The sequence below is a fragment of the Tripterygium wilfordii genome, chromosome 7 (assembly GCF_013401445.1).
Source record: "Tripterygium wilfordii isolate XIE 37 chromosome 7, ASM1340144v1, whole genome shotgun sequence".
In the NCBI taxonomy this organism is placed as follows: Eukaryota; Viridiplantae; Streptophyta; class Magnoliopsida; order Celastrales; family Celastraceae; genus Tripterygium; species Tripterygium wilfordii.
In genome coordinates this window covers 7,180,777-7,240,082 of record NC_052238.1, presented here as the reverse complement: position 1 = coordinate 7,240,082, position 59,306 = coordinate 7,180,777, and the positions used below count along the sequence as shown (strand labels likewise).

Genomic DNA, 59,306 nt, shown 5'->3' with positions numbered 1-59,306 from the left:
GATGCAGCGGAAGATAGCGACAAGGACTCTCAACAACTTCGGTGGCAAAAGTGATAGAAAGTGAGGATAAGAGATTAGTTTTTCCTATTTATATGGAGACTCGAAGAACACGGAAGGCTACAAACCATCACTTACGGAGTCCTAAAAGTCCATATCAGATGATTCACCTAACAATGCGAGTTCCCAAGGCATGTAATAATTGTCCTTACGGGATAGGAGTTGACGGTCGCAAAAGTCACCTAGACTTTGAAGCAACAGTCCAAAAGCGAACTTGACAAGTTAGCATCAAGCCGAATGCAATAGGACCGACCTTAATATCAAAGATAGCCGATCAGCAAAGACCTCAACATCAGGCTCGGCCTAGACAGATCTGAATCAAGCCTCGGGGGACAATTATAGAGGGATAAAATTCAAGGGCTCAAAGTCAACCTAACCACCAATGGGGATTGGACAAATGTAGAGTAAGGAACAAATAAGGGGTTTATTAAACGCATGATACCACGATTGGACCGGTCATTTCGGCTGATCCGCCTAATCTGTTGAGTCAAATCCCCATGCAGTTATTACGGGATAGTAAATCCCTTAATTCAAGGAAAAGGACCATTCTTTGATTACAAAAAATACTTACACTTGAGATAAATGACTGACTTGAGTGTCGGAGCGTCCTGATTAATCCATGGTGGTCGTCAGACCCACTTACTTGTTTTTTTTTTCAGAGTTATTTATCTTTAATTGAGATATTTGAGTCTGACTGTCCACATCGAAGGCGGGCCCACAAAGGTATAATTTCTATTCCACAGCCTCCAACAAATTAAATCTCATTACAAAATAATTAAGGCCCACTTTTGACTTTTCTGACGCACTTTCGGTGCTCTCCATATCATTTTACCATCCAAGATCGCTTTCTAGTTTCTTCAACATTATGTACCATCCAAATCAAAACTTTTTCTCTCCAAAAGGGGCAAAGCTAATGCCATATAGCTAGTCACTAATAAATATTAAATTAGTTCCACTACTTAATCCTTCACCAATAGGACTAAATGTGACAAGCATGCCCAGTTAGATATAGAGTTTCTTGTAATTTTCTCAGTGCATTCGCAAAGTGGGGGTGCTTTAAATCCAAATCCATCTATAAAAGCAACCATATTGTGTATACCTATACAACCATGAAGAAGATGAACTGCAAAACTGTCCATAAACTTTCCAAATTAGTGCTATTTACCTTTTTAATTCTCGTAACATTGATGAAACATAATGTTGTAGCTTCTAGGCCTTATGAAGGAAACAAACCTAAAGATGGTGAGAGTACAGTCTCAACACATGGTCGTTCTTCTCCTCCTTCTGGTCATTCAGGCTGCACTTACATACCCGGAGGTGGCGGTCCTCCCTGCGTGGGTAATCATCCGTGAAGAAGATTTATGTACATGATTTACTTATATATATATAGATATGTAAGTCACTGTCTTAGTCAACGGTGAAGAAGCTTTATGTTTGCTGATATGTATGTAAGTTAGTGTTTAATCCTTTCGGTATTTGGATCGTCTCACTCTCCTCAAGTACGTTGACAAGACGTGTAATGTGAATATAGTGAGACCCATTTGGGGATCATCCGAGTCAGGCACCCCACAATGGTTCTTTGCTTGTCTATTTGCAATTTTATGATAATAACATGATGTATGCTCCTTAATGCTGGTATGTTCCTTCTAAGTTGTAAATTCAAGTCTTCAAGAGGCACAATTGATAAAGATACTGATAAAGATAATGAAGATTTTCATCATGCAAAGTCAGGAGCAAGTGGACTGCACGGCAATACCAATCCCATTAATCATGCAAATGTATATTCCATCAAATCAAGAGATCAAGCCAATGGAGTTTATTATACCCATTCCTCAAATCATGCCAGTGATAAAGCTAACGGAGATATGCATCACGAGAAGTCAGGAGAGAAAGAGATGTTTTAGCATATTGTTATTTCATTTACGTGATTATAGGAGTTAGCATTTATACTCCATTCATGTATATATATATGAACTAATGAAAATGTAATAAACAACGAATGAGAATTACAAAAATTCAACAATTCTTCAACAACATGACTTTTAAGGGGTTGGGTTCAGATCGCACAAACATATGATTAAGAACTACTACTACAATGAAAGGATAAATTTGTTGGGGGAAACTTGAAGAAACCCATATTTGCTTAGTCCAAAGGACTTACATTTATATATTCTTAAGTTTTGACAACAATTTTTTACGCTTATTGCGAATCCACAACAATCCTCTTCATTTATCTTGAATCGGGAATGGCCACGTTGGTAGAGAGGGTTAGTTTAGTTATTTTAATCAAGACAAAACGATTTTCTTTTTTATCTAAGATTTAGGGTTTAGGTTTATATCTAAAGATAAATTTATTGGTGTCGTTATCAATTACTAAAAAAATAATAACAACCAAAAGATCAAATACACGCATAAAATAAAGTAAAAAAGCAAAAAAAATAAAAATAGTGGAATGCCTATAAAAGTTGCCAAAAAGATATACAAGCTTTCCACTTGAAAATCCAACCACTAAATATTATCATCTTCCACCGCTTGAAATCATTTGGAAATAAACTAGCAGAAAATCAACGTCATATCCATAAACTTTCCTTGAAAGATGCCCACCATCATATTTTATTGAATTTTTTTGCTGCTTAGAGTTTTATAGTATTTTATTACTATTGTGTATATAGTACTTCATAAAATGATTGTATACAATTAGCCTTCTAGTCTAATATACTTCATGGACATAACAATTTAATCTAACTAGCACCATCAATAAATTCAAATAAATATATACCGATGTACAAATCTTTGAAATTTTTGTTGTGCAAATTGAGGCTGGGGCATTACTGGTTATGTGATATAAGTACTGATATTAGCAAATATCCTTACCACTAAGACACCATCATGTGGCACATAAAGGTCAACTTGGAAGAGAGTGAGTCAGGCTACCATGGTACCGACCAAGGTGAGTTCCTTGGGCTAACCAAAGTAAGCCACTCAGTCTAACTGAAGTAGGCTCTTCAGTCTTAACCGAAATGAGCACCTCGATGCCGACGGGGGTAGATTCCTCAATCCGAGATAGATACTTGAGGTATCTATCTCAATTCTTTTAGGAATTCTTGTCTTAATAGGACACCAACTCTAAACATAGTCTGACTCCCCTTTAGAGGGGAATATGGATGAAATTTACCATCCGTGAAATCCTCATCAAAATCAATGAGAGTGAGTCCTATTTCTACTACAACAAAAACACTTCAACTCATAAAAAAGGGGATCTAAAGCACTAGGTAAATATTCTGACTCCTGTACTTTTAATTAATTAATGAGAGAGCGGTAGAGCTCTGAGCATCGAGCCATCGTACCTAGTAGAGTTTCGTACCGACTTAAGCATCAGAGAGATTTCTCCGAGCACATCCTTGTGCCCCTACCATAGCTTACGTCTGCTCTCTGTGCAGAAAGAAAGAAAAACACTCACCGATCAGAAAGAATATCAACAAATCAAGCTTAGTTTGTCTAACTGATTTGTCAGATATGGTCGGTCCTATTTACAAGATCAGCAAGTACAAACTTAATCATTATTGTAAGGGTTCAACACATGCGTTGAGTTCAAAGTTTAAGTATAATTGTATGTTTTATCTTAATGTTAATTACTTACCCAAAGCTTTTTTTTTTTTTTTTGAAAGGCCCACATACGCTAAGCCATGCCCGAGGGGCATGAAGGCCACCACTGCGGATGGAAAACTACCCAAATCCCAAACCTCCTGGTGAGAATAGAACCCTAGATCTCAAGGTCCTAGGCAGACAACCTGACCAATCAGGCTATCTCCTATTCTCACTTACCCAAAGCTTTAATCTCATATGTGGTATAATACTATAATGTCACATAACTACAACAAAAATTATTATGATATAGAATTAACATATATATGCAATTCTTATGTTTTGTCTTATCAATTGTTTATCCAATGAAAGTGAATGTGGATGCCAAACATAAAGTGAATCTTATCGATTGTTTGTCCAATGAAAGTGAATATGGATGCCAATACATAAAATAAATCTTATCGATTGTTTGTCCAATGAAAGTGAATGTGGATGGCAATACATAAAGTGAATCTTATTAAATTTTTTTTTGTCTTTTTTTAATCCTTTATACCTGAACCTAAAAAGAGGAGCTTGGCCAATAACAAAATTGGGATTTGCTTACTTTGTAATGAATGTCATATCGGTTGAGTGAGAGCCAATCATATAGTCTATAAGTTTGAGTCCAACGTCTCTTAATTGTAGAGAGTCATTTCACTACGTACAACAAAAATATTATATACCCGCGGTTTCTTTACTGTGGTCATATACTGACCATAGATCTAAATTTATAGTGGGCCTATATATGAAATATACATGCGTTTTGTGGTGACCGTAGGTAAACATCATACTAGGATTGCAGTTTTCAAAATGTGGTAACATTATTTTAGTACAACTTTGCAGTTTTACTAACGCAGGCTCTCAAAATTGAAATCCCTCTTCTTCTCTAGTGATTATGATGCCAAAATTTTCAATAACCCTAACAATGATTGAGCGCTATTTTCTCGAAAAGCAAATTTTCTTTACCAAGTAGTTGTTTTCTTGTGAATAATGGTAGGCTGAACTCTCGTCTAGTGGAGCCTCTGAAGTGTTATGGGCAAGATTATTGCAACCAATGTTATTCCTAATATTGATAAATTAGAGAAGGTAAATTTTGCTTCTCCTTTTTTCCCTTATTTTTCTAAATACTTTTGGAATCCAGTGACAGGTTGTCCTCTTTTAGTTCATGTCCTATTCTAACCGTAAAACTCCAAAATTTTGTAAGAAACAAATTAATCCAACAGTTGCAATTGTAAATTGAGATTAGGTGTTCAATTGAATTGAACAAAAAGAGTAGAGGGAGAAATTCGACAAGACAAGAATTTTAGGGGTGAAAATGATATTTTGGATAAATATCAAATATGAGTATTTGTACTCTTCTTCTTCATTCTTTCTCTAACAAACCCTGTTACCCACCTAGTGCAGCCGCATCTGTGACTGAAATAAATCGTGAGGCAAACTTTAGGGCCACACCGCGCCTTGGGGGATTACCATGACATCGCCTAGAGTCATTGGAGGAGAGATAGTCAGCTAGGCAAGCTTCTCTCTCCCCCTTCTTTTCTTTTAGTTTATGGGCTACCATCGAGGACCCCTAACGTGACACCTCAGTTTGATGAACCGAATAGGATACTGATCGTGGTAGGAGGGTCATCAAAACAAACCTGATGAGTTTACTTTCTCTTTCTAAAAACTGATGTAATAATGATAGTAGATTGTTGGATCAATGTAGGGATTGAGGCAAGGCCAACCTAAGCCCAAAGCCACAAAACCTAGGGCTTTGGACACCAAGCCAGCCCAAGGCACCAAGCTATTTCCTTAAAAATTGTACTACCAAAAGCTCAATTACCTGCCCAACCCACTGTTGAAAAATGAGGGACAACTATAGTTTGACCATTATTAATTGAAAGCTAAATAATAATTATTGAATGGAAGTTATGGGCAATTGATCCTTGTTATAAGGACAATAAATTGGAGCAATTAGTGTGACCAAATCATTTCTTGGTTGAATGTAAAAACACTCCAAAGTGACCATGATGAGCATGGTGGACATAGTGCAATATGTGTGTGTATGGGAATCCCACATTGGAAAAATACCATGTGGATGTGTTGTTTATCAGCCCAAGTGTTGTAGTAAGACTTTGAGCCCAAGGGCACCCAAGCTTTTATAGGAGTGAGAGGCTCCACATTATGAACTTTAACTAAAACACACACACGAGCCTGCCCGCCGAGCCGAGCTGGTCGAGCGTGGCGAGGCAGGCGAGCGTGTGGATCAGGCCCTTCTCAGACTTGGGCTTACTTAGTCCAATAATTTCTTATAATTTTGCACTTTGCCCACAAAAGAGAGGCCCAAAATTGCAACCCATGACTGGTTACATCTTTACCTGGTCAAACAACAGTTGCAACAGCCCAAGATATGGGCTGGTGGTTGCAACTTTATTGGTCAAAACTGCAAGCCCGAAAATCAGTGAGTGCTCATGGATTTTTCTGGGTTTTGTTGCTGAGCTCTCCTATATAAGGAGATACTTGGCAGCAGCTTCATAAGAGCCCGCCCTCCTGGCCGGTCGGTCGGGCATGGCGAGGCAAGCGTGCATGTGGGTCAAGCCCTTCTCAGACTTGGGCTTACTTAGCCCAATAATTTCTTATAATTTTGCACTTTGCCCATAAAAGAGAGGCCCAAATGCATTGAATATGGACTGTTGAAGCCCAAAATTACAACCCATGACTGGTTACATCTTTACCTGGTCAAACAACAGTTGCAACAACCCAAGATATGGGCTGGTGGTTGCAACATTATTGGTCAAAACTGCAAGCCCGAAAATCAGTGAGTGCTCACTGATTTTTCTGGGTTTTGTTGCTGAGCTTTCCTATATAAGGAGAGCCTTGGCAGCAGCTTCATAAGAGCCCGCCCGCCGGGCCGGTCGGTCGAGCGTGGCGAGACTAGCGTGCGTGTGGGTCAGGCCCTTCTCAGACTTGGGCTTACTTACCCCAATAATTTCTTATAATTTTGCACTTTGCCCATAAAAGAGAGGCCCAAATGCATTGAATATGGACTGTTCAAGCCCAAAATTGCAACCCATGACTGATTACATCTTTACCTGCTCAAACAATAGTTGAACAGCCCAAGATATGGGCTGGTGGTTGCAACTTTATTGGTTAAAATTGTCAGCCCGAAAATTAGTGAGTGCTCACTGATTTTTCTGGGTTTTGTTGCTGAGCTCTCCTATATAAGGAGAGCCTTGGCAGCAGCTTCAGAAGAGCCCGCCCGCCGGGCCTGTCCGTCGGGCGTGGGGAGGCGAGCGTGTATTTGGGTTAGGCCCTTCTCAGACTTGGGCTTACTTAGCCCAATAATTTCTTATAATTTTGCACTTTTCCCATAAAAGAGAGGCCCAAATGCATTGAATATGGACTGTTCAAGCCCAAAATCGCAACCATGACTGGTTACATCTTTACCTGGTCAAACAACAGTTGCAACAGCCTAAGATATGGGCTGGTGGTTGTGACTTTATTGGTCAAAACTGTAAGCCCGAAAATCAGTGAGTGCTCACTGATTTTTCTGGGTTTTGTTGTTGAGCTCTCCTATATAAGGAGAGCCTTGGCAGCAGCTCCATAAGAGCCCACCCGCCGGGCCGGTCGGTCGGGCGTGACGAGGCGAGCGTCCGTGTGGGTTAGGCCATTCTCAGACTTGGGCTTACTTAGCCCAATAATTTCTTATAATTTTGCACTTTGCCCATAAAAGAGAGGCCCAAATGCATTGAATATGGACTGTTCAAGCCCAAAATTGCAACCCATGACTGGTTACATCTTTACCTGGTCAAATAACAGTTGCAACAGCCCAAAATATGGGCTGGTGGTTGCAACTTTTTTGGTCAAAACTGCAAGCCCGAAAATCGGTGAGTGCTCACTGATTTTTCTGGGTTTTGTTGCTGAGCTCTCCTATATAAGGAGAGCCTTGGCAGCAGCTTCATAAGAGAAAAAACTTCTTCTTCTTCTGTCATTATGCTGCTCTTCGGAGTCTCTCTTTCTTCATCTTATTTGAGAGTGCAATTCTAAATTGGTTCGTCTAAGTCCATTAGTATTGAAGTGCTGCTTACTAGTGGTTTGCGGAGCGTTGTATCTTGGGAAGAGTCTGTCCGGAGAGCTTGGCACCAGTGGCTGGGACATTTCTCTTTAAGGAGATTCACGAAAGGCGTACCTCGCTCCCACAATTCCTGTCAGCTGTTTACGGTTTTTGGTATTTTAATTTAAGTATCAATTATTAAGTTCATATGTGATAAAGTTACTGTTTCTGATTAATGTTACTGTTTTATTTCTGTAGCTTGTTCACTGTTCATGCAATATAAATATTAATTGGTTTATTGCATGTTATATCCCAACACCCACTACCCAGTTGCCCTGATTTAGTGACAAAATGCTATTCACTCCATACAACACCACCCACGACGAATCACAATCTCTCTGACTCCACCAACACACCACCCACTAACTCGAAAAACTAAAGTCTAAAGCCATAGTCCATTAGCTTCTTCTCAATGCCGATTCTGTCGACTGTTGATTTATTTTTTAATTTTGTCTAGATATTGATCTTGAAGATGCGTAAACAGATCGAAGAAGAACGTGTGAATAATAATGTTGAGGAATGTGTGAAGGAGCATGCCAATGAATTTGTTAATGATCATGTTGATGAATTTGTGATTGAAAATATTGAGGAATATGTGAATGAACATGCCAACTAATTTGTGAATGACCATGTTGATGACTTTGTGAATGAGAATTTTGAGGAATGTGTGAATGAGCATGCCAATGAATTTGTGAATGAGAATTTTGATGAAGCAATTTTGAATGATAATGTCAATGAACCTGTGAATGAATATGGTAATGAAGAAGTTGTAGATGAGAATGTTGACAAAGTTTATGGTGATTTTAAATATGATCTAGGAACATGGGGTAAAATCGATCAATCGTTGCGGGATTCATTAGTTGAAAAATGTCCTATTAGATTCTTGAAAGTGAAAGATGATTTTCCAAGAGATGTTGATAGAAGAAAAATTTCTAGTTCACCTTATTTTCGTCGATTAACTACTGGAGAGGAACAAGATAGGAGGAGGCTTGTTTATTCAAATACCTTGATTAGGGTTTATTGTTTTTGTTGCAAGTTGTTTAAGCAAGAAAAAGTGTCTACACTTTTAGGTGAAGATGGAGTTGATAATTGGTGTAATGTGAGTCAAAAGCTCAAGTTGTATGAAACTAGTAGTGTGCATCTTTTGAACATGAGTGCTTGGATTGAGTTGGAAATAATATTGAAAGAAAAATCAACAATTGATCATAGCATTTAAAAATAAATCAACAAAGAAAAAGAGTATTGAAAGCAAGTGCTAAGGAGAATTATTGTCGTTGTGAAAACACAAAGAATTCAAACAATATCAACCCAATTCCATCAATTTTTATTGAGAATGATATAGAAATATGCACAAAAGTGGGATAAAATATATGCAAATTAGATGCCTTTCAAGAATGAGTATTGTCAAGATGGATTTGTTGTACGGATTTATTGTCGACTCTTTTTTCTATTCTTTTCTTGGTTTAACTTCACTCTTATTAAACTACCTTCTTTTTTTTTTTCCTTCTATACTATTTTCTTCACTCTCCTCTTTCCTGTAAGACTATAATATGTGTTTGTGTTATTGTCTGCTTGCCTTGTTTCCTTACCAATTTGATGGATGATTGCATTAGAAATTTATCTATATATTTCCTATATGAAAGTTCTCCCTTTTATTTGATCTCCTTGGGCTAGGATAGAACTATTGTGTATATTCTATACTAGTTTTATCCAACTTTATGGGAATTGATCCAAAGCCTCAAGCCATTGAGGAGTCAACAAGAAAGTCAATATTATAAAAAGGAAGAAGAATATGAGTATGACAAAGGACCGCAAAGACAAGGTAGAGAACTTTATACCGGTGGACATCGCTGCAAAGGATGAAGAGGAAATTGGAGAAATAATGATGATAGATACGGGGAACATAGGATAGGAAACTGGTCGTAGGGGACCTAAGAAGTCAATAGTACACTTCCCTATTTAGTGGACCTACATGAATGGTTGGACAAGGTATAACACTATTTTCATGTGTATGAGATATCGAAAGAAAATAGGATGGCTTCTACTCGTTTCTGCCTAGATGGGAAGGCTACTAAATGGTGGCAATAGATTAAAGGACAATATGTGAGGAAAGGAAGCAAACTAGAGTAGACAATATTTGAAAATGAGTTTATGGCCTAGTGGGAATTATCAACAATAGTCAACCATCATGGGCAACTTGCAAAATTGTAACAAGAGGGTAAGGTCCAAGACTATATTGAGGAGTTTAAACAGTTAAAGACTATGGTCAGTGGTTGGTTTAATGAGGCACTACTCGGCGTATTCATTGGAGGATTAAAACCTAGGCTTGCTAAGGAACTCAAGCTCAAACAACTGAGGAGATTGTAAGAGGCTATGAGAATGGCTGAGATTTACGATGAGAGTTATGATAACTCTAAAAATATACATGTTCTGTACTTCTCTTTCTTTGGTTGTTGCCTTGTTATTAAGATAATTTATGCACTTTATGTCACTTTTGCTTACTTTATAGTTGAATAAGTCCTAAAGATGATTGTGGAGTAAATTGATGTCATTTGATAAATTCTTGATGCAAAAGTGTAGTTTGCGTGAAGGATGAAGACAAACTAGATTTGTACCTCTCTAGCGTAACAAGGACCACTCAAGATACAAAATTCTCATGTGTTCAACAAAAGATTCCCGAGTGCAACACCACAAAGGTCAGAGAGGTTTAGGAAATTTCCTCACAATGAAGGTAGGCAAGGAAGGCCAATTGTATGCATGGATGTGTGTACTAGGTGAAATTATGCCTATCTTATGTGGAGCAAGCTCTTTGAAATTTATTAAGATGTTTGATAGGTTAAGTCTCTTAGACTCAGGGTTCCAAGATTACTTCAAGGATCATATGAACATTAGGTGTCGAATACTATGGATTGGGAGATAGTCAAGGCTTTGTCTTCGTTTGAAGGTTTTGTATGAAGCAACCCTCAAACCAAGTACTTCTAAAACACCCATTGTTTACTTGATATTTAAGCAATTGTTGGATATCCAAGTATTGTTGGATAAAGAGATGAAGAAGCCAAGTGATAATCCATTGCATAAGGTGGCAACAAGCATGAAGGAGAAATTTGAAAAATATTGGACAAATTGGGAGAATGTAAACCACTTTCTGTATTTTGCAATTGTTCTTGATCCAAGGTACAAGATGTCTTATTTGAGTTTTCAGCTTAGTAACATAGGGATGGAAACAAAGATTGTGCAAAGGATACAAAGGGTGTAAAATAAATACTCCATGATATGTTTAAAGAGTATGGAGACATGATGCCAGGAAAATTGAACTGAATGATTACGGTGATGATGGTGGATATGCGAATAAAGAGGTTGATAGTGATGATAGAGATGAGGATGATATGTTATATTATCAATCTCTAAGGAAAAATCAAGTGGTTGCCTTAAGTGATGTGGTTGATAGATACTTACATGAATGTCACTCAAAGGTGAAGAAAAACAAATCCGACTTTCACTTTATTGGAAAGCAAGGTGGTTAGATTTCAATTTTGGCTAAGGTTGCCAAGGAATAATATCCATGCTAAAAGCTTTTTCTGTATAAGTGCATCCTTATATCATCTAACTCTTAAAATCTTGTACATTTTCACTTAACACATATTGTTCATGTATTGTGAAATCGTGGATTACCACACGTATGATCAATGACTCCTCAATCCCACTCAAAAAGTTATCAGTAATTTCCACTCGATTGGGTCCAACTTTATTGTACATACACATACGAGACTCTAGCACTTTCATTATATTCCTGAATTCAAATGAGAATGGAAGTAAGGAGAAAGAGGCACCAAGGATGAGATAAAGGGAAGGGAAAATAGAAAACGAGAGAGGGAAATGAGCCAATAAAGCAGTAAGTAAAAAGACCAAATTCGTTATGGTACTAAATGTATATTTGCGATAGAATTTTTGTCACAAATATTATACCAAAGCAATAGCAAATCGGATGATCGAGTTGGACCTGTTCAACTTTTGTAGTGAGAAAAAAGTTGCATTACCTAGCTCGTAAATATAGAGAATATGTTAAGAATAGTTAATGATGATGGTTTAAGAGTATATACATCCGTGTACCCAAAATGGAGTACACATTTTCTCCTATTTTAACTAAAAATATATTTTAGGAAATCTTTATTTTAACACCACTCCAACCATATCTTCCATTTTAATAAAGCAAAACAACGATGCAAGCGATAGATAAATGGGGAGGAAAGAAAAAAGGGGATGATAGAAAAAATAACAAAATAATTTTTGGAGGAGGCTTGGCATACCTCAACGTTGGGGTATGTAAATTGAAATACCCTTTGGGGTACCCATTGAAGGAGGTTAAATTAAAAAAGTACCCAAAATAGATGAAAACTTATTTTTGGTACCCATTGGAATTGGTCTAAGTCTCGCTTTGGGCCAACTAGCGATATCTTATAATGGATCTGGGTATTAGTCCGTGATCATTTTGACTGGGGGCCGTTATTTGTATATATGTTTGAACTCATTGCACACGTATTTTTTAAAAATATTTAAATTTATGAAATTGTCCTTATATAAAATTATCTTAAAACATGTTCACTTTTCACACTCATATATAAATTGAATTAAATTTTGTAACCCTAATCTTTTTAATTGAATTTATCATACAAATAATCTATATCGCCTCGCCTTCGATATATCTTCCCCAAGTCTCTCATCTTTTCCCAGTATTACACATTTATGAATAACAAGAACAAGACCATGGCATTGAACTCAATGTTTTCGTCCAATCACATTTAGGGTGCGTTTGGTAAGAGGGTAAGAATTTAGGGGTATAATTTGTTACCCATGTAAATATTACAAGGGTAATAATAATTATGGAGAATAAGTGTTACCCTTGTTTGGTAAAGAAGGGTAAAATTTACCCAAGTATTCGTTACTCTTGTTTGTTACGACTATATATTATTGGTGTAATACCATTACCCTTGTTTGTTATTATTGTAATGAACCAAACTAGAAAAAAGTGAGATTATGTTTTTTATGGTTACGACTATCATGTACCACAATTTTAAAAATATAGATACATATGCATATATATACACACACAGCCAGATATATATATATATATATATATATAATAACAATTGTTAACAATTTCAACAAAATAATCTGATAACATTCAAATCCATGACAAATACGTAACACAAGAGTATGGGTCATCATTTGGCCCGCGGGTCTAGGTCCGAGCTTGGCCCTGCCCGACCCCTTGGGCGGGCATGGACTCCATTTTTTGGGTCAGCTCAACCCGAAGCCAGACACCTTAGCCCGACCCAAGCCTGACATTATTTATATATATATATATAATATGTATATATGTATATTTATATTTATATATAAAATATGTATGTATATATATAATACACACACATACACAGACAATGCATATGTGTGTGTGTATATATATGTGTGTGTGTATGTGTATATATATATATATATATATGTGTGTGTGTGTCTGTGTGTATATATATATACATATATATAATATATAATATATACGTGTATATATATACATATATATATAACATATGATATATATGTGTATATATAACTTATGAGATTTTAGAATTTTTTTATTTAAAGGGGTAATAGGTTGGAGTAAAACTTCTTATTACTTTTTATTACCCAGGTCCCCCCACTAGTAAACTTTATGTGTAAAAAATAAACTCAATTACTAAAATTTATTACAGGAGTAAAAGTTATACTGACATAACAAACACAAATAAACTTAAAATTTAATTACCCTTATAACTATTACATCCCATTACCCTCGTAACAAACGCACCATTAAGAAGAGATGAAATTTGATCAATATTATTAAAATCAGCCCGTGTGGACCGATTGGACCGCAAACCTGATGACCCAGCCAGTCAATCACCAAGCCAACACGGTCCTGTTATAACATACTTGTCATAGCAATTTCGCTTCTTTTCCGATATGGGATTTAAGTTTTTCAAACTTGCAGTGACAACTTTTTAGTGATATCAACGGTCTAGATTTCAGCATTAATAAAAGACCAAATCCAATCCACGTATTTGTACCACTCAATAGACAGTTTGCTGACATATGTGTGGTAAAGTTGTTATTTTTAGAAACTTTTGGACTAATTACTAATATTTTAACGATGGTGTCTTTTAAAGACTTCAAGATAAAAAGCTTTATATATACTATACAGATTAGTACCATATTAATTAGCTAACTTAGTAATACGTAATAATGATTAAGCCAATTAATTAACTGATTCATTCAAAACATATGACAGAGAAGTATAAAAAAATAACAAATAACAAATTCATGAATTTAAGTCTCAAGACTATATTTACAAATGGATCATGCCCTCTCATTTTTAGTAAGGAATTCTCATATACGCACTTAATTTGAGCACTTAAAATACGTAATTATGTTTTCACCATTGATTTAAAAAATATGGGCCAAAAACAATGGTCCCACTTGTCATTTCACTCATCCACATCCTTAAAAAGTGATACGTATTTCAAGTGCGCAAATTAGGTGCACATAAAAGAATTCCAACATTTTTATTTTTTTAATTAAACCTGCTGTTCAACCAATGACCCACTAGTTGAACCAGTGACCCGGTCTCTTGTTCAACTTGATTTTAATAACATTGAATTTGACTATATTTTGACCGAAAATGGTAGAAATCTGAAAAAATGATGGTAGCTAGCACTAGTCGTACTTAAACAAATATTCCTAAGTGTACATAAGCATATATGACATGACACAAAAAAACTATGACATGGCAATTTCAAACCAAACAAAAATAAAGAAAATACATGGGTGTGCTTCTTTTTCCAAGACTCTCACTTCTCTCCCTTTTCTCTCTCCAACCACTCTCCATCTACAACATTTCTCTCTCTCCAATCACTCTCCATCTGTAACCTCTCTCTCTTTTAGTCTTTTGCAGACGACGTTGTAGATCTAGTGATGAGAAAGACGACGACACTACTGTTAGATGGTGATGAGGAAGCCGTGGAGAAGCACCAGTGGAGGTTAGTGCTGGTCTTGAAGATTTATAAAGGTGAGACCTTTTAAAGAAAGGGAAGAGAGTGAAGAGTCTACTTCTCATAAAACTTGAAAAAAAATTTGATTTTCTTTAGGATTATCACCGAGAAGAGCGAAGACCAAGATTTTGTAGAGGGAGAAACATGCAACACACCACTTTTTCTAAATTTATTAATTAAGTTTTTCACAATTTGTTTTGTCCTGATTTGATTTTGAGAATTTGGGAATCAATTTGTAGATTGGAGGCCAGATACACTATAATTATCAACATAAACAATGTAATCAAGGTTAGATATTGTGTAATTATAAATCGAAACAATGTAATTAGGACATGTATAAAATGAGACAGTCATATCTTCATAGCTTGGTTTGTTTAGGTTGGTGGGCCACTGTTGTTCTTTCTTGGCTGGTTGGCCACGGTTCTTATTTGCGAGGGTGGCTTAGCTACTGTGCCCACTGTTTGGGATCTTCCATGTTGTGAGTTTGTTTGTTTGAGGTTTTTTATGTTGTGACTTTGGTGTTTGGGGTCTTTCATGTTGTGGGTTTGTTTATCTTTGATGGTACTGCACCCGCTGTTTGGGTCTTCCATATTATGAGTTTGTTTGTTTGGGGGTCTTCCATGTTGTGACTTTGGTATTTGGGGTCTTTCATGTCATGGGTTTGTTTATTTTTAGTGTTTGTGTCGATTTTGCCTCATATCTGATTGGGGTGCTCTCCTCTTTCTCTAGCCATTCAAAGCAATGTGAATAATTACATTATTGTAATGCGTAATTGCACATTGAAATTTTTTAATTATATTAATCCTAGACGTAATTACATTGATAATTTTTAATTACAAAACAACAGTGAATAATTACATTATTACAATACATAATTATTCATTGATAATTTGTAATTACATTATTGTGGGTTACTTACACAGTTCACAATATATTGTTTTAATGTCATAATTAAAAATTGTCTCAAAATTATATAACAATATATTGAATCATCAAAAAGATTGAGTTCAAAACATACAAATATTAATATGAATCTAATTTGTTTCCTGTTTTGATGCCCTTGGCAATATATATGTAATTACATTGTTTGAAAGTCCAATTACACTAGAGAAATTTATAATTACACAGTCTTAATTATATCTCAAATAGTCTGGATGATTACAAAACAACGGAGAATAATTACATTATTTCAATTCGGAATTACACATTCATAATTGTGGTCATACTTACACATTGATTTAGTCATTGTCATGACTCTCGTGGATGAGAGAGAAAATGTAAATATGATATGAAGATAAGTAGGAGAAGGAGAAAAATAAAGAAATTAAGCTTTTTCGAAACGTAGATCTAGGTTTGTCTATATTTCTTACATGAAGAAGACAGTAGAGAGAAACTCCTCTGTATTCGTAAAACCTAAAACATGGACCTAGATAAATGTCTATTTCATATGTGGAATTAATGCTAATTCTTAAATGCCTATATATCTATGTGATAAGTGTATGTACATTGATGGACGTTTATTCTAAGGGTGTTTAGTGTTTTCGAAAAAATAAAGTACGTAGATTGAAAAAAGTTGGGAAAAAAGCTGGGAAATCTAACAGTAGAGTGATCTTTGACTGGTATTGGCCTCTTCAAGCCCCATTGTTGGGGTACCAATGACAGAGGACCAACGTGTTTGGTTGTGATTTTTGATAGTTTATTTTGTCATTTCTAATATGTAAAAAAAGATATTTTGGGAAATTTAATATGTGTATAAAAAATATTTGGAATGGATTGAGTACGTGTATGTAATGAGTCTGGATTGAGGGATTTGGAGGGAAGGGAAGGGAAGGGAAGCGAGGGAAGGAAAGAGAAAGGAATGAATAATAATTTTTCCTCTTTCATATTTGGATATATAAAAAAGAAGGAAAGAAAATGAGTTTAATTTACTAATTTATCATTATTTTTTGTTTTAGAGTGTTATGTACAAGGGTAAAATAACTTTTTAACATATAAATAACTTAATAAGTCATCTATTCTCTCCAAATAACTCCATTTTAGAAGGAAAATTTTGACAAAAATTTAATGAAATATTCTCTCCAATTTCTTCCAAATACCTCCCCTTAATTTTTTTTTTCTAAACTATCCAAACAATATAATTGAAAGGAAGATCTATTTCTTTTCTCTTCCCTTTCCTCCAAATCTCTCAATCCAAACACACTCTTAATAGACAAGTACAGACGCAAATAAGGGCTCCTTTTGACAGATAGGAGTGTACACCAGGCCAACTTTCCTCTCTAAACACAACAATGGCCCGATAAAAAACCAGAAGAAACAATCAAGGATGAAAAGAATAAAATAACAAATCTACATATAGGCCATCAAATCAGTCTCACTAGAAAACTTACAAAATCCAAAAGGCAGAAGATACTAAAAATTATCATAGACAAGATTACATGTGATCCACGCATGGGATACTATTGCTGGAATTTGTGTTAAAACTGGGTTGTAGTTGTGAACCATGCATTTTAGTATTTGCATTTGCCTTTAATAGTATTGCACACAAAGTGTTTGTTTATTTGCCTCCTTTTGTAATTGCCGCAAATTTTCATTGGGATTGCATAAAATTGGCTTTATCATCTGGTCACCTTGCCCCCATTTGATTTGAATCACCTCTCATTTTGCTATAAACCCAAAACCAAAGCTCACATGTAACTTTGGTATAACATGCAGGCTTTAGTAGTCAGCATTCAGCAACACAGCAGTATTAACAGCACAGTGAATCTCGCAGCCATGTACTCAGCATGAAGGGTCAGGGCTTCCTTGGACTCTGAACAACGGTAACCAGTGACAAAGTGGTATGTATCATAACTTTCACTTGACATGTTTATGGATTGTACAACAAGCACAGCTTGTAAGCTCGCATACACAACCACCACACCCACACCGATACTCATAAACACCCACAACGCGCAAGAATTATTTTGTAAAGAATCTGTGAAGATCTTAAAAAGCAGTGCTCATTATTTTGTATTAATACATTGCAAACTGAAATGGATACAAAATGTATTCCTGTATGAAATTAACTCTAACAGCAAAAAAAAGAGAGAGAGGGGGAAAAACACAACTTGAATTCCACTTTCCAGAGGAAGTTTTATTGCCATTCATGAAATGAAGTTCCCATCTTTATTTAGTTGATAAAGATTGAATGGGGAACTAATAGGCATCCGGATTGGCCAAGAGGTAGGCTTCAACAGCCTTGAACATGTCACCCTTTGTATGGTATGTGGTGGTGGTCTTCCAGATAGACCCTCCATCAGAAGATGTCACAATCTTGTTCTCCGAATTGATTTTGTCGAGAGCACCCTTCAGGATTTCGCCATCGATTATGCTGTAATTGTATGAGAAAGTCTCTTTGTCTACCGATTCAATCTTGTGCTTCACATATGTGGCTTGATCACCAGCTGCATTTGCATCATGTACAAATAACAATCATATTTAGTACTTTTTTTTATGGAAATACTTCAAAATCAAGGTGTTGATAGTGAATTTCGATGAAAACTAGTTACCTCCAAAAGTGATCTTTTTGATAGTTCCCGCTCCGCCATCACCTTCGAGGATTTCAATGTTCTTAATTTGAGGGATGACTTTGGGGAACAAGTTGACACCATCAAGGACATAGGCCTTGAAGAGCTTAGCTGGTGAGATGGCAAGGACATTCTCTGATTTGTAAGTGACAAACACCCATGTTGGACTAGGAAATTAATATTGGTAAAACTTGATAGGAATGGAAGTTGAAGAATGCTCAGTGTCTGTTGGAAGTGTTTTGGGCTGTGATGATATAGCATGGAAGTAGAGGTAGTATTTATAGGCTGAACTTGAAGGTCTCCTACTGTTGAAGGGTTCCCTACTTGATCCAAGAGGGTTTGGACATTATTGAATTTTCAGAATGAATTGGGTACCAACATGGATGGCTTTGCAACTTAGTCAGAGATGGCACACCTTTGGCATGTGGCAAGGCATCAATTTTGATCCAATTCTTTGAACCCACATTATTCAATTATCTCTAGAGGCCAGCTATAGCAGCCTACATTGAATATCGAAAGGAGATCAATATATTTTTGGATCACAAAACGACAAATAGAAACTTCATTTTCATCTAAAACACATGGAACTGCAAAGCCATCAATTTTGATTACCCAATTACATCAAGAAATTCAATCAAGTATGGAGGTTGTTTGACGCTGCAAAAGTATTCAATATCTGCAATCAACTTGAACATATTTTCTAGTATATAAATACTAACCCAGGTTTCTTCATCTCCAGCACATCAGAAGAACTTAAAGCATTTTCTTCTAACCGATCAAGTAATTGCTTCAACTTTTTGACATTTTTTCTAAGTCAATCATGGGTGTTGTCACTTACGAATCAGAGAATGCCGTTGCAGTCGCACCATCCAAGTTGTTCAAGGCCTATGTCCTTGATGGTGTCAATTTTTTCCCCACAGTGATCCCTGCCATCAAGAGGATTGAAATTCTTGAAGGAGATGGTGGCGCTGGAACCATCAAGAAGATCACTTTTGCTGGAGGTACATATTTAATCCTCGATTTGGGATAACTTTTCGCTTTTATGTAGCATAAAAGAAGTGACTAAATATTGTATGTATATATGAATATGCAGCTGATAACCAAGCCACATATGTGAAGCACGAGATTGAATTGGTAGACCGAGACACATTATCATACAACTACAGCATAATCGAAGGCGATGTTTTGAGGGGTGCTCTTGAGAAAATCAATTCCAAGAACAAGATTGTGGCTTCTGCAGATGGAGGGTCAATCTGGAAGACGACCACCACTTACCACATCAAGGGTGACATTGTGATTCCAGAGGATAAGCTCAATGAGGCCAAAGAAAAGGCTACTGCAATGTTCAAGGTTGTTGAAGCCTACCTCTTGGCTAATCCAGACGCATATTAGTTCCTTTGAGAATTAAACATCTGGGATTTTTATTTTTTTTTTGTGCTTTTGATTAAATTTATTTTGCTATGCAAGTTTTTTTTTTATTGGTGGGCTGTTTTGCAGTACTTCTTTCTGTTTGAAGGTGTATTTTGAATCGGTTTATGTATTCATTCAGAATAATGAGCACAATGTGCCAATTTCATGAATATTTCTAGGTTTCAAAGTTCTAGTCTTGCAGTAATTTTGTGGGTTTTCTTTCATTATTGCTGGATGATCAGTGGATTGATAATAAATTAGAAGCATTGATTCAATTGATCAATTAAGATACAATCAAAAATAATCTTGCATGCCAAACAGGGCAGATTTATTTACTGAAAACATAATCAAAGTCATGACCTTGATCATAACAAAACAGAAAATATAATGTTTGATAAAGGTTAGGCATTAATTAACAAGGATTTGCTAGAGGATAGGCTTCAATTAACAAGGATTTGCAAGACGATAGGCTTCAATGGCCTTGAAAATTCCAGAGGCCCTGTCCATGGCAGTCTTGCATTTGTCTCGGTTGACTTGCTTATCGCTTTGGGATAAAACTTATAGGTTGTTGATATGAAATATTGCAAGTGCACAAATCACACAAGTAATAAAGTGATAAGAAAGTATCATTTCCTCGAGTATTGATTGAAGAATAGTTGATTATCAATTATGATTAACCCTAACGCTAAATAAAGCACGATAAAATAGAATAAGATTTAAGAATGTAAACACAAACAAACTCAAGTATTAGAATTGATTGATTGAGTCACTATGATATTTAGTTTCACCTGCCCTCCTCCTATTCAACTCCTTTGGTTTATTTTCCCTTCACTTCCACCTATGTTGAGGAATTGATTTTCCTATTTTATTTGATGCTCTATACCTGGTTAGACCAAAGGCATTCTCATCACTAACCCCTGTTATTCCTATCATTCGAGTTCAAGTAATGAAAACCTATTACGATTAGTGGATATTCGCATAAAGATTGCATACTTCATGTCTTTATATTCATATGGTTTATGCAAACTATGGTGTCTAGGGTAAGAAATGACCCTAGAAATCTCATTTCGGTTTCACTCTAGGTAGCACATCTGTTGAATGGTGATCAAACATCCAAAAACTATAAAAACAACCATAAAAATTCAAAATATGATAGAAATCATGGGATAACAATACCAAAATTATTGAATAAGAGTAGTTGGGCTATATTAAGTCCCTAATAATAAGTATCTAGCCCGTCATGGGCATTAAGTATATATCAATACAAAGAAAGGCATCCATAAATGCAAAGATAAAAAGAAAAATTGAGAGAACCCCTGAAATCTCATTCTTCTCCAAGCTCTTGGTGGCTCTTCAATGTAGTGAGATAAACCCTAGCTCCAAAAATACATCCAATAAAGTGTCTCAAACTCTTTTATACCCCAAAACTCTTATGTTATTTATCCAACAAGTTTCTGTCATTTTAGACTGGGTTCACTTAATTTTGGGGTGATTACTCCAAGGCGGCGGTGAGTGAAAACGTGGTCTGGGTGAGGTCAATCGATCGACCAACATGATCGATTGATTGACAATCAATCTAGCTTCTTTCCAATTTCCAATTCTTTAGGTCGATCGATCGACAACCATTCTGGCAAACTTGTACAGTTCTATTTTGACCAGGTCGATCGATCGCCCGACAAGGTTGATCGATTGATTATTGATCTATCCACTTTTAGCTATCTTTTCTCCACTTTTTGCCTTTGAACATGAAATTCCAAATAACCACAAGATTAGTCAATGCTCAAATGCATCAAATGTGGCAAAAATCTTAGCTTCGATTTCATTTCAATTCTCGTAGATGTTCCCATAGAAAATAAAGTCACATTGAAGTAGGCTAAGTGTTTCTCTAATCCGTATATGGGTGAAATAAAATGAATAACACAAACAATATCTCATATATAATTATCAAGGAAAGCTCATGAAACACGCAGAATATAACCTAATGAAAGGATATCACTTACCAAGCATTTGAGTCACACCCTAATTCACTCTCGTGTTCAAATCATATTGTTCCTAGAATTAAGTAGGACTTTTAAAGCTTGTGAACAAAAGATTGGTGTTGGGTACGTAAAATGTGTCATTATGAACAAAAGATTGGTGTTTGGGTACTAGCTAGGGATACAATCCATAAGAGTTGGTTAGAAATATAAACAATCGATCCAAGAATGGCCTTACTGTCATTTTCTAAGAACAAAAAGGACTTTTCCATGTAAGGTTTATGAGGTGCATTGCTCATGTGATGCATGCTTAGCAAGTGACCAAAACAATAAATAATAAGGTCATTCAATTGATTGTAGTGAGCGAAAATTAAAAACTAAGAGTTGATTTTCATCAGTCAGTGAAGATGGGAAGGCCCAAAAGCTTACGCAGGTTTAGTGATGGCTGTACACTTCTCAAAATTTTCGATTTTATCTTTTGGCTACAAATTTGAAAAATAACATTCAGGAGTCTCTAAGCCACAATTCGAACAACTTATCTTAATTGTAATAAAATCGTAATACTAGCATTCATCATTGCGGGGAAGCATTTAATAAAAAAAGAAATTAAAAGAAAGTAATAAACTACGCAAATAGTAAAAGTTCAAGTTTTCCACCCCACACTAAGAATCAACATATTCCTTCCAAAAATACAGGAAGCTAGGTATATAAGTAATTTAATGAACTGTGTCCTTATTAATAAATTCTTTTTTTACTGTTTTCATTTCAATTGTGTTGTGTTCTTAGTGTAATTACCCCAATTTGATAAAGGTTAGGCATTAATTAATTAGGATTTGCTAGAAGACAGGCTTCAAAGGTAAATGTGTTTGTCTTAGAACATATCGAAATAGTTACATAAAATACCTAAAATTTTATTTTAGATAACCCTTATTCATTTTTATAGCTTCCAACGAATTTTAGGTAACCCTTTTTCATTTGAAGGTAGTTAGAAGCAGTTATGTTGAAAAATATTAAAATATTATATACGATGCAATAGGGAGGTTGCTGAACTGAAGGTTCTAACTGTCTGCATGAAGGGGTAGGTACTGTTATTGTCAAATTACAGTTTTGCCCAAGATAAAAAGCACGGATTTTTCAACTATCAAAAGGTGTCCAATGAAGCTTGTACACCTGTGCTGATTCATGTACTAGTTATGCTTGATGCTTGATGAGGTGATTTGTTGTTCTATTAATCCTTGCTTTTGGATCTCTCTGTTTGTCTTTTGTGTTTATGTGTTATCTGTTTGTTTGGGTATACCGATCTGGTGGTTTCTTCAACTGATCTGGTTTTTTAGTCCCTTTCTCATTCCGTTGACGATGATTTGTGTTTCTCCGTTCGTCTTTGTGTATTCCGTTTCAAGGTTATCAAGAACACATGCCAACACTTATCCTCTCCAAATCTAGTTATTTGGGGAGTTTTCAATGCAGTGCCCCTGATGCTGCGTTAAGACCACTGCTGCCTGATTTTAAAAAAGGAAAAATTAAGGATAAGTCCTTCATTGGAAAATTTTGTTGCAATAAAGACACTCTTAAAAGTCTTATTCCATAAAGTCCATATAGTTTAAACTAATATTTCAAGAAGGACAAAAAGTCAAAATATATGGTTTTATTATCTAAAATACCCTTATCTTCATCCTCAAACATGGCACATGCCTCCTGCACATGATTCATCTTGGACATCCGTCGAAAGCTTTGTCTTCGTTGTACGAAGCTTCGTCTCCGTCCCTCGTGGCTTATTCGAGAGTTTTATGACATTTTTTAGTGATTTTTCAATCAGATTTTTGTTGTGTTCGAACTAGATCTACTCATACTCACTACGAGACTTGTAGATCTTGTTGTTTTCCTTCGATCTGTCATCACATCATTATTTTTGACAGTTTCTGTGGTGATTTTCGTGGTTTTTTTTATTCTGATGTGAGATCTACAGACTGCAGGTGATATGTTATCTGTTTCGATTAATTTTATATCTGTCATAATGTTATCTATGTTGTTAAAATGTTATCTGTCCTTAATGAAATGTTATCTGTTTAAAGTTCCAAAATGACCAAAATCGATAACATATCAGAACAGATCCAAAATAGATATAATATCTGCATATTCATATTCGATTTCAGAAGAATATTTACAGATACAAAACATATATAATATTGACATATACAAAACAAATATAATATCTGCAGATTCATGTCCGATTTCAAATGAAAAAAAAAAGTTCGAAAAAGCAATAAAACTTCAAAGGTGATGCGCCTTGGTCTGTGGAGTTGATTGGAGGTGTTGATGGTCACCGACATTGGCCGGATCTAACTCTTTTTCAAACGGTGACCGTGATTTCACGAAACTTTTTCGATGACTCAAGTGATTTTCTATTATTGGTGATGACTGAGGTTTGATCAGGCTGTCCTAGAGCTTCATTTCGATAGTTCGTTCGTCGAAAATGATGGCCGGATGACCAACTTCCGATATGGTAGCACAAGGAAGAAGAAAGAGAAAGAAGAAGAAAGGGGGAAGAAGAAGAATGAGAGAGGGTATTTTGATAAGTTGATAGGGTTTGTCCTTTTTTCTAAAGTTTTTTTTAGATTGTCTTTGTTGAAATACAACTTTTAAGTTTTATCCTTATGAATAAAAACCCTTTAAAAAAAAGTTGTATCTCTTCCCCATGCTATCGTTGCGGACTTTTTCTTTGTTTTTGTTACTGGAATTTTCTGTATTGTCTCTAGAGGATGAGTATCCTCCTCATGTTTGTATTATGTACTCCGTGTGTTTTTAATGATAGTGTTTCGGTTTTTAAAAAAAAAAAAAATTGTTGTAGAGTTCATACTAAAGCTTATTTGCACTCCACTCTTTGTTTATTAAGTACACCCCAAAAACCCCCACTGACCCTGCCGTTTCTCTCATTATTCTCCTTCTTTTCCTCCTCATTCTCTCCCACAAAGCATCCTCTCCAAATCGACGGACAAGCCTTCGACGCAGTCTTGGTCGGAGCCTTCGACGCAGTCTTGGTCGGAGCCTTCGACGGAGCTAGGGTTTGATGAAGTAGGAGAGTTTTCAAGCAGAGAAGAAATGACATGAATTGGTATTGACCAAGTGAAATTGAAGCCCATTTGTTGTGAAATGTTGGTTGTACGCTGCCTGTGATGGAGGAACACCTAGTTCATTAGAAGGCGAAGCATCTGATATCAAAATGGTTTTGAAGCTTTGCAATAACACGTGCTATGTTTTGAGCCCCCTCCATGTATTCGATTTGCTTGGTTGAACTGAAATGGGTGAGGTTTTTTTGAGAAACAAAGAAACTTGTGAACTTGCACAACCAGGTGGTACCAGGTGGTGTCAATTGGATGATGGATTCAATAGTTCTGTAGGTCTTAACTTGGCTTTGTCTCTTAGAACTGAAAAATTTGTCGCAGTATAAATGGATTGATTGAAAATGTTAGTAGTGGCATGCATTATTAAATCGAGCTTTGGATTTTTGTGAACCATTTTCAATAGCAGTCAGCAGAGGATAGTGTTTTAATCATATGCAGGGTGGGAAGGGTTAAGCTAAAGATAAAGAGATTGGAGAACACAAATGGCCGTCAAGCGACGTATGCGAAAAGGAAGCACGGCATCATGAAGATAGCTAATGAGTTGTCTATACTTTGTGATGTAGACATTATCCTTCTTATGTTCTCACCAACTGGAAAGCCCTCTTTGTGCAAAGGAAAGTGCAGGTACTTCTCTTTGCTCTCTTATTTCATCCATTAGAAGTTGAAGACTTGAAGGACAGAAGCATTGCCATGGGTTTGCTCAAGGTAGAGAAAAGATAGTCGTAAAGCTTGCTCTAGTGATTTTCAGCAGTATAGAGCCCAAATATTAGCATATACCATTCTTCGCACATTGCCTGTTGGCCTGTTTAGAGAGAAATTTTTGTGATGGTAGAGTTAGAATGGACCCCAAATTATCAAGGCATGCTTAATGTTTTCTTAAGAGAACATTCTGGGGGAGGGTTGGATGTGTTCTTTTGACTATGTTTTTGTTGGATAGTAGCGTGATATATTGGCATAACTTTGTCATGGGTTGTGTTATGTTTAATCTCTATGGGTATGTATGTCATGTGCAATATGAGTTTGCTTTTCTATCAATGCAAAAAGAAGGCTGCTGGTGGGGAAGTACTGGTGAAAGATACTGGAATGGTCAGTGGGATGCTTCATTGGGATCAATTTGAGAGCCCTTTCAAGACAAGGAATTGAAATAGAAGGGGATTCTTATCGAGGTTGTATTTGGTGCATGGTTATTGAGAAAGATGAGGATAAGATTATATGGAAACCGAGTGGGATCAAGGATTTTGACATGTTCCTATTATTCATTAGGGGATTTACCACAGTTCCTTCTTATGGGATGTGTGTATACCAGTCTTCTTTTTTTTTTGTGTATATACACCCAAAAGAAATATTATTAGTTGTTTTGAATGGTAGTAGCATTGATATTATTTTACAATTTAAATCTAATGATCATGAAGTTTTCTATTGACTGGAGTTACATGAGGCACATATTCATGCATATGTTTCTATTCTTTTCTTCTTGAAGTAACTTATCTGAAGTGGTGTGGCCATTCAATTATAAGGCAGAGGTGGCTGTGTGATCAACTGATCATAGGATGAAACGAAATTATTGAAGATGTTATTATATGTAAACTGATATGGATTTAATTGCAAGCGCACAAATCGCACAAGTAATATAAAGATGAGTAAATTATCGTTTCCACTAGGGATGTGTTGGCAAAAGAAATCAATGTCAAACAAGCTACAATTATGTAAATTGGAGAAAATGATTAGCGATTGGTTTTTGATTTTTACTAAACTAATTAAAAAGAACAAAAACAAATCAAACACAAATATGAAATGAAGGATGGAAAGCACTAGGGTACTTAACTTCACCTCACCTATCCAATTCAATTCCCTTGATTCCTTAATCCCTAATTCATCTCTCAATAATGACAATCGATTTCTCAACCTATTCAATGTTCTATTCCTAGATACATCAAACGTATTTTCAATATAAATCCCTGTTATTCCTAACAATTGGATTAATATATCAAAAACTCATTACGAACTATGGAAATCATTTAGCAATTGCATAAGTCACAAACCTATATTCCTATGGTTCATGCACCCTATGTCATCTATGGCTTGAGGCAAACCCTAGATATATCCTTCCGGTCTCAATCTAGGCAGCAAATCAATTGAATGATGGCCAAACACTCAAAAGCATTAATCACACCCATAGACAATCAAGAGAGAAAGAGAAATCAAGAAATAAGGAAATCAAGTTTATTGAATCTTCAAGGTTTGGTTACATTAAGACCCTAGTAGGAAATCTAGCCACTCATGGAAGCAAAATACATCATTAAACAAAGGAAATCAACCATAGAAACTACGATAGAAAAGGAGAGAGGAAACCCCCTTGTAGATCCTCTTCTTCTCCAAGCTCCAAGGTGACCTCCAAGCTCTCCCATGGAGGCAGCACGAAATCCAGCTCCCCAGCCTCCAAGCTCTCTTCCAAAACCCTATCTTATGTCCTTTTATACTTCTCCAAACTCTTATGTCGTTTCCAAAACAAGTTGGGGTCGTTTTGGCTTAGAAACACGTGAATTCGGGTCTTTTCCGCGAAACTGCGCAGTGCTGTGAATAGTACTCCGATCGATCGGGAATAGTCCGATCGATCGGAAATACAATCTGTCTCGATGATATTTTTAGGTGTTTTGGCAGGTCCGATCGATCGGTAATATGACCGATCGATCGGAAATCAGTACTGGGCTTCAAATCTTCATTTTGCACTCTTTTCCTCCCTTTCTTGCCTTGACACCTATAATATGCAAATATAGCTTTCTTAGGCAATATTAACTCTTAATCAACTCAAAATGCAATGAACTTATGGGTAAATGATGCACAAATGTATGTATATATTTGACACATCATAAACATAGAGAGACACGAGTGATTCAAAAGCTGAAGAGAAAAGGGAGCTGAGGCTGAAATAGAGATGCGAGTGTTAAAGAAATATATTTATGTATTGAGCCATGGTGTTCCTTTTTCTGTAACAACTTTTTGGAGGGCTTTCATCAAGACCATATTAAGGAACCCCAATAGCAAAGGTACTTAACAATCAAATAAGACGGTTACCTGATTATTGCACTCTAATGACATAAGGTGTTGCTTTTCAATATTTTCCTGCCAAACAAAGTAGATAGTATTCATGTTATGAAGGTAATAAGTGATGAAACAATAAAATTTAGAGTCAGAGGTGTTGCTTTAGAGTCTTAGTCACTATTTTTGAAATTCCGCTAAAATTATTTCATTTCTTCTAACTACGATTTAAATCAAAATTCCAGCCAAATACAACAAATGAGTACGCAGAGTTTTTCTAGAAGCATGTGACTCGTTTTCTATGCATTGAAACCATGGAACTAGCTGACCTGATATGTATAATAAAATTAAACAACAACGAGCAAGAACGAAAATCAAACTCTATAATTCATGAGCAAAAGGAAACATCCTCAATTTACTACGCATGATTTCATGGCAAACATAACTAGGAGACCTATGAGGAATATGTGGCTAACTTAGGCTTGCATTGCAGTTCCAAAATGGGATGCATGTACCTTTCGGAATAGGTGCTGAGCAGCAGCTTCAACCTTTGCCTTGGATTCATAGTAATGGCAGTCAACATGTGGTTCTTCCAGAGGACACAAATTTGCTACCGCAGAGGTGAGGAGACTCTTAAAAAAAGCTTCTCATTCAAGTGCTTTAGATCTCATTCCATAAGTCTTAATTATCTTCATTTTTTAAATAAAAAAATGGTAAATGAGATTTTAAGAAATAGTCTAGGTATATGCATGCACTTATTAAGAGTTGGCAAATGAACCCTTCGGATTCGTGTTTTCAACAATGCGTTAGTTTGAGTCGTCACTCCTTAGGATTTCGAATATGTGCAAGTTTTGAGTCTTCACTCCTTGCTCACGCTAAGAACAACTAATAATAAAAACACCATTGTTTATCAAAAAAGAAAAACAATGAGTTAGTTTGTCTTGTTCCAGGGACGTGGAATGTTCTGCAAGTTCCTCTTTTGGGAGTTATTCTGCTTACTTTGGTCCGGTTAGGAATTCTGAGATGTCTAACTCGGGACAGGAAAGTGGAATCCTCAATGAGATTGGTGCAACTGCATCTCTAAGGGCGCAGTTGGGATTTCCTCATCTGCCGTACAATCTGAATATGCTGAGTGATATGAAATTTCAACCTGCAGCAGAAATGAACCTCCAGCAAAGTGCTGTGGAATATCCTGTTAATGACAGCTTTGAGGCTTCCAGACTGCCTACGATACTGCACACAGTAGTTGGGCCTTCACATCTGGGCCTTGTGCTGTCACCATGTTTGATGAGCGCTTATATTCAGAGGTAAATCTTCCTGCTACATATTAGAGCTACCAATTGTGTAATGTGTACAATAAGTAATTGGACTTGGCACATTTACTTTTGATGGGCCACCCTCCAAACAGGCGCGGTGTTTAGTTTTCTGGGATGCTTGTGTAAGTCCCCAACGTTCATAATTTGTTAGTTTTAACTTGTTTTCACATGGTTGTTTGGGTAAACTTGCTTGGAAACTAATTTTATGGAACTGGAAATTCGGATCTGATGTAGTAACTTTAAACTTGCTGATGTTCTACCAGGTGTTCTTGGCCCTTAGCGTGGGACTTGAATAGTTGAATGACAATATGCCCTTAGGTTGAGCTCAGATTTATACTGGATCAATAGTGTTATTTACTGATGTACTTTCTTTTAATGCATCTGGCCTTCTATTCTGAAGTCCCACCAAATTCTATCTGCTTATCTTGCCAAACCCCTTTTGAGCACGAGAACCGAGAACACCAACCAAGAAAAATGGTTTTCACTCTGTCAAGTGAGGCAACACTTCTCATAGATTCCTTTGTGTAAAATGATAGTCTGATGTACGTTTTGCCGAGTCATTTCTACTTCCTTTTTGTTGAAGGAATGATAAGTCCGTTGTAGGTTTTGCCAAGTCATTTCTACTTGCTTTTGTTGAAGGGGGTGTCACCAAAATGGCAGCAAAGATACTGCCTCCCCCTTCTTCTCCCTTATAATTAATCAACAGTGCTGTAAAAATTTACATGTAGCAGAATGGCTGTAAGAAATAACAAACCCTGGTATCATTTTACCATTACTAGTAAATAAGGCATGAAATTTTACAATTGTGTCTCAAATCAGAGACCAACTGTGAAATACACACACAGCACAAGCTGTTTACACTACAGTTACCATCACCGTAGAAAACAGAAGTCCCTAAAAATTCTACTAAAGGTAAATACTAAGCTTAGCGGGTGGTTAAACTGTTAAAGTCCCACCTCTGCCAAGGGTAAAAAAAAGAGGACTCCACCGCACAACAAAAGATGGACCCTCCCACCCCCAATTAAATTCAAAATGATAAAAGGGACCTCCATAAAACAATCCTTTCTCATTTTGACCACTCTAAAATGTCTATAAGACTAACTAGTACTCTAATACTCATACTAGTTTTTTCCCAAATCTAAATCTACTAATATATATCAGACTGGGCCCTAGAGGAATTGGGCTCCGGAGTAGGTCTGTCCAAAGGCCCAATTAGCAGGGGCAGCATTGTAGGACACAACAGTACGACCATCACTGGTGGTGACCTTAAATGAGAGGGCTTGTCCGTTGAGAAGGCTGTTGCTCTGCCAGTTCTGGCCCCAGTTCCTTGACATTGCCTGCCAACCTGATCTCGACCCCTTGATTGACACAGAGTGGACGTCACCAGCACCCCCAACGTTGGTGATCAGAACCAGGTTGAAGTATTGGTGCCCATTTATTGTAAACCTAACGCCCCCTCTGCGCCTACAGGGTACCCTACAAAAGAAAGCCCAGGAGTTTAGAACCTGAAATACCCAAAATACCCTTGTAGCAACAAAAAAAACACAGTATATTTAATGTTTATATTACCTTCGGTAGGCAACAGGGACAATTCCGGCTTTGTACTGGGCAATGTGTTGGAAGACAGGTTGAGAGAGATCAAAGTGTTGTTGGGGAGCGTTGCACCATCCACCATTGCTATTTGGTGGGCAGAAATTAGTGGCCGTAACCAAGATTGAACCAGGGAGGCACCATTTCTTGTCATTCACACACCTAATCTCATAGCAAGACCCACAAGCCAAGCCATTGTTGAACAAGGCAGTACTCAGAGCAGCAGTGTTTGTTCCATAACCTTGACTGTACAAGTTCCCATAACCACAAGCCCCACCTTCAAAATTAACCCACATTAATTACAATCATTACCAGAATTTGTTGGTTAAATCAATTTTGAAGCATATATATGGACGTACCCATGGTGCCTGAAGCATCACCACCGCCATAGAAAGTGGCGTGCGCATTAACCCAACCTCCACCGACATAACCGTGGACAGAGGACGCCATTGCAAGAAAACCCACCAAGAAGAAGTACCCACAAACAGCCATTTTCATCTCTGCAAAACAAAGGGGAGGTAATTTGTTCAGCATTCGCCAAAAATAAAAAAGTACCAACAAAGGTCAGTGAAATGTATGTGTCTGTGTGAGAGAGAGAGAGTTAGTTACTTGAAGAAACGGAGAAGCAGAGCGAAACTGCGAGGAAGATGCGTCAAGTGATATGGAAGAAGGGAAGGGGAGAGTGGGTATTTATAGGAATTTGGGAGGGAGAGGAGGGTTAGGGTTAGGGTTAGGGTTAGGGTTTGGGGTATGGGGTAATTACAGAACAGCCACTCCATCACCAACCAACAGAGAATGAGCAGTTAAAACAGAAGAGCCGCACATGGGGGGACAGAGGGGCTGTCCTGTGGGTGAAGCGTGTGGTTTTGTTCGTGTGGAAGTATTGGGGTGGGCCATAGCGGGTTTGTGGTACGCACATGCAAGCAACATCAATTTGGCGCAAATGTCATTCTCTCTCTTTTGTTATTTTCTTCCACTTTTTTTGTTTGTTTCTTTATCTTCTTCATACACTTTTTGGTGTAGTGTTTTTTTCTTTGATTATACATTTATTAATTTTATATCACCAAAATTGCAACTTCTTACTTTATTGTTTATTGAGAATCACGTATAACTCAAATAACACTTATGTATTCTTATAAAAGTCTCGAGTTTGAATCCTGTAATAAAAATAAAATATAAAAAAAAAACTTCATTGGTTATTTACATCTCAAATTCTCAATATATTTTTAGTCTAGAATTTTTAGAGATTCAAGAGAAGAATCGTATTCGTAGTTTCGCACCAATGGTCACCTGGAATTAAAAATTAAGAATATATTCTCTATTTTTGGTATATTATTTTGGGCCTAGATAATCCGGCCCAAGCCATACAAGGGTGTCCCCACAAAATATGAAAGTGGATATCTCTGTCTCCTGCAAATCCAGAGTTTTGTGGTATATCTTTATTTATGAAAGGGCACAATCCTCCAAAGAAGTCAAAACACTATTATCATCTGAAAGTTTGAAAAGTTCACGTGAATTACAGGTATCCATCAAAACTAGAGAAGAGACCCCAAAATCACTGGTTTTTAATGTTTGAATTTGAATTTTAAAAAAAATTTCTGCAAGCATCATATAACAGTGGTTTCAACCTTGTTCTTTTGACCCACTCTATAGAGATGAACAATGCGCCCAATACCTTTCTAATTAGTAAATATCAAAATCATTTTTATTTAAGATTTTTAATACCAAAATCATTTGAAAAATTATTTAAATTTCTAAAACTGAAACCGTTTACGATCGACACTCTACTCATTTCAACAAGTGCTCTTGTCCGATTCAAAATCAACTCAAAACCGATTTTTTTTTACCACCCCTAATAGTTAACGGTAAAGAGTCTAAAAAGACAGCGTGGATTTACAAAATATCCGTGAAAGCGATGTTGTGATTGCTGCTGCACATGCACTTGTTTGGCTTTTTCTTTTATGCAAAAAGAAAGAAAAGAAGTAGTTTTCAAATTTGAATTCTATGCCCTTTTTGCCATTCGAAAACTGTTGAGGGCGGGGGTATATTGGTCAGATCATTAAAATAATAAACATCATCACTTTCCGTCCCGATGCTTTAACGGCCAACCAACCAAATAATAACCAACTTGTAATCTGGACATGTGATTTACTTACTTTTTCAACAATTCCGTCCTCTTTATATGTGCTTTGTCGGATGACAGACCCAATATCTTATCTTGGCCGTTCATTTTTCTTCTCTTTTTTGCCTTAAAAATTGTGTTTGACCCAGAGCCAGATATTGGCTGCTGACACATTTCCTGTCGGGACTTCAAAGATTTTGATTCTTTTCTGCAACTACAAGTCAAACATCTTTTCCCAGATTAACCATCACTGTAAATATTTTTTCTTAAAAATAATTATATGTGACAATTGAAATTTTTTTTACTAGATTAGCACTCGACACAAATATATAACAGTATAACATTCAACACCGTTGCAAATGACGTGACTAGTCCAGTGTTTTTATAATCACGCCAATGTGAATGGTTAATGGTGTGATTGTTTTTTACACAATCAAACTAATAAGAATGGTGTGATTAGTGTTTGAACATCAATCATGTCATTACTAATGACATGATGTAATACATATATGGTCACGCATGCCACTATCAAAAAAAAAAGTCACGGTATTATAAGTGACGTGATTTCATATCAAATAATTTACATTAATCACATAATTAGTGACGGAGTGATTAATGTAATTTTATCAATTCAAGAATGCATGTCTTGACCCGACACAACAACAACAAACCTAAACTTATCTCATCTCCCAGCTACTCAATTCAGTATATGATTATTATTTTGTAACATTTGCATAGTATTATATGTTGTTGCTTGTTACACATTGTGTGGCATAAAATACGTAGTTATGGTCGTGGGAGATGTTACATGTATGTCGACCACAGGTGCATACTTTGGCTCCACCTACAGCAGGTCCAGATGAGTCGTTACGTCCACTTGGTGTCAAGGTAATATAAATAAGTTGGCTTTATTATTAATTACATATTGATATAGACTGACAATATTAATGTTTGTTTTTATAGTTGGCCGGCGGGTTAAATCTTTCCCTAGACCCACATGTCCCAATCAATTATGAATTAATTTTGACGATGTTCGTCATACCATTGAAGGTCGTGAAAATACACTGAGGCCAAGATGCATGTGCATACTCGTATATGTCATTATAATCCACTCAAATATATTTGGAGTCGTTATCAATTGAAATTTATAGATGCAATTGGACGTCTCACACTAAGGCATGGTCTATGTGGATCCGGGGGTCTATTATGTGTGGAGAAGGTATTAGACACTCCACAATATTTGTCCTAATAGGACAAGTACTATCCGAGAATCAAAGGGTTTCATATTCTGCTATTTGTCAAAGAAATCATACATATATACACGAGATAAATTTCATGAATGAGAATTAAAGATCAGTTGGACCGAATGTTCAACCCAAAGTCTATATAGTCCCATGAGTAGGATGGGCATTGACTTAACGAGTGATAGCACGAAGGCCTTTTGATATGGGAATGTAATGCTGATGATGATGCAGACAATATATGATGTGTGATGACAAGACGATGTAAGGAACACGAGCAAAAGTATGCCGCGTGAAACACTGCCTACTTCACTTAAGCGGATAAGAGACGCAGACAAATATATATCTCTTGAAACACTGCCTATTCTCAGTGAACGGCTGGATAGGGGACATGGACAAATGTATGTCACGTGAAACACTACCTGTGTTTCCAACAAATGATTGTATAGGGGGGACATGGACAAATGTGTGTCACGTGAAACACTGCATATTCCGAGTGAATGGCACATAAGTATGGTCATTATCATTTTCGCTTCTTGATTGTAATAGCTATGCAGGAGTCTCATGGATCTAGACGCATGATGGGGGTTTTCAGAGGGCATGAAATGGCTTTTTTTAAAAAAAATTCCAAAGAATGATCAAGATGTGACCCAAAACAGTTATGCAAGTGTGCATTTTGGAAAATATTGTATGAGTTGACTAAACGATGATAAAACTGCTCAAAATGATGATCTTCAAGGTTTCTTCTGATTCCCACTTTCATGGTGACATTCATGTTGGACCTATGGTCCTGTATGTTTGATTTTGATAATATTAAAACGATTTGTGTGCTATTTGAATGAGATTTGAATTATGATAATTTAGTTTAAATGAGCATGTCAAGTTGTGTCAAGATACTTGCTATATATGATTACATGTGATAAGTGAGGCTTATGCAGATTCTAAGTGAATTTGACACTATTTTGTGCTTCAGAATGGTGATGAAATCTATGTCTTGAAAATAATTAGATATGGTTCAATTAGGGTTTGAAATTTTGATTGTCCATAACTTAATAGACTTATGTTCAAATGACTTGAAACTTGAACCATACATCCATAAGAGTATATATTTGATCTAGAACGAGAATTAAGTGAAATTAAGTGCATTACAATTAGATTTGAAGATACATTTAAATTTCGTCAAAACCTAAATATTTAGGTAAACTCTAAGTTTTGTGTATATAAAATTTATTATGCACCTTAATGTCCCTTTCACAGCATCCAATTTAGACGCAGACAGAATAAAAGCTTTGCCAATATTTCTTGCTCCATTTTTTTTTTTTTTATTTTTATAGTTTTCGGTGATCAATGGAGAAGTTGCCTTGAAAAGTGAGCCTAGTTATCTATTGAGATATTAAATTTTATCTTGTGCCCCTTTAATATTTAACTGCCTATAACTTAAGTCTAACTACCTCTCTGCGTGGGTATGTGTGCTTTTGCTTTTATTTTTACATTAAATTAAGATTAAATATTGTAACTAAAACTTTTAAGCAACCACATTCACTATCCATCTACCTCCACTTTATTTGGTGGAGGCCCCTTTAATTTATTTGCATTAGAAAGTTCTTTGTAGACATGCTTATCTTTCAACAATCCTTATCATATATTCTATTTTTGAAATTTAAATCAAACAAGAAAAATAGTTAGTGAAGCTTAATTTAGAGATGGGTTTAAGATTACTTCAATGAAAATTGCGATTATGTTGAAGGATGATTACAGAGATGTTATGGACACCAAATGTCACCATTGTGAAACGAACAACCCTTACCACCTCAACAATTAGCAGTTTGTACGCTTTGTGCCAAAACCCTCATGGATTTGTCCTCCCAAGCCCATCCCATAATGGGTCCAAAAAACCGGTCAAGCAACAGCCCCTTGCAGGCCCAGACCTGTGACCCTACCATTAGGAAAACCATTTCTAATTATTAAGAGAGTTTGACCCCTTATATTTAGAACTTCACACCCACATCTATCCGATGTGGGATGTGCATAACACATTGATGATTCCATATATATCATAAATCCACAATCTTATACATACCAACAATATTATCCGTTTTAAGTTGTCCGATTCCCGAGTATATATTGGGCCCACACGGTTTTGTTCCTCCTTAGCCAAGCTACTAAGGCCCGAAACCCATGGATCAAAGCCCAACTCATTGGGGTTAGGAAAATGTCCTGTTAGTTAGTAAGGGGGTGGACTTGACTTATTAACTCATTGGTTGGGCAAGTCTCAACTAGTGTGGGACTTTTTCTAAATCATAACAATATAGGATTTCTAATTTTGTTCTTAGCATGGACACTTCATTTTAGATACTTACTAATTAACTGGCGCTTAACTTTTTTTGGCCATGCACATTTGTAAGAGTGTTTTCTTTGTAGGGGGTGGGAGGGGAAGGGGAATAATTACATAACCGTGCAATATTGTACAAGTCTCAAGTGAGGAGGGATTAAGACCGAACCCGTAACGCTTATAATTGGCTCGAGTCATTTTCTCTATCCCTTTTATCCTTAAATAGCAGGGAGACATTGCGTCCTTTTTGAAGGGTGCGTAAATCCAAAATGGACCACAACTCACTCTATTCACTTGGCTAAGTGGACCATTTGTAAGAACTTGATCATGGAATCAAATTGCATTTGTAAGGACTTCCCCTTCTCATGGAGCACAATTAAAACTGGTAGCTCACCCTTGGCCCTTCTATGATTCCATCACATGCTTACCTAGTAGTCACCATATATACACAATTGGCGAAAATTTTGGGATGGTTGGGAAGTTAAGAATAGAAGAAATATGAAAAATAAAAATAAAAAATGTTAAGGATACTAATATTTTCTTATTTTTATCTCAGCTATCTCAAATGCTGATATGGATTGATCACATGATTCATGTGAAATCGTTCACTCCACATGATCCATATAAAGTCATGCGCGTCCATCTTAACGTTTTGAATAATTGAGACAAAAACACTGAGATCCGTAAGATTACTGGAAAAAAAAAAATGCACACCTCATGTTTGGAGGAATGTTCAAAATTTACAAACAAGTGATGTAAAAAATACAAAGTAGAGTTGGAACAAATAACCAAGCATAGAAAATTAATTATCAGAGGTGATTGAGTTGATTAGGAATGAATCTTCTCACCTGAAGAATGCAATTTGTGCACTAAGAGATCATAAGTTGGTCCAATTTTTACTCCCACCACTCAAATACTATCCAATGAAATACAAGGTGATGCTGGGTAATAGACATAGTGATATCCACATCGCAATCCATCAATATTTCTAGGGTAATCGTAATGGTAAAGGAGGAGGATTCAATACAAACTAGTAGTAGATAGTGGCTACAGGAAGTATCACATCTTAAAAAGAAGAAACAAAAAAGAATAGAGTGAAGCATGTGATGCAGTGCCAAATTGATAGAAAATGACAATTGCTTGAACATGGGTTAGTGTGTAATGATCCAAATAGGGCCCAATTTGTGGAAAATTGTCATGGTCCCTCCCAGGTAAATAAACAAACATGCTGTGTCTGTGTGTACAAAGTGCACATGAATGTTGCTTGTGGTCCCCTAATACAAGAAGCCCTAAACAAAAACTATTTCTTCTGCCCTTTTTTCATCGTTCAATTTGAGTGGCTAGGGAAATTGGTCCAAAAGCCTTTTCTTTTTTTTTTTATCATTTAAAAGACAGAAAAATTAGTTTGGGGGTGGAAGTGTACTTTTGTAGCTCTACTGGTGCACTGCAGTGATGTAAACCCTTCACTGGCAAGTGGCAACATGTTATGGTGTTGCATGTCCTTTTAGGTTGACAAAAGTGACCAATCTTGATAGATATTGAGCTTGACCCTGTTTTAAGGCCAACATGTTTTTACATATTTTGAGATTCTGAACAACTGTCTTCAACTTTTCTCCCTCTCATGGAAGGGTGAAAAAAAAACCGGTTTCAAATCAAACAATAACATATGTTTACGAAATATTTATATGTCCAGATATTAATCCGAATTGAATTTCAAACGTACTTAATTATCGGATTGATTAAATCCAAACAAGTAAATTGGATAATAACCTAATTTAAGTTAGAATCCAAACAAGTACATCGAACAAAATTTATGCGTTTAGATCCGTACCCTATGTTAAACTAGACAGAAATTTATATTTGGACTTGGATTTTGAAAGTATAACTTATATCCAAACTTCGTTTAATCTGGATTGGACAAATTCAAAATTTTGCCACCCCTACTCCCATGCCAATTCTCATCTCTAGTTTCACTTTTTCAACCAGTATAACAAATTTATGTTACTGGGTCAGGCCTGCAACTGTACTCAGAATACAAATACATGGAGGCTGTCCCATTTCTTTAGGTCCATTTTGAAAATGCCTAGTCTACTGCCTTGCGAAGAAGAATTTCCTAGCACACAGCATGTTATAAATTAAGATTTGGATGACCTGGCACACAAAATTGAAAGAAACTGTCCAAACTCCAAACCTTCCATCAGTGTATGAGACATTCAACACCCCAGCCACCCAGATTGAATGCTGAAGGCAGGTAGGATTAAACGTCCAGACAGATTTACCATCAGTAAATGACATGTCCTTATCTACTGAACTCTTTTGAGATATTCAATCAATCAGCAAACAGTAAAGCTGAAGCAATACTAAACCTTGTAAAGAATTCCATCTACAATTAACATCAACCTGTAACGCAAGGCCCCTTTGCTGCCTGTGAGCAACAAAGTGGTCGCTGATCAACCACACTTTCCATCGACCATCTGCGGAGAGTATGGACCATTGTTCTTCAACTTACCAGGGAATTCTTTGCTTGAATTAATTTTCAATGACAGGCTCTTCCTCAAATGGTTGTGGTTAAGTAACAATGTAGTATTGCTTGGAGGAGCACGCAAGGCTCCTTCCATGCAGTCTCCCATCTGCGTACATCCCCAAGGTTTTGATGGACCAGCATCACCAAATGGCCTTAGCTTTGGGAAACTATTCCTCAACCTAGAAATTAAGCACTCGTCAAGGGAATTCCCCTCCAATCTGACACAGAGCGGGCAAAGAGGATCATTCCTGTGAGTTTTTGGTGTTATCTGCTCTAAACATTCTGAATGAAAAACATGACGGCACGATAGAATCCCAGCAACTGGCATATCTCCACTTCTCACAATCCGACGAGATCCCCAGGGAGATCTTTGCGAAAGAAACCTTTCACATAGTCCACATCTAAAACCATCTGATGGGGTAAAGGTTCGGCCTGGAACTTCACATTCAAATGCCTCGGAAACATCCGCAAACTCAGCACTGCTTCTAGCACTGCTACAGGGATGGGAATCTCTATGTGGAGTAGTATCAAACTCTGACACAGATGTGGCGTCTGAAGCTCCTCTAGGAGTTCGGTTGGGGAAGGAGAAAGGGTGAATAGGTTTGGACAAGAAGCAGCACCGGTGACTTGAGAAGCTTTGATAAGATGGTAAGCTCGTCCTTACAGCAGACTCGGATTCACTACTGTCTGAACGAAAAGAAGTGGAGCCTGCACTATCCAGATTTCTAGAGTTTCCCTGCAAAGATGTCATCCCTTTGAGAAATTTGAAACCAATGACACTGCTAAACAGTAACTAAAGATGCAAAGATGAGCTTACAATACCTCCGCCTTAGGAGTAGAGCGTGACTGATGCAAAACCATATCTAGAAATTATGAAAGGGAGATCAATCAGAACATTTAGACAATAATGTATTTATTGATCTATATCTTGACTTGGGTTCTAAAGCAAAAAATAAAAAGGAGCGAGCATTAGAAAAGTATGACTAAAGTGCACAGAAGTATGGTGGGTTTGATGATATGAACAACAGAGAAAAAGACTTCAACCTAACACCTTATGATGAACTGAAATTAATAAATCAAATGGCAAACTCTGTCCCATGAACAACAGAGAAAAGACTTGAATCTGACACCCTATGATGAACTGAAAAAAGTATCAAACCATATTGCAAACTCCGTCCCTCAAGATTCAAAACTAGATAATTCTCATGAATGACTCCCAAAATGCATCTCAAAAATTAGTATTCCGCAGAGCCTGTATCATTTGAGAAATGTGATTTCTAATTATCCAAAACAACATGCAAGTGCTTTATTAAAGATCTAATCCTAGCATTCTGACAATATTTAAACAAAATCCCAAATTGATGAGATGTATTCAACTTGGTGATCATTGGAGTTTCCTACCAAAAGTGTGTTCTTACACATCTGATAAAAGTAATAAAAGCATAAATTTATCATCCTTAACAGTGGTAAATTAAACCATAAGAAAAGCAAAAAAAAATGAACACTTTCCATTTTCCAACCCTAGACTTTTGCCCATTCATTTTGCTTATTTCCTTTTCAACCCCGATAAAAAAAACAGTGAAACACAAATATGTTAACATGAATAAGAAATGCACATATCAAAGTTTCACTTTGTTTCTATGGAAGATTCATTTTTTTTTCTCCATTCAATTTGTTTCTGTTCATAAAAAAAACATAAAATAAGATAATAACAACAGACGTTATCAACATTTCTTCTGCAGATCAACTCATAGAAGCATGTAAAAAAGCATAAAGTGGACATTAACGTCTCTCTCTCTCTCTCTCTCTCTCATATCAGGATGCTTAGGTAAACAATTCAATCAGATAGAAGAATTAAGATGTTAAAAACATTGGAGAGAGGAATGAAAATAATAAAATAAGCAATACAGGCGATAAAAATTGCAGAAAGTTTTTTTTTTTTTTGAATATCATAAAAATTGCACAAGATAATATGGCATCAAACTAAAATTAGTTTTAGGTCAAAATAACTGAAATTCTGTAGAAATCCCACAAGAATTATGGATTATAAGTTTCAACCATAGTTTTAAAAACCAGACTGGCCGCCAGTGGCCGGCGATTGAAGGGGGAGGGGGCTAAAATCCACTTAGATCCTTTACATTCATTACTAAAACAAGAGACACCCCCTTCGTTTTTAGTTTGACAGGGAGAGCATTTGTGCTTCCCTAAATGATCTAATAAACACTTCTGTTAATACTGCCATGAGTCAATGTTGATGGTAATCTGCAATAAGACCAGAAATCACATACCCTAGTGAAAACAATCTGGAATGGGACTAAGGCCAACTGTAAACACATAGGCCCTAGGTTTGCATATCCACTCATGTATTTTGTATAAAAAATGATACTAGTGGTTTGCCGGTGACTAATGGTATCTGGGGTTCACTCGTCAAAGATTGGACCAAAGCAGCCCAGAATTTGAGTGCTTCTATTCAATGGAAAAAAGAGAGTCTTGTAAGCCATAGTGGATGGTTTCCATGTCACTGATCACCGCAACGCTCAAAGATTCTTCTCTATCTCAACCCCCGGCTTTCATATCCTATAAAAACAACCAGGCAGTACCTCAAATCCTCAATCCATAAATGAATGATAACTTGCAAAATCTCAACTCTGATTAACTCTTTCCAGTTTGACTACGAGCTCACGAGGGTGGAGGTATCCGTACTTAAATAAGAATAGGTGGGTCCCAAGCACGACATTAGGAGTGACTAAAAAATGGAGGAACTGTGAGGTCAGACGTCTAGACGGGCCATATCTAATAGTCTGACCATGCGTTTACAAAATGGAGAAAATCCATGAGTCACACGGTGCAATTAAAGTGCAATTAAAGTGATCTAACGAGATCAACACTAAATAAATCTTCACCAAGCTTAACATTTGAAATAGTACACTCAATCCATGAATGATAGCTATTGGCTTCCATTTCAACACTCACTGAGTCACCTAAAGATTCCTTTCCAATAACTTAAGTATCACTCAGATTCAGGAACAACACTCTCAGACCCTGCTGCGGTGGTAGATGAGGAATCGCTGCAGATTGCACCTGCAACATGTGGGAAATTTGGTGAAGAAGACCAAATGCTGGATAGCATGCAACTGATAACACCTACCACTAAGAGTAACGCCACAAGATGATTTAAACCTTGATTCTTCAAAAGTCGGGGAAGGAATCGATTTCTGTTTATCAAAGATACCAGTGGGTTTCTTGCGATATTCAGGTTCAGTCTCACTGTAATTTCTGTTGATCAAAAGCTCGTGATTTAGGGAGAAATGGTATCAAATTCTATCACGGGTTTTGATTTGAACTAGAAGATGTCATTTAGGGACCCATGCGTTAGCGCCATTGAAGGAAATACTGGCAGAAGGGATTTTTTAGGTCATTAAGGAAAACACATCATGTCTCTGTCTAAAATAAAACCATGCAGGTGAGTCTGATTTTAGTCATAAACATATCTAGCCAAGAATATGAGAGGATTGTCCCACATCGGAAGATGTGGGAGCTAAGGTGTTGTTTATAGGGGGAGGTATGAGCCTCCCTTAGTACCCAAGGATTTCTAACATGGGTTGAGAGGCCTTGGGTACAGCCGGCCCATATGGGTGGGTGTCGGTTGGGCCTTGGGTGCTGAGCGTGTATGGGCACGACCCTATCAGAATACATTAGAAATATAGGCCTAGCTGTATGCCAGCAATAATTTCACATGAAAGGGAAAAGAACTTTACAATGGAAGGCAAAAAAGTGGATATAACCACTAAAAAAAAAGCCCCAAGAGTTTTAGCAATGGAGTAACCATATATAATCATTGTCCCTACAAGCTATCACAGATGCGGATTTAAACCAAAGAGTTTGATAAGTTTCCACAAAGCCTGCAATTATATTACTAATTATGACTCACAGGGCACAAAAGAGAATGTCACCGTGACTGCAGAAATTTCAGTTAAGCCATACCAAAAAAGAAAATGCGAATGCAGAAATTTGAGACCACAATGTCAAAATCTATATGTCTGCAGACACTTTCAAAATATATTTTCACTCTATGCATCCATTGGTGAAAGATGAGCCTCTAGAAAGACTAAAGACAATATGGATAAGAAGCATTAATCAAAGATGGTTTTAATATCCTGCTGTAGTTTTTGAAACTACCGATGTAGAATTTGTGTAGGATTGAGCAACCAAAACCCTCAATCCCAAATTAAGCCCAACATTAAGAACCCTAGGACATAAACTCACAATTCCAGGTTTGATTCGTCTGAATATGGAACCAAAATTCTTGAATTTTTTGAATCAAACAAAAATGATCCTGAATCTCTCAGGTAGGGTTGGATAAACTCACCTTCCCCTCTCAGCCTCTTACCGAGCGTGTCTAAGGAATCTCTCCTATAGCAAATTTGTATAAAAACTCTCATTATTATTTATTCTTGACTTGCATCCATATATATAGACTCCTAGTAATCCTAATTACATAAGAAACTTCCTTCAAATAAAACTAGGATCCCTAAAAGTAAACTAATATGACTCCAATTATAACTAGGACTCGACTTAACAAAATAACCTAATAAAAGACTCTCAAAACAAATAACTATTACTAAATTCGAAATTCCAACATATCTGGAAATTTCGACAATACCCTTGGTATGAAAACTAAAAGAAACTTACTTAAAATTAACCCAATAATAGACTAACTTATAAAAGCCTATATTAATGGTCCTCCTGCATCAATTTCCTCTCTCCCTCAAGAACTCGACTCCGGCGAGTAAATGGAGAAATAATTATTGATGTGGCGCTAGCTCGTTCCCGTAATTCATCTTCACAAATCCAGCCATAGGAATAAACTCGACCTCGAATTCTGAAGTGTCGAAGTAGCAAAAACACACAACCATAATCTTCATAACCTTCAACATTGTAAAGCTTAGTTCTTCTTGGTGTTAGTTCCAAAAATTGTAGTCTGTCGTCCCTAATTTCACTCAAGCCAATAAACTTATCTGGAATGACAAACTCAATAAATTCTATAGGCTCCTTCAAGTTGATTTGACTGGCAGATTGAATCTTGAAATTAGGTCCTTGCATCTTAAGCATCTGTAACTTGTCATCACTTTCTTGTAAGCTTAATCTAAAATCAGATTCTGTTATGGGTAACAATTCGGGGTTGTCCACTTCTTTCCACAAAAACTCACTTTTCAACCCTCTAAGACTGATTCTAAGATCTGGTTGGAAAATCTTTGGGATGACAAAATGTTGTCCAGTGGTATCTTTCATCAAAATTTCTTGCCCATCAAAATATGCTTCCTCACCAGCCTTGTTTTCTTGAAGTAGATTTTCATTGTAAAGCAACTTTGGAGATTTTTCTGCATCAACAGCTGGCTGTAATAATGCTTCAATATGTGCTCTTCCCTTTTTCTGAGGCATCATTCTTGTCCATGATGTGCTGGTAAGTTGATTCTGGGTCTACTAATTCAAAATCAGCCTTGGTCCGTAGTAATTTCACCCTTTTATCATCTTGAACAAGTAAATCTTGAGGAATGACGCCTGATTGGATTGATAGTTGATTTGTAAACATCTTTTCCGCCTCAACTCCAATGTCATCAATTTCAATTTCTGTACTTGTGCATTCTTGTTCAATCTTTTGTTCAGAAAAAGTAGCTGATTGTACAGTGTTGGCATCACTTTTATTTACTCTAAGTTGTCTGAACTCAGTTTCTGCCACAGCTGCAAAATTTTCCTCTATAGCTTGTCCTTGAGATCTCAAATTGTAGAATTGTTGTGTGTACTCAGCTATATAAATAGGCTCTTGCTTCAAGGCTGCATATTTTCTATAAACTTTTCTGTGAAAGTTTGGTGGTGAATACTTTTCCTGTAATAGTCTCTTCATCAGCTCCCAACTTGTGATGTTAAACCCTTTCTCACGCCTATAGTCTGATTCCACTCTCTGCCACCAGTCACTAGCTTCACCCTTAAGTTTCAGAATGACAAATAACACCATCTGATCTTCAGGAAACTTTGAGAAGTTGACGAAATCTTCGAGTGATTTTAGCCACTTTGTGAAGACGTATGGGTCAGTAGAACCATAGAAATCTGGTATCTCTAACTTCACGTACTTGTTGGCTGCACGGTTAAAATTCCCTCTAGGTTCATTATAGGTCTCAAAGTTAAGCCTCCTAGACGATTCTTGCATTCTGTTATGACTGACTTTGTCCTGAAATTCCAGTAGATGAGTTCCTTCAGCAACCCTTTTGCTACTGCCTGGTCCCTCTTTCTCAAAGCTAACTTCTTTGTTTGGCTCACTAAAAGATTTGCTCCACAAGTGGTCTACAAGCTCTGCAGTGCAATTCAGTTTCTTTACCACGTAGCTAATAGATGTTGCAATAGATTCTAGCGTTACAACTGAGGACTGTTTCTCCCCTCAAAAGACAGTTTAGTCATCAGCCCAATCTCAAAATCCTAAGTAAGTCACTCCTTGTTAACATAAAACAAGTTAGAGAAATTGTACGTTGCTCAGAACCATGCTTCGATACCAACTGATGTAGTTTTTGAAACTACCGATGTAGAATTTGTGTAGGATTGAGCAACCAAAACCCTAAATCCCAAATTAAGCCCAAAATTAAGAAGCCTAGGACATAAACTCACAATTCCAGGTTTGATTCGTCTGAATATGGAACCAAAATTCTTGAATTTTTTGAATCAAACAAAAACGATCCTGAATCTCTCAGGTAGGGTTGGATAAACTCACCTTCCCCTCTCAGCCTCTCACCGAGCGTGTCTAAGGAATCTCTCCTATAGCAAATTTGTATAAAAACTCTCATTATTATTTATTCTTGACTTGCATCCATATATATAGACTCCTAGTAATCCTAATTACATAAGAAACTTCCTTCAAATAAAACTAGGATCCCTAAAAGTAAATTAATATGACTCCAATTATAACTAGGACTCGACTTAACAAAATAACCTAATAAAAGACTCTCAAAACAAATAACTATTACTAAATTCGAAATTCCAACATATCTGGAAATTTCGACAATACCCTTGGTATGAAAACTAAAAGAAACTTACTTAAAATTAACCCAATAATAGACTAACTTATAAAAGCCTATATTAATGGTCCTCCTGCATCATATCCTCTGAAAGGCTAATTCTGCATCTATGGATCATATGTTTCTGCACTGTCCTTGATCCAGTAAAATTGGGAGGATCTTCTGCTATTTTGTTTGTTTGGCTAGGATTCCTCAACAGACTGTTAAAGATTAATCAATGGCCACATGTATTCCCCATCAACAAAATATAGAGAAGAATCTACAGCTGGTTCCAATCTTTGGTGGATAAGGAAGAAGAGGAATAGGAGAACCCTTGATAATAAGGAACATTCGGTAGATGTTCTTATTGCAATTATATGCAATACTCCAACGCACTCTAAACCTTGTACAATCCTCTCGGGCTGTCTTTCTTGCCTCACTGTAACCTTTGGAGCACTAGGTGTCTTTTGAATAAAATTCTTTTCCGCTAAAAAAAAAATGAAAGGAGATAATAGACATCCTTCTCGCATAGATAACAAGTAGTATTCAGCAACTATTCATACTACAGTATACAAATCTTAAAATGTTTCTGTACTCCCATTCATGATATGGCTAGCTTTCCTACATTTATACACACACAGACATGGAACCACACATACATAGATGAATCTAGACAGACAGTTCTGTTTTACGTACACTTATGCACTGATCAGAATACAGTTCGATACTGGCTAATACATAAAGCAAATAGATAGATAAAATAAAATAAAAATTCCAGCAATTGCTTAGCAAAGCAGACGAAATCATAGCCCAAAGTATAAAAGAAGAAAATGATGGGCAAGGGCAACAAAATATCCATATCTATACCACCTATAAAAGTAGGAAGAACAGGAAATGTTTAAAGTAGAAAGAACTACCATTACTCACCCTCAAACAACTTTATATATTGATCTAAGGTAGTGTTAAAATACTTTTCAAGAAAAAAAAAAGTTTTCTTAATTCACAATTTTTCCAATATTAAGTATACAAAAATTTACAATTTCTTCTATTTCACATGTGAATTCCAAAAGTAGACAAAGTGTCATAACTCCTAACAAGACTTTGCATCAAAAAGCATACCACAAGGCCTACTCAAAGTTCTTTTAGTTTTTCTAATTCGTACTTGGATGGCACCCCCTTGGTGCCCTTTAATACACTTTTAGTATTAAATAAAAAATGGCTACTCAAAACTCATTAAAATAATGATTGTCCAATCAAAACAATAAAAATATTGCTCGATATTAACAGGACAACCTCATATTCATGTTAACAAGAACTAGTGATGCTAAAGTTGAGAAGACACAGATGCAAATAATTAACATCTAAGCTAAAAACCATTTTTCTTTCTTAGACATAAACAGAGGGCTCCTGTAATTTATAAAATAATATACTAAACAAGGCCACATTTGAATAAGAACAATCTATTATAAAACTTAGCCAATTAGTATTACAGATCTTTAACAATAGGACACTGACATAACTTTCATTACCTTTCCTTCTTGTAGTTTCATCCTCATCAATGCTGATTTCCTGGATTGCCGGGCTTGTCCATTGAGGAAACTGTGAAAGGTCAGATGGACTACTCAAAAACAGCCCAGTATCATCAGATGAATAATGGTGACCATAAAGATGGTTGCTTTTCATCCATCTGCTGCTTTCTTTACTGTTTGATGAAGTAAAAGACCCATGCAGCTGACTACCATCCTGCCAGTCATCAGATTGAAATTGAAAATCCCATCTCGATGGGGGTGGCGAGAAGCTTGAATTGGTTCGCCAGTACGGCTCATGTGGACCCACGGACCAGTCCCTACTGGCAGCATTTGACCCATGTGGCCTTGCGGCCACACAACAAAGTGACCCCGTTTTAGCTATTTTCAACAGACCTTACCACTAACATCTTGGTAGCTTTCAATCTTATAAGTTATAAGGCATGCCACTGGCTATCATCCGATTTGGAGATATGCAGTTTCCAAACTACAATTGCCTATGCTACATGCTCAACATCCTTGGCATATAACTTCTCCAATCAATCTTTGTTATAAACTTTATTAGTGCGCCTACCAGAAAACATTATCTGAAAGAAGACCAATACAAACTATAACAGACATGATACAAACCAAAAACTTGTAAACGAGTATTTAAACAAAAATTCCTGAGCACACTGGAAAGACATATCTAGCCCGTGATAAAAAACTATTGATCATGCCAATTAACAGAAAATAAAGCAAAACTGACATAGTCAATCAAAATTCACACAGGCAAAGAGGTATTTTAAAGGTCATAAACCCAGTGCAGAGCATTTGGCACAATCTTCAGCAAAATTCAACTGGTCAGCTCGGAAACCACACCAGTCCGTTGAGCAGCAGTCACTATACAGTGAACTGACTGGCTCCATTGATACCTTGTTTCGGGAGTCACACATACGAAGTAAACAATTGAAGAAAAATAGCGTAATTAATGCAAAACCTAGAAGCAGAAACAAATTACACATGTATGGATGCGCGCGAGAGAGAGCTAGATGACTTACAGTCGCGTGGACGAAGAAGGAATAAATACAAAGTTATGGGAAGAAATGCATTTCCCTTCGTGGAGACGGATAGTGGAAGAGATGGAAGGGAATGAAACCCTAACCGGAGATAATAATTGATTGATTATTAATTAATTTGATTACTAATTGCTCTGAGACAATGAAAGCTGAACCTCCGTGTTGGGTTTATTTCCACATGGGACCCCCCACTCTTTCGGTTTTGTCTTTTTGGTCCTCGTAGCTGTCAAAATAATTAATTATAGGAGCAATTCCTATTTATATTCATAGTTTTTAAACCCGACCCACGCATCGAACCGTCAAGGTTGAAAGGTCAAGGATTTCGAGGTTTGACCGTCACGATGAAGGTTGAACCATGTAGTTTTTAAATAATAAAATAATAAATATTTAATTATATAGTATATAGTAATTAATAATTTAGACTATACAAGTATATATAGTATTGATATATATATATATATATTATATCGTAAATAGTATCAGTACCATATAATATATATATATGTATATGTATATGTATATGTATAAGAAAAGAAAATTAGTTAAGTCTATTTAAAAATTTTCAAAACCTGCAGCTTTTGAAAAGCTACTTTTCTATAACTTATTTGTCCCACATCGACAAGAAATCTCAATTGATGGGATAATTTTCCTGTAAAAATTGTCATTTCTCTCAAGGCATAATTGTACCTTAGTAATCTGTGCAGGCCTCACAAAAATGATGGGGGGGCTTTTGAGGCTCCGCCTAGCTTATTCTTGGGTGGGCTTTTAGTAAAAAAGTTGTGTAGTTAAGCTAATTTTGTGAACCAGTGGGTTTGTAGCAAACCGAGCAGTTCATGGTTTGATCAATTTTACGGTTTAAATCGTGGGTTACTCCAGTTCAATGTTGAAATGGTCTGATTAAGTGAATCGGCTCATGGAGACTCCTGGTTCGTGGGTTTTACGGTTCAATCGGTGGGCTGGTCCGAGTTTCAAAACTATACTTATATGTTGGGTGGCAAAAATTCGGTTCCAGGTTTGTTCAAGATCGGACAATAGCGCGTGTTTACAAAATATTTACATGTCCAAACTCAGATTGATTTAAATCAGGACAACTAAATCGGATAATAATATAGTCTAAGTTAGGGTTCAGACAACTAAATCAGACAAAATTTATGTGCTTAGACCCTAACCCTGTTTTAAACCAGACAAAAATTTTGTGTTTCGACCCAGCTTTTGGACATATAACTTATATCCAAACTTGAATTAATTGGTAAATGAGCAATCACTACTTATATGTCTCTTTTCATTTGATAAAATTACGGAGTGTATCGATGTCTTTCTTGATTTTCTCTCCCATATTTTCTCCAACACACATTTATGACATCATCATTTTTTTTATTTTTTTATTTTCTCAAACGAAACTTCAAAACGATTTATTTCTCAAAATACATGATGAATTTTGAAAAAAAAATTATATATTATAAATCAACATGATAACTCTTTCAAACAAGATATATTGTTGATAATTCCGACATGACAAATCTCACAGATATATTTAGTACTGATAAATTTCAATATATATTAGCCATAACAAAATACCAACAAATAATGCGGATGAATTAATACAAATAAATTTAATACATAACGTGACGTAAGCTTTTCTTTTAGCAAAGAAATGGGACTTAATGCGTGACGACACTTGCGCATGCGAACCTTGAAATTGTTTGTGTAGGGAAAACGTAGCGACAAGAGTCCCCGGAATTATTGGTCCTGAATTTAAGAGGATACTTTTATCAATAAAAAAATATTTTAAATTATTTGTTCTAAAATGAATATATCTTATAAACTTATGGATATTATGGGTTAAAACAAATTTGAGTGACTTATTAGAATTAAAATTAGTTTTGATGGAGTTATTGCTAATTATCCCTTAATTATACCCATCCAACGTCATTAGAGCAAGTCAAACTCATTACTCATTTTTAGTAACACAATTTCCCCTATTTTAAGTAAAAAACAGTTTTAGATTACCAGTTTTCTAACATCCTTCCAACTACATACCCCATTTTAACATCACATCAAATATTTTAATATTTTCCAACATAACTATTTTTAACTACCTTCAACTTTAACTTATTATAACAAATGCAACTAATTTTGTTTTAATTTTAATAATGTCATCATTATAATTAATATAAATTAATAAAATTAATATTGATATTCTATATGAATATATTTTTGTATTATTATTTCGAAATAATTATTTTTAAAAAATAATAATTGAAGTGCTAATTAATCACCACCACCTCTCGGATACCAAAAATTTAATCACCGCCATGCATTTCAGCTACCATTCCATGATTTATTCACCACCACATATTTCATTTAATTACCACCACACATTTATGGTATCATTCCATAATTTATTCGCGGCTACATATTTCAGATACCATTCAAACATTTATTCACCATTACATATTTCATTTAATAACCACCACACATTTCATATACCATTCTATGATTTATTCAACAAAGGTAGAGGAAGCACAACATGTAAACCAATGCAGAGGAAGCATAAATTGCTTATAAGAACAATCAACAGATTCCATGATTGATAGTGAGATAGATAACAAAGGAATTGCTTATTGATAAATATTAATACCTTATCTTGTTCAGTCACTCCACTCTCCTGTCTTCCATTTATTTTCGCAAAATATCCACAAAATTTGTTAAATTTCTCTTTGTAAAGTACTCCAACGATGCTGTAGTGAGACTTTGGTTCGGACGATATTCGCATCTTGCTTGTTTTTATTGTAGTAATTTTCAATCCTTTCTCAATAGGCGCCTAGTTTTTATTGGTTTCCATGCACCGGATCTAAGCTAGTATTAAGATGTGCGAAAATGAGCAATAAATTATCCTCAATTGCAAAGTTGGTTCCCCGTTGACCCTTCCTATCAATGGAAGGGGTATTGGTGAATTGAGGCACGGTAGGACTATCCTCATTAGGGTCACTATGCTCATTGGTAAGAAAGGGATCTTCGATGGTTGATCCTCCACTTAAAAGACTTGTGTAATAAGCATTGTTTTTGTGAATCCATCTACGAAGAATAATGCAAGACAAAGAAAGATGCATCGAAGGAAAAAAATTCAAGGATGGTTATACCATTTTTCACGGGTCTCCGGAAATCAAAATAAGTTAACTCTCAATTCATAAAAGATAGCAGATTGTGTGACAATAAATATCAATAACAAAACACCAACATTGTCTACTCTTGAACAATCAACATGAACACCAAAACTACAAACTCATTGTCCATTATAACACAGGGTCGAGGAACATTGCTCACTCTTAGATGTAATACCTCACACACAATAATTGAACAAATTTAACATATTATTTCAATGGATAACCTAAGCCTTTGGGATCAATAAAATGCAATCTCTGTGTTGACCAAACAACTCCATAATATAGACAGATTACAATCCCTAAACCCTTATTTTATCCGAAGTTGTTTAATACCCAGAAACAATATTTCTCAAATCCTTCAATGCACGCACTTGAGGATCGTAGGTTGAAGTAGTCAAATGGGACACCACGTGCAATCCCTTTTGTGTCACCGTTTTGGTGGGAGACCCATTGTTAGCATCATATTTTATCTATTTTTATACCTCACCTTACACTAGTTTTGTCTCTTTTTCATTTGAATTAAGATGGTTATTGCATAAAGAATTGTGGGTTTGTTTTGCAAAATAAGTTGTACAAAAGTGGTGGAAAAGGTTGCATTAGCCCATGATTTCAATGCTTGCACAACGATGAATTCAAGACCAATAAGGAAAAGAAGACTTGTTGCTTAAGCAAGAGTAGAGACAATATTGGAGGCTGGGTCTTTTGCTTGATTGGAATTATGTTTTGTTTGACTTTAAGTCATTGAAGGAAATAAAATCACTTGAGACAAATTAAGTGGTGCATCAAAGGAAGCTGGAGTTCTGCACGTGAGATTATTAACGGAAGGAAGCTTCACACGTTAAAGGAAGTGTTGTCACCAAAAATATGTTGGGCCTAATGGGCTTAGAACATGTGCAAGGCTCATTGTGCTACCTATTATGATTTGGATTGTTATGACCCATAAGCCCATAATTGAGGAAGAGAAGCCCAATTGTAATAACTGTCCAGTTGGAGTTATGCTGGAAGTGACCCATGTAAAGTGGAGGAGATTATGTCAGTTACCACAAGGTGGACCAAGTGGCAGCCTATGAGAGATTTAAGGGAAAACTGACATGAAGAGGTGGTAGTGGCTTCAAACTGATAGAAAATGGCACAAATGAGGGTTAACTGCAGTAGGATTATGGTTTATGGGGGAGAATTTCGTGCAAGACAGGTGGTATGAAAGATGGTAGACAGACAGATGAAAAACACACACAAACAGTCAAACAGACAACAAAACTCAAGCCCAAAGGCACTTTCAAGCTTCCTAGCATTTCAATTACTTTTCCAAATCCTTGTCAATTTCGAGCAAATATGATGTTGTTCATTCCAAAGTCTCTGGTATTTATTTCTTGTAAAGTTTCAATGCCAACCATTGTTGTGTAAATTGTTCTTGGTGTCTAGTTAGTCTTCTTCATTTCAATCTCAACAAAGCGCACTTCAGTGGAGTTGGAAAACCTAGAACTATTGAGGTTCCAAGATAGTTCGTTCAATTGTCTAGATAGAAGTCTTATTTATATTTGGTGCATTTCATTTCATTAGTGTAGGAATTATAATCCTTGACACACCTGTAAATAATCATCACCTTGGGCCACTTTTTGGTAACAACAGGAAGCTTTACGTGATTGAACTGAAAAGTCAAAGGGAGACAAACACGGTTGAAGGAAATCATAGAGCAGGGAGGAGTCCTTAGGGTTACCTTTAGAAGACATTGAAATCTCTACAGCTCTTGGGACGCAAGAAGAGCATGTGAAGATTTCATCCCAACTTTTCAGCTTTCTCTTGTGTTTTGGTTCTCTTGAATTATGGGATTCTTTGCTTTAGTTTGCTTGTATTATAATATGAGTGGCTAAACCCTCTTACTAGGGCTCTAATGTAGCCGAGCCATGAATATTCTATAATTTTGGTTATGCAAATTCATAGTTATTATTTTCATGTTGAGCATCTATTTGTGTGTTTAATGCTTTCAAATACCTTATCAATATTTGAATGATTTGTTGTTCTGAATTGAGACCGGAAGGAGATGTTTAGATTTATGCTTCTGACAATAGATGTCATAGGTTGCATGAACCATAAGAATATAGGGGCATGGCCTGTGTGGTTGCTACATGATTATCCATAGAGCTTAATGGATTTTTGCTAGTTGAATTCGAGTGTTAGGAATAACAGAAATTGCTAGTAAAGGTACTTTCAATATAACCAGGAATGGAGTGTTGAATATGTTAGGGAAATTGACTGTCAACATGGATAATAATTAGAATTAGTTTACCAAAGGAGTAGAGTAAGATTGGTGATGGTGAAATTAGATGCCCTAGTACTCTTTCTCTTGATTTCAAGTTACCGACTTTTAATTGCTCACGTTTTAATTTCTAGCTGCTAGTTATAGTTTAATTACAACATCAATTTTCAATTATTGAAATAGAATTTAGGGTAAATCATAATTGGTACTTAGTCAATTTCAATCAATCTCCATGGGAAACGATCTTACTTATCATTATTACTATTGTGCGAATCGTACGCTTGCAAATTTTCACAACACCCACATACAGTACCCACACAAAATTGAAATCCCCAACATTATTGAAGAAGGTGAACCACTCAAAACAAAAAGATTATGAGAAGAGGTAGTAGACAGACCTGTAGAAGATCGGCAGAGCAAGTAGATCGGACATGTGAGAATGATATACTAGCTGTTTCGTCTTCAGAGAAGGTCTTCGGCTATGGATCTTCTTCCGCCGACTCAGATCCCAATCTCTCTCATTCTTCAGTCGACTCAGATCCGAACCTCACTCTCTCTCACGAACGGTGATCTTCGGCTAGAGTGTATCGCGGGAGCGGCAACGAAGAGAGAGAACTCTTTTTAGTTCGAGGGAGATACAGATAAGAGAGAGAAAAAATTGTTAAAATATTATATAGGTAAGACGACATATACCCGAGATTTGAGTTAGCAAAAGTTGAAACTCACAAATAGGTAAGTTTATTGGTTACCCGTTGGAAGCAACAAAACAAGAAAAGTCTTACTTAAAACCAATTTTTACTTATAATAGGTAGTGCATTGGACTTGCTCTTATAAGATCCTCTTTTGCCTAGATTGTGATATGATTAGTAGTAATCGACCAATATAATCACCACTTTGGTGAGATTTCATGCTTTAAAGAGCCTAATCTGGCATGTATTCATGTTTCATTTTTAATTATCACCGAAATCATGGATGCTGATGTGGATTAACTTTAATTGCTGGCAGTGGCTACTTGTGATTATTTTTTGTTTTTATTTTAAAAATTAGGTAAAGCATATAAATTAGGATCAAGTATTTGGCTCCCGTCCAGAAAAATAAAAAACCTAGACAATTAGAGAGGATGAACATTATTTGAATCCCGTTTTTTACTAAGTACACCCCATTAACATTTTAAAAACACACTAGAGTGTGGTGTACATAGTAAAAAATGGGGTGCAAATAATGTTCATCATTACAGAGGTGATACACTCTGATGTGCGATTGCGCTATTGGTGGGGGGCTTCGCGGAGACTAGGGTGTGTTGTTGATGGTGGTGCTCTGGTGGAACCAAGGAAGAGAGGCAGAGATGCTATGGGAGATGATGATGAAGGGGGACTAGGGGAGAATTGGAGATGAGAGGGAGCCAGGTTTCATTTGGGGTTTGTTGGTACGTGCCTCTAAAACGACATCATTTCAATTTTGCACAATTTTTTTTGTAAAATGAAACATCGCTTCATTCCATGAGAGAATTGACGGGTTCAACTGATCCGATTGGCGGTTGGTTCTCTCTAAATTCAACAATTATTTAGATATTTGACTTTTATGACATTGATCGGACCAGATTAAGCATCGGTCATCGATTGAATCAGTTGGTTTGGTTTTCAAAATATTGATAATATATATATATAGCATTATAGTTAGGAGAAATTTTATTTACATACCATCAAACTATTAAGTTTACACCATTTTAAAAAAAATTTCTTTTACATATATATCGCTGTTTAGAATGACATATAAACCCTTTATTAAAAATAAAAAATAATATATATTTACACATATTGAATTAGAAAATACTAAATATACACAACAATTCTCTATAGGGAAAAAATAGAGTTTACATGCCAAAAAACTTTGCAAAGAAAGATTGATTTCATTGAAAAACCATAAAAGCAGAACCAATGAGTCTTGTGCCTCCTTTTGCTTTCACGTTATATCTTCGTGTTTCATGTTCTTCTCTCACCTAGTTAGCACATAGCAACCACTTAGTTCGTCCCCATGAAGTTGATAGATATGATCAGTGGCCTGCTTGCACTAGAGGATTGAGGTCAAATCAATTTATCTTCTATGTTTTGTTTTTTTTTTTCAATGGCTTCGAAAGAAATTTTTGAAAAGAAGCTCTAATTTCTAATCATAAATTTCTGTTTAAAACAATATATATATATATATATATGCACTGCAAACTTACCTTTGGTGGCAGGCTGGCAGCCATGTTATCATCTCTCTTTGCTTCTTTGTTCTGAGCTAAAGCGCTGGTAATTGGTTGATGCTTTTTACAGTAGTTGATTACGTCTCATCATTTTTTGAGATTTTGGTGTTTTGTTTTTGGGCCTTGTACAAAATCAAATATGAGTTTTTTTTTTAAAAAAAAAACCAAAAAAACTGTATAGAATTAAGTTTGCGGTTAGAATCGAACATTGGACACACATATGTCTAACCCAATCGATTGTCAACCGAATCACCTCTCATTGGTAAATATGAGTTTTTTAAAACAAACAAAATTATTGATAGTATGATAGCATTGGTTAGGTGGGTGAGGTAATCATGTAACAGAAAAAATGAAGTGAAAGCTGCAACCGACTTATAACTTTTGTACCTCAAAATGAGAGTGCTTGACATCAGGGGAAAAAATCATGTAAGCACACATGGATGCATCACAACCCATATCACCATTCATCATTTTCAAAAGCACTGCCCATCCCTTTTTTGCATCGTAGTGTCCTTTTATTTATAGATATACCCTGCAAGAAAACTGGGATATAGCCCAAAAAAGAATTCTGAATGTCAGATTTTCTCGAATTGTGTGAAACTACTTCTGAGTGCCTTACCCAAAAACTGATCAGTCACTCCATATATTACTTTCAAAATGATGGAAGAGAAGAGGGTGTGTGTAAGTATGATTTAAGTATCATTCAAGGTCTATCATGTGGGGCTTGAAGTAATGTAGTGCAGCCAAGGATGACTTGCCGGTAAGCTCGCTTTCTTGGGATGGATGACTCGGGATGATCGATCGGCAAGTTGTCTTTGGCTACACTTCTATTTCATGCTCAAATGCTAGATCTTTGATGATGATGATTACAATTGTTGCACAAGACCAGCAAGCAATTGAAGATGATGAAGAACATTTGATGTGAATGAAGTAAGTTTTGGTTTTATCAGTCACACATAATGCTTGTGAAGCAAGTTATGGTTGGAAAATTATTTCATGTTCTGTCGTTTCGATTAATTTTCGAGTTCTAGTCTTCGGGACAGGAGCATTCCCAATTTATTTTTTTCCCTGTTTTTTAGAGTTATGGTTACTTGTAGTTTCTTTTGTTTTGAGGTGCTTTTGGGAAAAGAGAGACATATATCAAGATCATATTTTAGTAGTCAAAAGCCAATTAACTGACAAAGCTTGGCAAACCAAATACCTACTCTAACTGTGCATTTCCTGTTGGATTCTTTAATAGAATCCAAGATTGCTTACCCATACTTGTTAGTATAAAATTGGCTCATTTGGGGTAATTTTCCATCAACAAAACTCACACAACTCAAGAGCATCAAAAATGTCAGAAACACCAGCAGAACAAACGAAGACAGAGCCAGTCCAGGCAGGGGAAGTTGCACGTCCACCACCGCTGCGCCTTCACAGAGGAATCTCAGTACTAGACTTGGTCCTGAGAATTGTTGCTGTTGCGGGAACATTAGCAAGTTCCATAGCCATGGCTACGACGAATCAAACGCTTCCCTTTATCACTCAGAATTTCCAATTCAGGGCGGAGTATAATGACCTCCCCGCGTTCACGTTAAGTATTCAATCCCCATGGTTTGCTTATCCATTTTTTCTTTTTTCTGATAAATTCGTGCAAGTTATAAGCAGCAGGTCGTCATTAGGCAAATTTTCAATAATCTGAAGCTTTAAGAGTAGTGAATACTAAATATGTTTGCACTGAAAATAGGTTCTTCGTGATCACGAATTCTATCGTATGTGGATATCTTGTGTTCTCTCTCCCATTATCTATCTTTCACATCATCAAGAGTGCTGCAAAGAAAAGTAGGATTGTCTTGTTAACCTTCGACGCGGTATGGATCTTATAAATAGCAGAATTTCACTAACTTATTCATCAAGCAATTACTGATGATTCTTGTTTTTTTTTTATGAAGGCAATGCTGGCTCTAGTCACAGCAGGGGCCTCTGCAGCAGCAGCTACTGTATACTTGGCTCATAAGGGGAATGTTAATGCTAATTGGCCTGCAGTTTGCCAACAATTCGACTTGTTTTGTGAGCGAACTTCGGGTTCCTTGATCGGCTCTTTTGGCTCAGCGATCATGCTTATACTGATTATCAGTACCTCAGCTGTTGCCATTTCTTTACTCTAATTAGTACATGTAACTTTGAAATACTGAACTGACCAAGTCCTTATGTTGTTCTTGTGTATTTATCGACAAATAAATGATTAGGCAAAAAATTTGGGACAAAAGAAAGTTAGTTACTTATCAACAGAGGATGGAGACACAATTACATGGAATTTAATAAAACTCATCATGAACAGATAGAACACACAATTTCCTTGCAAATTCTAACTCTTTCCGACGCATCTTCGGGCAACAATCCAGGTTCAAGAAACCGTCTCTTAGGAATGAATGTCTCCCCCAAAGGCAACTATGAATTTCATGGAGAGTTTGATCCTGACTCTGGATGAACGCTGACGGCATGCTTAACACATGCAAGTCGTACAGAAAGTTAATTACTTATTGACAAAGGATGGAGCTTCTTGTCTCGTTTTAAAAATTACTATTACAACTTATAATGCCAACCTTTTATTAATCCAATGAAATAATCTCTCACAATCATTCTCAAAATAGATTGATGAAACTGTGTACCATCGCTTTGGTTGGGATCAACAATTTACAATGTTTATATAATTTCCTGGCATGCAAAAGTTTCTTAATTAGAACGTCTGGCTATTTTATTCTTCAAGGCATGAGCCCTTGATGGGATTGTAATTATCATGTACTGCACTGGATTGTTTGGCACCAAAGTGAACACAAAATCTACAAAATGGCTGTATACTCGAAAATCTACAATCAATTTGTAAGTCGATCGAGGCATTCGACAACCTACAAAATCACACTATAA

The 59,306-nt window shown here is 36.3% G+C and overlaps 5 protein-coding genes and 1 pseudogene across 7 annotated transcripts; 3 read left to right on the top strand and 3 right to left on the bottom strand.

Moving 5' to 3' along the window:
* Positions 1 to 18,054: 18,054 nt before the first annotated feature.
* Positions 18,055 to 19,120, bottom strand: LOC120002559 (major allergen Pru ar 1-like). Its single transcript, XM_038851323.1, has 3 exons — positions 19,038 to 19,120; positions 18,408 to 18,592; positions 18,055 to 18,302 (listed from the first exon to the last, which is right to left on the bottom strand). The coding sequence occupies exons 1-3, from the start codon at positions 19,118 to 19,120 to the stop codon at positions 18,055 to 18,057; spliced, it is 516 nt and encodes a 171-aa protein (XP_038707251.1).
* Positions 19,121 to 19,166: 46 nt separating this feature from the next.
* LOC120003071 (major allergen Pru ar 1-like) lies at positions 19,167 to 20,005 on the top strand. The gene is made up of 2 exons (XM_038851972.1): positions 19,167 to 19,426; positions 19,519 to 20,005. Exons 1-2 carry the CDS (start codon positions 19,246 to 19,248, stop codon positions 19,815 to 19,817), a joined length of 480 nt encoding a protein of 159 aa, XP_038707900.1. The 5' UTR covers positions 19,167 to 19,245; the 3' UTR covers positions 19,818 to 20,005.
* Positions 20,006 to 25,456: 5,451 nt separating this feature from the next.
* Positions 25,457 to 29,532, top strand: LOC120002558 (annotated as a pseudogene).
* A 493-nt stretch (positions 29,533 to 30,025) lies between these two features.
* Positions 30,026 to 31,628, bottom strand: LOC120003021 (expansin-A10-like). Of its 3 annotated transcripts, none has more exons than XM_038851912.1 (4): positions 31,488 to 31,628; positions 31,238 to 31,378; positions 30,858 to 31,155; positions 30,026 to 30,764 (listed from the first exon to the last, which is right to left on the bottom strand). In XM_038851912.1, exons 2-4 carry the CDS (start codon positions 31,374 to 31,376, stop codon positions 30,458 to 30,460), a joined length of 744 nt encoding a protein of 247 aa, XP_038707840.1. In that variant the 5' UTR covers positions 31,377 to 31,378; positions 31,488 to 31,628; the 3' UTR covers positions 30,026 to 30,457. The 3 variants fall into 3 exon arrangements, with proteins under 3 accessions (XP_038707840.1, XP_038707841.1, XP_038707839.1); XM_038851913.1 differs by having other exon boundaries at positions 31,479 to 31,497; XM_038851911.1 differs by lacking the exon at positions 31,488 to 31,628 and having other exon boundaries at positions 31,238 to 31,433.
* Positions 31,629 to 38,737: 7,109 nt separating this feature from the next.
* On the bottom strand, positions 38,738 to 48,066 carry LOC120002111 (the record flags this gene model as incomplete). Its single annotated transcript, XM_038850705.1, has 3 exons — positions 38,738 to 39,833; positions 39,920 to 39,960; positions 47,673 to 48,066. Coding segments are annotated over 3 exons (1,245 nt in total), but the record flags the coding sequence as incomplete, so codon positions are not given.
* Positions 48,067 to 57,724: 9,658 nt separating this feature from the next.
* LOC120002110 (casparian strip membrane protein 1-like) lies at positions 57,725 to 58,573 on the top strand. The gene is made up of 3 exons (XM_038850704.1): positions 57,725 to 57,971; positions 58,126 to 58,249; positions 58,331 to 58,573. Exons 1-3 carry the CDS (start codon positions 57,733 to 57,735, stop codon positions 58,544 to 58,546), a joined length of 579 nt encoding a protein of 192 aa, XP_038706632.1. The 5' UTR covers positions 57,725 to 57,732; the 3' UTR covers positions 58,547 to 58,573.
* Positions 58,574 to 59,306: the final 733 nt, after the last annotated feature.

Bases quoted from the DNA above. Each gene is read 5' to 3' on its own strand.
- LOC120003071 (XM_038851972.1), top strand. From the start codon at position 19,246: ATGGGTGTTGTCACTTACGAATCAGAGAATGCCGTTGCAGTCGCACCA. The intron at 19,427-19,518 runs GTACATATTTAA...ATGAATATGCAG, and splicing joins GAAGATCACTTTTGCTGGAG to CTGATAACCAAGCCACATAT.
- LOC120002559 (XM_038851323.1), bottom strand. From the start codon at position 19,120: ATGTTCAAGTTGATTGCAGATATTGAATACTTTTGCAGCGTCAAACAA. The intron at 18,593-19,037 runs GTAATCAAAATT...TTAATTTCCTAG, and splicing joins GAATTTCTTGATGTAATTGG to TCCAACATGGGTGTTTGTCA. The intron at 18,303-18,407 runs GTAACTAGTTTT...ATGCAAATGCAG, and splicing joins CAAAAAGATCACTTTTGGAG to CTGGTGATCAAGCCACATAT.
- LOC120003021 (XM_038851911.1), bottom strand. From the start codon at position 31,412: ATGCTGAACAAATTACCTCCCCTTTGTTTTGCAGAGATGAAAATGGCT. The intron at 31,156-31,237 runs GTACGTCCATAT...TTAATTTTGAAG, and splicing joins TGATGCTTCAGGCACCATGG to GTGGGGCTTGTGGTTATGGG. The intron at 30,765-30,857 runs GTAATATAAACA...TTTCTTTTGTAG, and splicing joins GTCCCTGTTGCCTACCGAAG to GGTACCCTGTAGGCGCAGAG.
- LOC120002110 (XM_038850704.1), top strand. From the start codon at position 57,733: ATGTCAGAAACACCAGCAGAACAAACGAAGACAGAGCCAGTCCAGGCA. The intron at 57,972-58,125 runs GTTAAGTATTCA...CACTGAAAATAG, and splicing joins AATGACCTCCCCGCGTTCAC to GTTCTTCGTGATCACGAATT. The intron at 58,250-58,330 runs GTATGGATCTTA...TTTTTTATGAAG, and splicing joins TCTTGTTAACCTTCGACGCG to GCAATGCTGGCTCTAGTCAC.